Source organism: Corvus cornix, chromosome 3 (genome assembly GCF_000738735.6).
Source record: "Corvus cornix cornix isolate S_Up_H32 chromosome 3, ASM73873v5, whole genome shotgun sequence".
Lineage (NCBI taxonomy): Eukaryota > Metazoa > Chordata > Aves > Passeriformes > Corvidae > Corvus > Corvus cornix.
In genome coordinates, this window is record NC_047056.1 from 106,197,059 (window position 1) to 106,269,147 (window position 72,089).

The 72,089-nt window shown below is 37.2% G+C and overlaps 1 protein-coding gene and 1 long non-coding RNA gene across 2 annotated transcripts in view; both read right to left on the reverse strand.

Annotated features, from left to right (window-relative positions):
• Nucleotides 1–14,367: 14,367 nt before the first annotated feature.
• On the reverse strand, nucleotides 14,368–50,218 carry APOB (apolipoprotein B). The gene is given in 31 exon segments (XM_010393265.4): nucleotides 14,368–14,625; nucleotides 14,628–14,751; nucleotides 14,753–16,363; nucleotides 17,441–17,624; nucleotides 18,463–18,577; nucleotides 19,017–26,588; nucleotides 27,447–27,823; nucleotides 29,490–29,635; nucleotides 29,904–30,091; nucleotides 30,216–30,391; nucleotides 31,655–31,865; nucleotides 32,422–32,543; nucleotides 32,761–32,943; nucleotides 33,461–33,672; nucleotides 34,852–35,019; nucleotides 35,807–35,998; nucleotides 36,289–36,465; nucleotides 37,012–37,249; nucleotides 37,587–37,798; nucleotides 39,273–39,419; nucleotides 39,557–39,674; nucleotides 39,861–40,088; nucleotides 40,871–41,090; nucleotides 41,835–41,920; nucleotides 42,110–42,234; nucleotides 43,218–43,373; nucleotides 43,558–43,711; nucleotides 44,682–44,827; nucleotides 45,683–45,798; nucleotides 48,371–48,409; nucleotides 50,082–50,218. Coding segments are annotated over 31 exon segments (13,878 nt in total). The 5' UTR covers nucleotides 50,140–50,218; the 3' UTR covers nucleotides 14,368–14,548.
• A 20,981-nt stretch (nucleotides 50,219–71,199) lies between these two features.
• The window catches only part of LOC120411755, a 14,762-nt gene continuing 13,872 nt past the window's right edge, over nucleotides 71,200–72,089 (reverse strand). Inside the window, exon 4 of the long non-coding RNA XR_005604268.1 lies at nucleotides 71,200–72,089. This exon is cut by the window's right edge and continues 2,771 nt beyond it. This is a non-coding gene — a long non-coding RNA (uncharacterized LOC120411755).

The window sequence follows — 72,089 nt, forward strand, 5'->3', positions numbered from 1 at the left end:
AGTGCCATCGTCTGACTGACCAGTGTATTTCAGACGAAGTGTTCTGCATGCTGCCTGGATCTTTCGGGTTAATAAAGCCCCAGAGGTAAGGCTGGATGTCGTTACAGCAGGACCATATGGTACATTTTACTCCACACTTTTAATATTTTGATGCTGTTTGTTCTTTGAATGATGGCAGCAGTAGTTTCCAATGCATTCCCCTGACCTTGTTTTGGAAACCATTTTAGGGCCAACTTGAAAGTCCATGCAAAAATATTTGGCGGGACCACACACTGGAAGGTGCACTATATAACCCTTTGGCTGTTTCGTGCAACAGCTTTCACACCTGCCTTGAACTCATTGACCTTCTGAAGAGGAAAAAGTAAATCTGTCTGGAAGCAATGAATCATAGAATCATTGAGGTTGGAAAAGACCTTTAAGATCATTGAGTCCAACCATCAATCTGACACTGCCAAGTCCGCCACTAAACATGTCTCTAAGTGCCACATCTAAATGTTTTTTAAATACCTCCAGGGAGGGTGACTCAACCACTTCCACAGGCAGCCTGTTCCAGAGCTTGACAACCCTTTCCATGAAGAAATTTTTTCCCCATATCCAAACTAAACATCCCCTGATGCAACCTGAGGCCATTTCCTCTTGCCCATTCATTGTTATTTGGGAGAACAGACTGACCCCTACCTGGCTACAACCTCCTTTCATGCAGTTGTAGAGAGCAATGAGGTCTCCCCTGAGCCTCCTTTTCTCCAGGCTAAACACCCTCAGCTCCCTCAGCAGCTCCTTATAAGACTTGTACTTCAGACCCTTCACCAGCTCCTGCACCTTTAGGATCTCCCTGTTTTAGAATATCCAGTCTTCCTGCACTTCTTTGCCCTTCAGGACTGCCTGCTGTTGTAGGGAAGGTAGTACAGCTCACTTCTGAGCTTTGCACACAGTGGAGTGGGAAGCAAGAGTTAGGCTGGATGAACTGTCCTGTCTGGGACAGCCCACTTTAAGTGCCATCCTTGGGGCAGCCCTTTCCCTGCCATATATTTGACACCAGAATGCTGGTGATGTGATTAGAGGTGTGAGAAAACCAGGAAGATACCAGCTGGGGTAAACAGATCCTGTTGGAGTCTTCGACCTGATTTGCAGCCAGCTCCTCCCAGCATTATCTGGGTAGCCCACAGATGGGACCAGCCAGCCAGAACTGATGTGGGAAAAAAGTCTTGTTTTCAATGTTGTGAATCTGGGAGGTGACGGGAGGCTTGGTTGTGCTCAGCGTTTGCAGAGAGGAAATTGGTCATGTAGCCACCTGCTCATCTTCAGGAATAGAGAAATGTTTTCCTGGAACAAGAAACTTCCCTCTGCTGTTAATTAAAATCAAAGGCAAGACACAGAATCAGTAAAATCCAAAATCAAAGGAACTGAGATGGGCAAACTAGATTTCCTAGTTTAGTGGCGACTTCCTTTCTCCTTCTGCCAGCTTTGATTGATTCTCAAAGTTTGCGTTTTTGTCAGTCAGACAAAACAGAGAGAGCTTGTCTAGCTGCTGCAGACCAGACAGGTATGCACTGATTCCTCTAGGAGACACAGGTTAGGTACAGAAAAATGGCTGATAAAATCAGAAGGACGGAATATGTGCCTTGGCCAACATACTCCCATATTCTAAGTGGTTGTGGGACATTTGGTTCACTTTTAGTTGCTCATGCTTGTTTCCCACCACTGAAATTTAGGTCTATTTGCCTCCTACAGAAAGTGTTTTCAGGTAGACTGAAGAAAAATTTATGAGAGAATGAAGTATGTCAATTCTTATACAGTGTCACATCATCATAAATCATGTTCTGAAACAAAGCCATGCTAATGTTATTATGTTTAATCTTCTGTCTAGTGCTGAACAGACAAAGAATTTATGGAGATTTAATTCCAATCACTGCTTCTGTTGACAAGCTGATGTCCTCCCTCTCTCAAGTCAGTAGGGAAACATGCAGTTGCTTCTTCAGCTCAGGTTCATTGCAGTAATTTCAGTATATTTTGCTGGGAAGTGCTTTCTCACAGCCAGGTCTCCCGTGATACCAATATGAAGTGTACACTATATTCTTTCCCTGTTTCCTCTAGAGCCTAATATATTCTTTGCAGCACTTTTAGCTTGAAATGAAGTGTATGACCTAAAGTCTATAGAATAACATGAATCACTGTATAATAATTTATAGGGTCACCTCATAATTACTATTGAGTATAACATGACTCCGTTTATTGGAATATATACAGGAGAAAGGTTATTTTTGAAATTTTTCTTGTTTATTCAAGCCAACATTGCTCCAGATTTGAATGGATTTATTGACACGACATTAAAAGTAATCACTGTCAAAACAACTGGGAGAAAAAAAAATTAAAAAGGTAGAAATTTCCTGCTCCCAAATGTTTGTTGCAGAGAGGTGGGGAGCAACCTGTGGTCCATGTCTTTTCTGTGAAAGGTGATTTTTTTCATATCAAAAGAACGTAGATCTACTCAAGGATTGGTAACAAGAATGGACTAACTGAATGATAACAAAGCATGTTGCATGGTAACGTTCCAAAAAATCATGTTTTATTTGGACGGAAAGCAGATTAAAGCAAAGAAGAAGCCAACAATTTAAAGGGGGAAAATTATGTTTTGGGCTTGTTTTGCATATTTTCAGGTTTCTGCACTTACTATCCCTAAGTTATAGTTCCCCATGCCTTTGTCCATGGGAGAGGTAGAAGCAGGGAAGGGTAGAAAAGGAAGTGTGCTCAAACTAGTGGTAGTAAATGGAAAAATCTTCAGGCAATTCCAGAAGTAGTGTTGTACAAAAAGTCTACCTTTGGCACATGTTTGTGGAACCAGAACCAGAGAACTTGCTGAATTTTACTAAAATTTGGTGGGTTAAAAAGCACCAAGACTCTTCAGACCTCTGCGTCCACAGAGGCTTGACAAACAAAGAATATCAAAGCCTGTGAAATAAATGTAAGTGCTGTGTTCAGAAGCCAAATTTGTTGCTCTTCTGGTATTTAGAATCTCTTAATGCCATCACACATTCCAGATGTGCATTCCAGGCTTCTCCAGTTCCGAATGTATGCTTGGCTTGACCAAACATGGAGGGTTTTATTCCAAGTAGAGATGTATTCATTTGCAGTCATCAAAAAAAGTGTATTTATGGAGGAAATTTTGGGTGCTGTATGCCAACACACCAATTATGAATGTGTAGAGTAAAGAAGTACTGTCAGGCTGCATATGTTTCAAATACATAAATTCAGAGACCAAAATACTTAGAGACAGTAGATGGATTAGTGACACATTCAGAAAACTATGGGTACATGTATTCTGGTAAATTAAAGAGTGTCAAGGCATGGGCACAGGCATTGGAATGTACTCATCCACACTGTTCAATTATTAGAACAGTCCTCAGTGTGGTTTTGGCCTAGATCAACTAACAACCTCCCAAACAATTCCTAGGTATGGCTTGTGAGTTAGTTCAGGCCAGGGACCATTGCCAGCAGGCAACATGCAGGCAGCTGTCCTGTGCTAGAGGTTAAGAGAGTTTAATATTATGGATGCGTCAGATTGTTCCAGATGGCTTGATGGCCCTGACACTATTTAGTTTACTAATATAGATTTAACCTTTAGGTTTTTATACTCATCCGCTTGGACCTGTGACTCACGCACACCAAACAAGCAGCTGTGGTGATTTAAGATGTTATTGCACCTGAGCTCTTTGTTACTGGCTCTTGCTGGAGGTTGCTGACCCTGCTGTAGGGCTGCCAAAAGTAATGTACTTCAAGTGTTTTAGGACCAGTGAAGGTCAAGCCACAATGTGAGGTCTGTACATGTACTGAACAGGGGTAAAGGATCGGTTTAAGATTCTTCCCCATGCCTTGAATCCATGTATTTAGAGAGCCTAATGTAAGGCCAGAGCTCTCATTGCTGCTGTTGCTGTCTCACTCTTCAGCACAGGATGCCCTTAATCATGAGTGACCGTTTGGATAATGACCCTTTCCTAGAGCCGCTTTGGATTCCAGGGCTGCACTACTTCTTGTGAATCTGTGTTTTTCTCTGTTTTTCCTGAATCTGTCCTTTCCTGATGTTTTTGCACAAGTTTTGCACCCTAAAATCTGTATACCAATGACATTTTCCCCATTTTCAATCACTATTACCTTTAGAGACAAATTAGCTTTATAGCTAATCAGTTTGATGACATTAGTTTGATGTCTGTTCAGTTGTTCCAGGCAGGTTTATTATGAATAGAGCTTCCAGCTGCCAGGAGGACTGTGGTAGGGTACAGAGATGCAAGGTGGTGGGTGCCCCCTTGTCCATGGCTGTGAGGAACCGTCAGCTGCTGGTAGAACTACAACGTGGCACTGGCTGGGACTCTGCCACTCCCTGAAGGGCAAAGAAGTGCAGGAAGACTGGATATTCTAAAACAGGGAGATCCTAAAGGTGCAGGAGCTGGTGAAGGGTCTGAAGTACAAGTCTTATAAGGAGCTGCTGAGGGAGCTGAGGGTGTTTAGCCTGGAGAAAAGGAGGCTCAGGGGAGACCTCATTGCTCTCTACAACTGCATGAAAGGAGGTTGTAGCCAGGTAGGGGTCAGTCTGTTCTCCCAAAATAACAATGAATGGGCAAGAGGAAATGGCCTCAGGTTGCATCAGGGATGTTTAGTTTGGATATGGGGAAAAAATTTCTTCATGGAAAGGGTTGTCAAGCTCTGGAACAGGCTGCCTGTGGAAGTGGTTGAGTCACCCTCCCTGGAGGTATTTAAAAAACATTTAGATGTGGCACTTAGAGACATGTTTAGTGGCGGACTTGGCAGTGTCAGATTGATGGTTGGACTCGATCTTAGAGGTCTCAATGATTAAAACATTTCATTATCATTAAATATCATTAAATATCATTAAAACAATGATTAAAAATCTTAAAGGTCAAACCCACTTGCCAACAAAGGTCAAAATAGGGAGAAATACACCATGGCTTCCTACCAGACACTTCTGGGGCAGTATCTGAAGGGACATGAAAAGGGCATAAACAACTTTAAATAGAAGAGATTGAAGAAATTACAGTCCTCTGAAAAAGGTTCATGACCTCTGGTGTACACACAGCAGTGTTACCTTAGGAAGATGTTCATGTTTGCATGAACAGTCTTTTTTTGTGTATTTTTTCTCTGCGAGGACAGCATCCCAAGAAAATTATACTTGACAACCTGATAGCAGAAGGCAAGCTCAGAGGTAAAAATAATTGGACGTAGGCTTTTTGTATTGCTCAGGGTCTCCTTGTTCTCCTACAGTGCTTCTTTGGCTGCAGAAACACAGCAGTAAATGTAATTTAAAAGGCATCCTTGACATTTGTGAGATCCTTAGCATCATAGCACATGCCATTCTTGCCCTCCAAAATATGTGGGGAAAGTGTGGTCATCTCACACAGTGCATAAGAACAGCTGCTGGTTAATGGTTCTTCTAATCACAAGTGCAGTCTAATAACAAACAAATTCTACTACTTCTTACTTTAAGCCAAGTTTATGTGTTTATTTTAAGAACAAAGGCTCAAATGCATAAAAGTATCAGAATTGCTTTAGCCAAGAAAATTGTAGACATCCCATCCCTCCCTTTCCCAAAAGAAAAAAGAAGTGTTATCTGGTTGACTGCAAGATCAACATTCTTAGATTAATCTCAAAAAGGCATCTAATGAGTAAGAGGAATGCATTACATCAAAAGATCATATTTACTGGCCCATCTAACCACCAAAACAATTTCTACATGCGTTGACGATCACAACAAAGCAGGGGACTCTATGACTACTAAATGTCGTGTAGGGCAATTTTCTGTGACTTGCAATGTGAGTGGGAGTATTCACATTACACTGAATAGCTTTGGGAGCACAAGTGCTGAAGCCAGGTTTAATACACATTTGTGTTGCATAGTCGAATGTGAGTTCCACTGGAAGATTTTCCTGTATAGGACATTCGTAACTAAGATTTCCTTTGAGAAATCTCTACCATAGGTGTGAACTCACAGCTTTTCTCTGTTTTTGGGGTGCCTACAGGGTTTTGGTCTTACCATGAAATAGAGTAATTCAGAGTGTAACGTACCCCTTGCGATCATCTGATCCAATACCCTACACAAAGTAGGACTAACTTGGAAGTTACATTGAATTTTGAAGTCAGATGAAGTTGTTTGTGACTGTTCCCATCTGAGTTCTGAACATGTCCAAAAAAGAACATTCCACAACCTCTCCTGGATCTATGTTAGCGTTTGATTCTTCACAGGGTAATTTTTTTATTCTTCTTACAGCTTTTATTTATTGCCTTTTGTCTTTCTGCTCTAAGAAGAGCTTGACTCTGTCTTCTCCATAATCATGTGACAGGTCATGAAAACAGAAATAATGCCTCTCCTCAGCCTTTTCCTCTTAAGACTCAGCAACCCATCCATCTACCTCTTGTTTGCTCCAGCCCCCTGAGTAGGTTGCTGGCCACTGCTGAACTGACTCTGGTATGTCCATGGCTCTCTTTCACTGGGGATCCCCAAACCAGACACAGTAATCCAGATGTGGTCTCACAAATGCCAAATAGAGGAGAAGGATCTCGTCACAGACCTGCTAGCTACAACTTCCCAGTATGTGGTTGGCCTTCTTGGGTAGAAGATAATACTGCTGACTCCAGTTCAACTTCTTGTCACAAGGAGAATACAGACAGATGTAACACGTAAATATAGTTATTAGATATAACATGTAAATGTATATATTAGGCACTGCACATTACATGTTATATCTATATATATCCTAAATTTTATCCTCCCCAGGGGAGCATAGTGTGCTTAAAATGTTCTGTTGCAACCTTATCCAGAGCGGAACAAATGGGCTATCTGCTAACTACATTATGGTGGATATCAGTAATCACTATGGGAGTACTCAACTTCAGAAACAGAGACTGGCTGCACACCAGACCCAGAACAGAAGTGGAGACGGGGTGAAGAAGCAGCTGAGCTTAGCATCAGACTTTCCAATATGTGCTGACTTTTCAGTATCAATCTTTGCAGGCTATGCTTTTCTACTTTAAACACTTTTTTTTTGGTTGCAATTATTTGTTTTTTTAATGAAAAAAAAAAGTAATGTAATCTTATTAAATAAATCATCTTCTCCCTGTAATATCAACTAGTTTGCATGCCTTGCTAAACATTAAACCAGATGAAATGGGACTTGGTTTCATACAGTTAAGTAGCACGCTTTTTGTGAACGGTAAATGAGATTACTATTTGTTATTTTTAAACAAATGTTCACCCATAAAAAGAAACATCTCTATTAGACAGAAAAGTGACTTCACAAAGGTGCATTATGTGGCAGCCAAAAACTGAAACGGGTGGCAGGTTATTTCCAAAGTTAAAAGTTTATGGTGAAACCACGATATAAATTAACTGCTAGCAGCCGCTGAGTCCAGTCCTCGGATCATTTATCTGTATGAGAGTGTTATATGTTTGATGCCTGGTATGTATGATGGTTTTGGGGTGGACTAGAGTGTTTCTGAGTGATTTAGCACATGAAATCAACTCCAAATTACTAAAACAATAAACATGATGATGGGAGAGAGAAGTCAATACATGTATCTTGATTTCTTGTTGCCATTACAGTGTGTCTATCTACTTCATGGTCTTCAGCACAACGAGACTTATCAGATTGTCTCCAGGTCATGAGTTAGCTTCATTCTGACAATTCCACTGAAAAGCAGAGAAGTATAATTTCCATTTTACTCATGGGAAACTAATATATGAGAAAATGAGGTGGATGAATGATGCAGCGGATAAAAAGCTGGTCTAGGAACTGAACCCCAATCCAGAATGTGAGCTATTAAAACTTGACCCTGTCTCTACAATGGGTTTTTAAGGGAAGTCAGACATGGGGTATACATCAAGACGATTTGTAAAAACCGAAAAGATAGTGATGTTCAGTGGAAACCTGAAGAGGGATGACATAGAGTGCAGATGACACAAATACACATGGCCACAAAGAAGTCACCAGGTCATTACTGGGCTAGTGAAATATCAACAAAATTTTTCTTTGAAAAAGTGTGTTTCCAAAAGGATTGGAAAATTTCAGCTCAAATCCTTTGGAGGAGGAACTGGCCATTGTTGAATAAGAACAACAGTATCACTTTACATAATTGTGCAATGAATTCATCAGCACATTCCAGCTGAAATGGAGTGCAAAAAAAACAAAGGAAAGCTGCAGGACCCAAAATCTATAACTTTCTGATTCTGTGTTTAAACAAAAATTGAAGCTTTGGAAGATGAACCTGGTGGAACACCACTGGTGAAACTGCTGAATTAATGGGTCCTGAGTGGGAAGAGTTACGTCAACTTACTGCTGACAGGCATGTTGGGAAGGCTTGGCTGGCTCGATGTGCTGAAATGAAGGGGATGACCTAAGGATTAAGGATTAACTTTAGGCTTTTAACTTGACAGTAATGTACATAGTACGTGTGCGTGTGTTTGCATGGATGTTTGCACATATAGACAGATGTGCCTGAGAGAGAGAGGTTGTGGGGTTTGTACTGCTGGAATATGGGCTATGTGTGAGAGATGTGTGTTCCTTCAGATTTGGCTGGTTTTCAGTTCTGCAGCTTTAAAATGAAATGCCTTTGCATAACTGTCCATATTGTTTGCAAGTAGTTATAAGCCAATTATTTCCATAGAGAAAAACAAAGGCTTATTAAATAAACAAATATAGTAACTGAGAAAGACCATTATGGAGAGACAAACAGCCTGCTAACAATGGAAAATGTCTGTTCAAAGTGTCATGCAGCACAGAGGTAGTAGGTGTTGGTGAGAGCTTTTTTTTTTATCCAGCTTCTCTTTGAGAACATTCAAAGGTAGCAATCTTGAAATAAATTAAATTAACACCTATACTGAACTTCGGAGACAGTGATACCACCTTTCCATTTTTCTTCCTTTTTAGCAGCATAATATGATGCAGTCTGAATGGGATTGTGAAGTGTAAAGGAGTGAGCATATACCTGGGAAAAGGGGAGTTTCTGCCTAAATGCAGAGGTTTGATCTGGTGGCCTTAGCACAGGGGCCTAATAGCATCTTGTAACTGGCTTTGGATCTTCACTTCCAGCCAGGTGAGCCACTGATTTAAAACTTAAGAATATTACAGGTATTAGAAGGAAAGAAATAAGTGACCTTTCAGAGTGACTGGTGGACACTGTGTGGGGCTGTTTATGAGACTAGTGACAAAACAACATGTTAACAGATGAAACTATTTCTGAGGTTTCCAGTGCAAAAACCTTCCATAGATGAAACCTACCAATAGAACCACAATTACCAATGCTCTCAGAGCAGAGGTAGAGCTGAATAGGAAGATATCCATAAAACACTTTCTAGAGAAAACTGAATAAAAGCACTATGAAGCTTTTTAGAAATAAACTCCGGTAGTCATTGCAAATGCCAGAAAATATATTACAGCAAAATAACAAGTTAACAAGTATGTTAACTTTTTTCCTCTACTTGGCAACAACATTGGAATACATCTTAACTATGATAAAGGTAGAGGTAGTAGGGAAAATGTGGGGAAAGAAAAGTATGGTTTGGAGGCTGTTGCCTTTCCATCCTTAGTCAAAACTGAACAGAAATGAGGGCAGAATATTACCCCTGTAAGAATAACCAGGTCGCCCAGAAACCCAGGAGTTACCAGCCTCTTTCAGTAGTGTAATAGAAGTGGCAGGCAGCACTTAGAGTTGTAGGTTTGATATTTTTCCCCATGCACGGCCTTAATTAAGACCATCTTTACTCACCCCAGTGGCCTCCTCTAAGTATCTAACCATGCCATTTGTAGGGTAGATCTAGTGAATATTTTCATTCTTCATGCTCTCTCTGCTGTGTTTTTGGTTCACTCCTTGCTTCAGACCAAGTCTCAGGTCCCCCAGGCACCTATGCTGCATATGGCTTTTGGCTCCCTCTTTAAGGAAACTTGGACACTTGAATAGAGAGTTGTTCCAAGTCCTATTTCCTGTAGGCTATATAATGTTTGAGCTAGTTCATATCACTTGTTCAGAGACAAGAACTTGTTCCTTGAGTCCCAAAGGCAGTGTAGATTAATAGATTTACCCATAAATTCAAGACTGTTTCTAATATGTCCCCTTGAATTCATTTGCTGGGAAATCAATATGAGGTTATAACTTGTGGTGGGTCTCTGCTTACAGCAAACAGCTGGCAAATTCTTCACAACAGATGCACGGTGTAAGCATTTTGCATGACCTTTGCTACTTCCCCAAGTTGGTGGTGGAACTGTTGCTCATGTACTTGATCCTCTCACTCTGCCAATGCCCAGCCTAGCAGAGGACCCTTCTCCAGCCATTCGGAGATGTGCAGTTTGTTCTTCTAACAGCTACCACAATCCTTTTGTCAGGATATGAATAGTAATAATCATAATATCAGTTCCTGCACGTTGGGAAAGTGTCTGTGGTTTGGTAAGGCAAAGGAGCACTTCTGTATAAATTCACGTGAAGAGCATAGAACAGGAAAGAGACAGAGCCAGCTGAGAAGGCTTCAGTTGCTGGAATGCTTCAGGGTATTTTAGGATGGCTCATGGTTGCAATCAGAATGAGGATGTGTTTACATGCAGGCATACCATAAAACTTCTCTGTCTTTGAATAATGATACATTACAATAATGATGCAGCCAATTGCTCATAAGCCATTTACCAAAGGGTAGGTACAGTGTTAGAGATGGCAACCTAAAGCCATATAAATTTAGTCACAAGAGAATCGCAAAGTAACTCAGGTTGCAGGGGACCTTGGGAGGTCTGTAGTACAATCTACTTCTCCGAACAGAGGCGAGCTTTAACTCAGATTGTGTTGCTCAAGAATTTGCCCAGTTGGGTCTTGCAAACATCCAACACAGGCTTTTATTCTATAAGGTCCCAGTGTCCCTTAACACCTCGGATGGATAATGAAAGAAGGGAAAGGGTGATGAGATGTATGTGTATATTTCCGTGTCTAAGGCCTGGGACCAGAACCTAGAATTCTTGGCCCCAGCAGACTTTCTCTGTGATACTAAGTAAAACTGGGTAAAATCTTATAAAGAAGCTCTGGTTAACGTTGTACAGGCAAGCTTCATTCTGATCTGTCTCAAATTTGTTAGTGATTAATTTTCTTGTCTGCGTGTTCTTTCAATGATATTTTTGTGTAGATTTTAATAGATAATAATATAGCTTTGTCCTACAGGATCCCAGAGTGCTTCTCAAGTTATACACCTAACTGGCCAAAGCCTACTCCTGCTGAGGCCAATAGACATTTTGCTATCGATTTCATTTGGGCCAGGATTTGGCTGTGCAGAAATGGAATACAAGCAATTCTGTATGTCCGCATGGCCTTTAATAAATTCTGGTTTCCCACCTGGGCAATAAATCTGCCAGCAGAAGAGTAGTACAAATTTTTGTGTCACTTACTGAACAACTAAATATTTTAATATAAAGTTTGAAAGGTATCAGTAGGCCATAATGGCAGTTGCTCTAAAAGTATCAATAGCATAATTTAGAGCCAGAGGTGGGTGATGGTGTGTGTGGAGGTGGATAAGTGTGTAGAATCTCTGTATATGAAACAAACTATGCATGTACTTTTAAATCACTTAATAAAAAATTAGCTCTTGTTGGTTGCATAATCTAAAATTATGGAACGTTTTTTCTGCCCTACATCTGCAAAAGTTTTTCATTTAGGAACACACACGTTTCTTGTCAATGTTATTTCTACAATCACTTAGTTAGAGCAGGGCATATTGTTCTCTCAATTTCTTGTTAAAATGTTTCACGTAATTAAACTTTTACAACCAGTTCTGCTCTATGTCTGATACCTGCTGTAAATTATAAAGAAAAGCCCCTCTGGCATTTATGAGAATTCAGATGATGAAGACTATAGAAAAAAAAAGAAAATAAAAGAAGCAGTGTCACTGAGCCCCAGATAGTTGCTGATTCCCTGTTATCTCCCACACAATTGGATTTAATGAAATAGAATCTTTCCTATTATATAAACTAAAAAGAAGCCAAAATAGAACTAATAATATTACAAATTATTATACTGAAAACATTTCATAAGTTGCAACACAATTTGAATAATTGTGGTTTTGTCTGTATTTCTGTAACATACTACATGGGAAATAAGGCTAAAATTTTCTAGATCTTGAAACAAAACAGCAGCAACAACCAAACAACAGGAAAAAGAATGGAAATTAAAGTGACACCTAGTTGTACGTGCTTGTGGGACATCCACATACAAGCACAAACAGCCTCTTCCTGTGTAAAAATACTGCCTGAGTTTCAAAGGGGTACTTGAGATGATCTCTCTGGTGTGGGGATTTACAAAACAGCTAAGTTCCAGTAAGACCAATTTTGAGAGCAGTGTTCTACTTCCAGGCCCTCCCCCCACCCCCAGACCAACTGTGGGATGACTGCAAGATGGCACATCGATTACAGGATTGAGAGCTTTAATCCAACTGGCAGCAATGCTGCTATGAGACTTGGAAATCTCTAACCTCTAACCACAGCTTAGTGTGCAAACTACTGTGTTTGCTCTTGGGAAGCTTCATCCTTGCCAATAAGAGCCAGTATTTATACTATTTGGCGTATTTATACTATTTGGCGTATTTATTAATCAGTTAACCCATTCCTTATAAGTAAATCCTTTTTTAGCATTTATAATCCTTCCAAGAATGACGGATGATGGACAGAAATAAATAGACATGAGGGGGGAAACAAAAGAAAACAAAACTTCAAATCTCTCTCCTCCCATATCTATTATAATTTATGCTACTGTCCTTTGTTTCACAGGGCTGTTTGTCATGACAAAGGGAAGCAACAATCATTCAGTGTCTGAGAAATCTGGTTGTGCTTAAACATTTCTGAAATTCAGGGAAATGAGTGGTGCAATCTGACATCCAATAAAGATCAGATGACCCATAGGCTTCAGTTTCCTTGTGAATGAAGGTGAAAGGGCTCTGCAGCTGACATCTTTTTTTACTGGGATACTCAGTAGAACATGTAAACAGGGATTTTTATACCTTTCGTTCCCCTGGGCAGGGTGACATATGCAGATTGGTTCTATTCAGAATCAAAACTTATTTTATAGTTCACAGGGGACTATTCTATCTCTTATTCTGAAAATTTTTGCTGTAATTGTGATGGGTGAAAGCTCTGAAGAGAAAATGGATTTACCTCAGTTTCTAAGAGATACCCACTTGCTGACAGCTAGATAGGTGTGTATATACTACCACGCTTGCGAGATTCTGATTTCAGGGTTAAAGTAGCTTATCTGATAAGAATCATTACTGGCAAAGCTACTCACGTAATAATATTATCTATCAATAGGGATATCAATGTCTTGGTGCTCTATCACTTCATGTATGTACTCCATCATACCATGGAACGAAAGCAGATTCTCTGTTTTCCCATTAATGAACAAGCAACAGCCATATTACAGAGTGGACTGATTTTATCAAAACAGACATGTGCACAAACTTTCTAGTGTTCTTTGTCAAAAAAGTTTATTCTCAAAGAGGCAACATTATTTCAGCCTGAGCATGCATTTCTCTAGGACTGTCTATATAGTATTCCAACAGCTGAAAGTACACCATTTGCAGGTCAACATATATTCCACTTAAAAATAGGCTTATTTTGTGAGGGACTTCTTCACCGTACTTTAAATTCATCTTTAAATGAAAATTCATTTAAATGAATGATAGGTTTCAGCCTAGGAGGGGAAAACTTTTTGACTCCCATCATACACAGTGATGTCTGTGAAACTTTGACACTTGACTAAACTCACAATAAGTAAAAGATAGACAATTTAAAGTGAAACCAGAAATATCATGGGGAAACAGGTGAGAAAACCCTGTATTTCTGAAATATAAATTAGCCAGTAGAAAGAAAACCCATCTAAAATTCTTGGCATAGTTTTCTGAAAACTGATGCAGGCATAAATTAATTTTTATTAAGAAAACCTTTGTATTATTATCTGCAATTTTCCAGGAGTCATATTTCTACCTATGTTTATATGTTAATTTTCAATTTTTTATGCCATTTTCAGAATTTACCATTTTTTTAAATTCATGTTTTTATACATGCCCTTTTCCTTACTTATCTATGAAGGTATTTTTATGCTGGGAACTAGATGTGTTTCCAAGTCTTCCTTCAACTGGCTTATGAATGTGACCTTTATCTTAAAACCTGTTTATTCTATGTATTCCATAGCTTTTGTGACTATTTACAATATGCATTGCACATTATTGACTTGATCCAACATACTGAAATCAAAGAAAAGACTTCCCATTGACCTTGAAAATTGTTGGATTAAGCCTTATGCTCCAAGTAAAAGTAGTTGTAATGAATGACACAAAAATGTAATAAAGAACTCATTTATTGGCTTATTAAGCTTATTAAAATAACCTAGTGTAGTTTATTAAGTTTTAATTTACAAATTCAGATTCAAACATCTACCTGAAGCTCCAGTATATTGACTGCTGTTATATTTAAATACATTTTGGTAGAAACTTGTTACTTCTCCTCTTCTACATGTCCATTCAGGTGTTCATGCGCTGCTGAATATTTTCCATAATCTTCTGAGGACTCACTTGCTCAGTGTCAAGTTGTTCATCAGTTGCATTTCTTTCCATTTCCTGGAGCCTTTCTCAATGCCTTGCTGAATCACTATGTGTGTCATTTCCACTTTCTTCCTGAGTGCCTGTCTGCTTTTTTGGGGCATGTGGTAAATGGACTGCCAGTCACATGGGCACCTGTATTCTAAGCTCTCCTTGACGAACAGCTACATACGGTTTTATGCTCTCAGCTGTTATTTGCTCAAGCCAGCGAAGAAGCTCTGAGATATATTGCAGGAAAGCAGAGTAATTTTCTATAGTTAGATCAATTAACCTTTTGGCTTCACTGATTAGCTTTGCTTGGGACTGACTAAGCTGCCCATAGATCTCCCGGAGTTTTTCTTTGAGTTGCTTGTTATGTTCATCAATTTTCCTCTTAGCAGCTGCAGACCAATATCGGATTTTTTCCTGAGCAGCAGATGAGAGTTCCATGATCTTCTGTTTTCCTTTTCCTTCAAAATCAGTTATAAGATCATAATATTCCTGACTGTAGATTTCCACCAATTCTCTTACTTGGTCTGTCAGGCGTGTAACAATGCCAGCAAGATCTCCAACATACGTATTGTGCCAATCCACGAGAAGATCTATGATATCCTTCAGCCATTCCAGTACCTTGTCTTCCACCTCATAGTATTTAACTGACAATCCAAGTGTAGTTGGATCAAAATATTCCTCCCGCAATGACTTTACGTAGAGGAGCAGCTGGTGCAGCTTTTCTGAGAGGTCCTGGAACGTCTTCTGGCTGAAGTCTTTGAACTGAGAAACATATTTTTTAACATCTTTTGTCAAGGATCTCAGCTTCTGGGCAAAGTCTGAAGCCATTGCATCTTTGTACAGCTGTTGTGTTTGGACTTTAATGTCTTCAAAATTTTTGGATTGCAAGCTTCTAACCATTTCTTCTACCTTCTGAAAAACTTGTTGCACTACTTGTTTCAGTTGCTTCAGCCTTCCTGCAAAGTCAGCTTCCTGAAGAGTAGCAAATGTCTGCCTGATTTTTTCCTGCAAATCTTTCAGCATTGCTTTAATTTGATCAAGTACATTACGGCCTCTAAGAATTGTTTCAGAAGCAGGAAGTCTGACTTCCAGCTCATTGATAGCTGCAATCAAGGCATCAAAGTACTCCTGAAGTTTTGAAAGGCATACATCAGCACTTTTTGCCACCTTCTCTGTAGTCATGATGTATATTTCTGCACCACTGTACTTTTCAGACAGCCCAGGGACCTGGAATTTTGTGGTTTTCAGGAATTCAGTGGCTGAGTCAATTATGTGTTTTATTTTCTGGTGGTACTCTTCTATTATGTCAATTAAAACATCCAAAAGTTTTGCTTTTATTCTTTGATAGTCAAACTGTTCAGCCTGATCTGCTGCTCTTCTATAAAGCCGTTTAGCTTTGAACTTCAGCTCCTGATATTTGTCAGAGGCATCATTAGCAGCCGTGCGAAGCTGAGCATCTATTTCATCTATTTGATTTGCAGCAAAAGTGTATGCTTTTTCAGCATTATTCTGCATTATATTCTTCATCTTTAAGGTGGCAGCACTAATTTCCAGTCCCATATGCTCCTTATGGTACCGATTAACATACCTATAGACTGCATCTGTCATTTTAGGCACTCTTTCTTTCAGACCCAACAGCAAGTCTTTGGCAGCATCCTCATTCCAGTTGAATTTCATTTGAATCCGCTCAGGTTCCTTGAAGGATATCTCACCTTTTAGTATGTCAATGTCCTCCTGGGGAGCAGACTGAAAATAGAAAACAGGGTAAGAAAACTCCAATATTATTTATGAGCGTATTTCAACATTCTCATTGTTGCATCTTTAATTTTGTCATTGATTAAGACAAGCACTCTCCAATTTTTTGTCCACTGTCTGTTTGCTGTCTGTCTGCTCTCATCTTGAAAGGTTATTTTGGAAGAAATTATCTCGTACCAAGCTACTTCAAGCTTCTTCAAAGAGCAAGGCTAGAACATAACTTAGTCTGGTCTTCTTTAATATCTGACTGCAAATAAGATTTTTCCTTCCTTTGTATTAAATGCCTATCATGTCTCATAAGGGAGGTGAATTACTTGGGAAAATGAGCCTTCTACTCATTCCTGAAATCAATTAAAGTGAATTCAAAAAGCATTTTCTTCATATGAAAATATTACAGGATTTAATTTTGTAATCATTAAAATAAATGAGACAGTTTAGACAGAGTAGTTACTAAATCCTCAAATGAGAATATATTTACATGTATAGTTTTTCCATTTTTATAGTAAATATTGAATTATGAGTTTCTTGTTATCCCTAAATTAGTATATAATTTTGGAAGGTAAGATTTTAATTCTGAAATTATTGCAGTATGCCAATAATAAAAGCATGTATTGTAACATATTAAAGGATTAAAAAAGACACTTCACAGATGCTCTAACCTCTTCTGGTGGCCTTATTCCTATAATGGTCACTTATGTAGTAATTCTAAGTAGCCATGAGGCTACTTAGAATTACTACAACCCTGGGCTATGGCTATCTATTAAACCTGATGGGTAGCTTATCTAAAACTGACTTTGTACATTCTACCCTTTCAGTGGGTGTGCCTTCTTGACCATAGGAGATGGAAAAAATAACTGTGTGAAGGAGTTGAAAATACCTCTTTACACACATAGTACTTTTAGTACTGGAAAGGCCAGTGTAGGAAATAAAACCTTTTATTACTGATAATACAGTTTTTATTTGGTAGTTAATTTATATCTCAACATAAGCACACACAAAATTTAAAAGAGAACTTTTCCTCTGACCACATCAAGCATTTTTGCTTTTTATTGCTCATATCAGACTTACCTGAGTTTGGTAGTAAACTCTGGCAATGAAAATTTCATCATCCCCTTCAAGGACATAAGCAAGGGTCCCGGCTGAGGGTGAGGATATTGAGCCGGATGATTTCCTTTCATTCTCTTGGTAACACACATGAACATCTGTGAAAGTTGGGCTGATGATATCTAGTGACAAAGTGTCCTCCAGGGCTCTGAAACCACAGTAAATACACAGCTATGAATCAATGCACAAAGCACAAGCCCAATGCAGTATGTCTGAATACAGTAACACCTATAATTTCATATATATACATATATGTATGTATGTAAACAATGCCTTTATCGTGAAAATAAAATGTAGGGTTTACTATCCACATTTCTTAGAATTTAGCCTGACACATTCAAAACTTTATGCCACTGCAATTTTCCTGTTTTAGATAAAACTACATTGAGCTCTGTTGAGAATTTTCATTAAATTAGGGTAGCAAAATAAAACCTGTAGCTGTACAGTTGTCAGCTTTCTACAGATTTTCACAAACTGAGTGCAATTTTTCCACCAACACAAGTGTAGGCACTACTGTTTATCTGCATTTGTACTTGCCTTCACCGATTCTGTCCCTTGGATGTATCAACACAACACTTGCAGATCAAAACAGGCAGTAAGACAGCCAAGTCTGACGTGGGCACTTGTGAATAAAAATTACTCTATAATGGTTTGTGGTGGCAGAGGGATCCACTGAGAAGAAACCTAGCTATGTTGATGGTTAGATCTAGAACTGCTCTGATTAGAAAATACCGTGTTTATGTCTCAGCGGTTTTCTGACATGGGGCTGGTGAGAAAAGCTGTTCTAGAAACCCTGAGAGGGAACAGCTTTAAAGTTACCTTGAGAAGGAAAAGGACACAGCCAATTGTGTGTCAAAATAGGTGGGGTAGATACACAGGTTCTTATCGATTACTGCAAAGCACCCTAGGGCATTAGAGATCAAAGCAACAACTCATCACTTGCAATTATGTCTATTATAAATTGTATGATTAGAGCAAATCTTTACCCAAATCCTGAAATAGTCAGATTTTCCTTGTAGTTGGCACTCATGTCACGATGTGAAAAGCTGCCGGTTGTCTTCATAACAAACATGCCTTCTTTATATTCATAGTTTGAAACAACTGTAAAAAAGATTTCAAATGTGTGTATTACCAACAAACAATATAAAAGACATATCCAGTTGTATGTTTGATGGCCAGTTGTGGGGTATTTCACTGGTATGTCAAATTATGATTCAAGAAACTGAATGTCCATAATTCCCAAATAAAAAGATATGAAAAAATTTGTTTGACAGCAGCATTTTAAAATTCACATTGTATCTCAACATGGATATGACACACATATATATAGTCATTAGTCTTCAGGGTGACTGACTGAGACTCTGATAGTAATTTATGAAAAAGTGCCACTGCTGATAAAAGAAGTGTTCTCTAACATCAATGCTAAATAGACAAAAACACCTTCATATGCAAAGGCCTGGGGAAAAAAGATCTGAAAAAGCCTAGTCTACAATAATTTTTATCCCCTAAAATTATGGAATATAGAATTTTAAGGTCTTACCATTCAGGTCATATTCCAGGAATTGCAATGTTGAGCTGCAGGTGGAGTCAATGGAATGTTCAAAAGAGTCCTTCCTATTTGTCAAGTCTGTTCTCCAGGTGACATTGTACAAAGGGGAAGACACTTTGAAAGATCCAGTCAAGGCACCAAATGATGGGATGTAAATTCCAGCAGGCAAGGATATTTTCAGAGGGGGGATCTCAATTTTCTGTTCAGGAATGGTAATTGTAGGCAGTTCAAAATCTGCAATTTTATTAGCTACTTCATCAAGGTCTACAGAGAAACTGCCAAATGAAACACTCTTTGGTAAAGTGAATTGAGACATAGTTACTTGGTATTCAGGTATTGTCACCTCAAAAAATGGCATTTTATATTCTTCTAAAGTAATATAATTTGCTCCTACATCCACTTTGGGGAATCTTAGTTTTGGCAGTGCGGGCAAATGGACATCAAATGGCATTGTGCTTAGTGTCTGTGGAATTTTTATGTTGCGCATGTCAATGGTGTATGCTGGGACCTGGAGAGTGGTGAAAGGAAGGCTGAACTCTGGAGTGCTGAGAACAGGGCTTGGGGCCTTTAGGTGTAACTCAGGAATAGTGACAGTGAAGCCATCAGTCAGCTTATTCACAGGTATGGGGAAAAAGTAACCATCCTCACTCTTTGTGTACACGAGGGATGCCGAACCATTCAAGTACTGTTTCCTGTCAGCACTGGTAGTGACGTCCAGCTTCCAAATATCCCATAAGCTCTTCTCAGAAATGGGACACTTGATGTCTTTGAGGAAATCCATGTATCCTTCCAAAGATCCAGAAATAACAAATTTTGCCTTTGATTTTTCATTTGATAACTGCGTATCATGACTGAGAGATAATGAGTGAATTTGGCCTTCACCCTTCCAGCTAGCTTTCTGGTTTACAGGACTGATTTTCACTACAACAACCTCATTAACTGATGCCATGCCCAGGTAGGGATTTGGCTGAATGGCTTGAATCTGAAGATCTGCTGATACATCCCAAGGAGCCAGCTCTAAGGTTGCTTTGCATCTCTGAGTCCCTGTTGTTGTGAAACGAGATGTACATCGTGCATAGTTCTTCCCGTTGTGCTCCCAGACAGCATAAATACGACGGGTAGATGCTTCAACTGCAAGTAATTCTTTGATTTCAATGATCCAGAGTCCATCTGCTTTAGAGTGGGCCTCAAACTTGAGGGATGACCGAGCTCCATTAGCATTCAGATAGGCATTTGCCTCATGGTCTAAACTTCCAGAAAATGCATTTCCAGTGTAAAATACTCCATCAATATCCCCAGTTGTAGAAGATTCTACTGATATGTAATATGTAAGGCTCTCTAAAGCAAATTTGTGAGCAATTTCTCCCTTAGCGTTTGTACCATATTTGGGAGTATTAAAATCATACATTAATTTTATTCCTGAGGAAAGAGTGGGTTTAGATTTCGTATTTCCAGAAAGTTCTTGGCTGAAATTAATTTTTAAAACTGGTGTATCGACCTCTATATTTGTTGCCACTGAAGCTTCCATGATCCTCTTTAAGAGAGTGATAGTGCTATCATGGTTTCCTCCTAGATATTTGTTATTACTCAGGGACAATGCTGTGGCCAGCTTCAACCCCCTTTTTCTTGTCAAACTTGTTGAACCATCCAGCTTAAATCGCAGAGTTTCAATGACAGAAGAGGATGAGACACTGAGATGTCCAACAATATCCGACTGATTGAACAGCCCAGCATTTGCAGCTAAAGTGATCACACTGGATTTAAATGAGAAGTCATAAGTAATGTTACCCATGGCAGGAACTAAGACATGGTTTGCTGAGCTGTTGATTCTGAATCTGGGAAGCTTTAGTGTGCGTAGGTCCTGAGGGATATGAAGGACTGGAAGCTCAACAGAAGGTACGACTAGTGTGTAAGATGGAACTGAAAAGCCAATAATTGGGACTGTGAATCCTCTTGTGCTTATTTCTTTTGGAAGAGTGAAACCAAAGGCTGGCATCTCAGCAGTGAAAGGAGAGACTTCAATATTCACAATTGGAATGGTGTATCCTGGAATCCTGAGGGTCCGTGGTAGTTTGTTCAGTGATGTTTGTATTTTGTATTTGTCAAATTTTGTTTTGGCTTCATTATATGACTTTGTGAGAAAATCTAAAGCTGCATTTCTTCCTTTCTCAAAGTGTTTGTTGAACAAAAGGATGTTTTTATTAAGTACTTCATGCACTTTTGCTAAAGGAAGTGGGATTATATGCATGTCTTTGTTTTTCTCATACTGAGCATTCAAATTTAAATCAAAGGATTGTCTTGTTGTCTTCAATAATTCCTTCAGGCCTACCTGTTCCCACAGCGAATAATCTTTCAGCTGAGGAGTTTTGATTCCAATGTAGGGAATCTGAATCTGAGGAATGGTTAGAGGAATATTTAGGAAGTCCAGGTTGGCATCTCCATTCATTTCGATATGAGCTTCAATTCTGTCATCATTGTTGCCAGCAGACATATTATGGGAATATCTGTACTGATTGAATCTGCCAGTAGCTTGCCAGTTGATCTGCTGAACAGAAGAACTGAGGGCAAACCCATAGTTATTCAGAAAGTCAATTTTGCCAGTCAGTTTCATTGGGAAGCTGATTTTCACATTTCCATCATTGTTTGTTGAAAGACGAATTTCAGAGGGGTTTGCCAAGAAGGAAAGCTCATTATTTACAGTTCCAGTAATCCGTCCATGGAGCCGAGCATTATGAGAGCCTGTTAATTCTACTTCCATTCCTAGAAGCTCTCCTGTGCCTTTCACGTTCAGAAGGCTACGTCCCACACGCTGTGACTCAATTTCAGACTGAATCTGAAGTGCTGCAGACATTAAGGAATGACATTCATATCTCATAGCTTGGTTGACTTTCAGGTATTTATCATTTATTCTGTTGTTAGCAGAAAATGTAATACTGGGGCCCTCAACCTTGAAAGTGGCATGTGAATCATGAGTGCCTTCATCGGAGAAATTAGGTGAAGCCCATTTCCAGTTTCCTTTACCAGCAGAGGTAAATGATATGTATCCTGCTTCTATCTCTGTTGTCATGTTATTGACCAGATCAGCTTGACTGGAGAAATCAGCTTGTGGAATATTCAGTCTGTGGGAATATGCCGTTCCACTCTGCATCCAAATTTTTCTTTGCAGCTTGACCATTAAATTATTCTGTAGTTCTATTGAATTTTTCTTTGTATGTAAGTTTGCTCTAGTTTCAGCTTCACCTTCTACTGAGGTCCCTAAAAATACCACTTCATTGGTGTGATCAACTTTAAGGAACCTATGGTTGACTTTCATGGCATTTTTAAAGTTCAGCTGCTTCATGTCAGGGGCCAGGAGACGTGAATCTGCAATCACACTAAAAACTAGGAAGTCTAATTTGGATGTCGTTTGAGCTGAAATGGAGGTCACAAATTCTGGACTGTTTGCAGATGTTGTAGTATTATGAAGCTCAGCTTGTGTAGACAGTGTGAAGAATGGAGAGGTGACTCTGAAAGCACCAGATAATTTGCCAAATGTAGGGACAGTCACAGCATGTGGGATACGTGGGAGCTGGAACTCTGGTATCTTTATGTTAGGAATCTGGAGTTCATTTAGATTTAGCTTTGGAATCAATAATTCTGGTATTTGAAACTGAGGCATTTGTATTTCTGGGAAAGAAATGTCAGAAAAAGGCATATCTCTCATCTTCAGATCTTTCAAATAGACATCGATAGATGGTAACTGAAACTCAGCAGACATGAATTTGTCTATTGTTCTCACAATCATAAGCTTAATCTCAATCAAGTCAATTGCAAAGGAAGGTACTTGAAAGGTATTTAGAATTTTAAATTCTGGGGTAGTAAATTTCATTGGGATTTTCATGTCCTTTAGTCTCCTAATATTGATCTCATAGGAGGGGACAAGGAGATCAGTCAGTGGGACAATGAATTCTGGTGTTCGAAATGTTGCTTCCCGAAGACTTCGGAGGCTAACCTCAAAGGCAGGTATGGTGACTATAACCATCTTGATTTCAGGGACTTTAAATCCAGTTTCAACAAACTGTTTTATATTTTCAGCCCAATTTTTTAGATCATACTCTTCAGCCAACGCAGTGATTTTTTTTAAAGCTGTGATCCATTGGTCAGAAATGTATACGACAACTGAATTGTAGAATTGGCTTATCTTCTGAAGACACCACTGGAATTCTTGGGAAATATCCATTTCAGAAATCCTCTCTTTCAGGTCTTCCAGATGTTCATTCACCTTGGCTTTGAGATTAGCAAATGTTGTTGAGTCAATGAGCTCCCTGAGCCAGTTAATGATTGCAGCAAGCTTTGTGTCCTTTAGTTGTTCCATGTATTTGGAAATCACAGATCTAAAATCTCTTATATATTGTTTCAGTGCTTCTGCTTTCTGTGGAAGTTCTAGATTTCTGAGTTCCTCATTTATTTTCTGTGTCACTTCTCGAATTTTGTTATTTGTGTCATCGACAAATTGGTTATAATCAAAAGCCTTGAGCTTTTTAATAACCATATCAAGGAACCTGTTGACTTCCTTTATCATCTTTTCATAATCAAAAGTTTGCACTTTCTTGACAGCATCATCAACAAAAGCAACAACTTTATCAAAGCAGGACTTCCCATCGATATTTTGCAAGTAGATGGTCAGTTTCTGGACAGTTTCTTTTATTCTGTACTTGTTAAGCAGTTCTATCATTCTGTCAATTAAAAAATATATCTGCTTATCAATTTCATATTTTACAATCAGTTTGCGCATATGACCACGGAAAGCGCTGATCTTCTCAGATACTTCATATTCCTCTATCCAATTTAGAATAAAGTCTTTGATTTGTTCAAGAATTTCATTAATTTTTTCGATTGGCAAAGATCGCTTAAATTTTTCTAAACATTCTTTAGCATCAAACGCTTTAATCTGTCGTTTCAAATTTTCTGCAATGCTTCTGACATCAATATTCTGAATCTGAATCTTGAGTTGTTCTAGGTTTTCCTGTATCCTAGCTGTAATCCCGTACTCATCATCTACATTTTTAATCCAAGCCAAAGTGCTGCTTCTGATTTTGTTAAGATCATATTGTCGGAAAAAAACCCACAATTTTTCAATGATGTTGATTACAGTTGTTCTTACCTGATATTTGTTTTCTAGAGCTGTCATTGTTTCAACTATTTGATCAAGAAGTTGTGCAGTAAGTGCTTTAATGTCATACTGCTCATAACAGTCTTTGATGTATTGCTCAATTTCTATCAGATAGATCTGCAGCTGAGACAGTATTTCTTGAAGATTGTCCATGGCTTTTTCCAGCATAATTTGGAGATCATCAGATGTTATTCTGTAGTCCTTTGTGAAAGCAATAAAATTATTTTTCATGCTGCTAACTTTGCCTTTGATATCTAATTTGTCCATGTAATCGCCAATGTCCTGTGGCAGTTTGTCCAAAGTTGCCTTGTATTTTTTCATGTGTTGTTCTATGTCTATGTTCTTCAGGTAACTTTGTATGGCCTGCAGTGTGGATAGAATGGCGCCCCTGAGTTTTTCAAAGTAAACTGGCAAATTTTCCAAGAAGGGCAGGCTAATAACATGCATATCTTTATTTTTGTCATACTTCACAAAGCCAGAGATGCTGAATTCTTGAGGCTCCGATATGCTGTCCCTGAGACCCAATACATCAATCAAATTAACTTCTTGAGATGTTAATGGTAGTATGACTGATGTGTCCATTACAGAGAGATCTGCTAAAGCTCTTCCATTAAGTTCCACACCGATCTTTTCTGCATTATTGAAAGCACTGAAATCTTGTGAATATACATTATTGTTTAGCTGACTTTTCAATTTCCAAGCACTTGACTGCTCTGATGGAGTAAAAAGCATATGAACTTTGTTGTCAAGCAGTGTAGTGTACCTTCCTCTAGACTTCAAGCTATGGCTGGTAGAGCCTCGGTAATCATGGGAGATAGTGAAAGCAAGAGGCTCTGCTTTAAACAAGAATTTGCTGTACAGGTCTCCTGTGTGTTCACCCACAGCAACCAGCTTTCCATTGGCATTGGTGTGTACGTCAGCGGTGATGACAAATGGGGACATAGTAGAATGCACAGCATTGCTGAAACGGAGAGATTTGGAATCACAGTTTGTGTTCATGGTAACTGAGGAAGAAAGTCCCGCCACATCCAGATGAGTTCTGTGACTCACTGCTGCACCTTGAACATTTGCCACGGTGTCTGTTTTGAAGTCTGCAGTTAGACCAGCACATGTGAGGGTGTAGGCGTGTCTTATTTCATCTTCTCCGTGGGCTCCTCTGACATTGCCACCCAAGTTCATATTCAGAGGCTCGAGAAGGAGTTCTGCTTTGTTGGAAACTTCTGTTTTAGTGTATTTAAAATTATTGCTCAGTTTAGCTGTTAGTGAGCTAGGCTCCAGCTGAAGGTCAAAAACATGTTTGTGGAACTTGTCAAAGCTGAAGCTGTTGTCTAATTTTGAAGCAAACGTTAAGGATAAGCCTGGAATATTCAAATCATTTGTGTACTCCAACTTAATATCTTTGAATGATCCTTGCAAATTATTTGAGAATTTGAGTCCTTCTCTATTAACTCTGAAGTTTAAAACATGTTTGTTGTCCATACCCAGAACCGTACTCTGATATTCACTTCCCAGTGTTATTTCTGTTAGGCTCACTCTTCCACCTACGTTGAACTTTGCATTGTTTTTCCCATAGCGCCCAGAAGAGGACAGTGACATGGAGCCTCCAGCAGTGTCAAGCTTGGCATTCATTTCACTCTGCATTGCCAAGGGACTCAACTGCACGTTGGTGGTTGCACTGCTGGCTAGACCATACCGATTGACATTGAGTGATGACTTATGTGCAGCTCGATTCTTCTGATCAGTCAGGGAGATATCGGAGTTGAAAACAAGATCCTGGGAATTGAGAGAACCTGCAAACAAGGCAAAATACTGGATTTGCTTGTAAGTGGCTTGGTACTCTGATCGAAGTGCTGCCATCTTCTTTGACAAAATTATTTCAAGCTTATTGACGCCTGCAGTATGTCGATAGCTCCCGTTGGTTACAGATGACATTTTCAGCTGGCTGTTTTCACACTTCAGTGAAGCTGTGTTCTTTAATAGTCCATTTTGTACATCAGAAACTGAAGTAATGGAAAATGAACCATCACTGTATCTGCCAGATATCTGATTGGTAGCCTGAAGGTAAGAAGAATCCAGTTTCAGATTTGATTTTCCTTCTAAAACCCGTCTCCTTTCATTGTATGTGGTAGACAGAGTGTAAATGCTTCTTGCAAACACAGAAGCGACTTCCAGCTGCCCTTCCATTTTGATGTTATTGGTATTCACATTGTTTATCTTTTCAGAAAAAATATCACCGGAAAATGAAAGCTGAGGACTTGATGCTGTAAGTGATAAGGTGTAGTTTGTAACTGGAATAGGTTTGGAACTCTTTCTGCCAGACAGCTTAAAAACTGATGTCAAGACTCTGTGCTCCAGGTGATGTTCATATTCACAGATGAATCCATTTCTGTTATATGATGCTTCTCCAGAACCTGAAATAGGAAAAAGAAGACAAAAGGTAAGTGCCTCTGTACCTTTTTAAGAACTTGTCTGATACCGCTGAACTTCTATGCTACTTTGAATTGCAATTACTGTTTTAAAGTTTTTTGTTTTAAAGGCCTAAGTGTTTTGGTAAATACTAAATATTTCTGTAAAAATGGCTACTATTTTGATATTTGAAGCTAAAGTTCTGAACTACAAATAAATTTTTTCTCTACACAACTAAATATAATAATGTGAAATGATACAAAGTTATGTCATTATTTAAACTTAAATTAAGAAGATGGACTCAAGAATAGCCCATATCTAACATTCCTGGATTTTAGTGTTTTCTTTATCATGCGTCAGCCACAGTGAGGAGTTTAGAAGAAAATGAAGTCAGTTTGTCTTTTTGTAGTTTGAGAACTCAAACTGCAGTTTTAGGGGAACTAACTTAAAAATACCACTTATGGCAACATATGGACTCAGATAAATGATAAGGCAATTATATATATACACTTATAAATAGACTGAGAAATAAATTGTGGGCATACCTACACATACACCTACACTCGACTTATCAACTACACAAGTGTTTGTAGAATCGTGCCTTCAGTTTTGAAGGACATTTTCTTCAGTAAGGAATATCCAGGAAAATATGGACTCTAAAATTCTTTACTGAATGACTTCACCTTCAGTGACTGAATAAACAGACACATATCTTTAAAAACAAACAGAAAGTGATTTGAGATTGTGCAACACCTGTCTTTAAATGAGTGCAGGCAAATAAATGTACTGTACTTGCTACAAGGGAAATAAAATATTAAAGTAGGTTTGCAAACAAACATTGTAGTATTAGCAAACATTCTTACCCTTCACACTGTAGGAAAGCAGCTCAAAAACTGAATCTGCGTTTGTGTTGTAGGTAGCTTTTACACTGGTTGCTCTCTCTGTGGTGCTGTTAGTCACAGTGTACGCGGCTGTCCAGTTGTAATAGTTGCTGTACACATTAGCAGAGACCTCTAACTTGCCCAGCAAAGGCACCCGGAAAGGATAGGATTTTGGAACAGTAAATCTTGGGATTCTGTATTCCTGAGATGGCACACTTATTCCCATGGACTCCATTACCAGAGGAGGTGTTTTAACAGTCTGCGGCACCCATATCTCATCGGATGATCTTCCCGCAAATGGCAATGGAATGTCAATTACAAAACTGTTTTTATTTAAGTTGAATCTGACCTGGCCTTCACTGGAAAATAAAGATAACTCTGTTAGAAACTGTAAGTTCATAAAGTATATACAGGAATTTCAATGATTTCCTACTCTGCCCATGATACTGAGCTTACTTACATGCCTATTATCAATGTCCTGACTTCAGTTTTAGAGAGAAATGCAATGATCAAATATTAATGTCAATTTTTTTAAGCATTCATTTATCAGAATTTACTGAAAGTACTTTTGGTATCAGGGAATTCTCTCAATGTTTTTTCCTCTCATTTCATAAACAGAGAGACTTATAGGTCAAGTAAAAAATAAATCCTCCAAAAACACTGACATACTTGCAGGATGCCAAATACCAGAAAAAGGCAATTATGTTTTTTTAAAAAGTGATGTATTCTTATAGAAATGCATGAAATCATATTACAATTAGACATGGTAAGATTCTAAATTATTAAGAATTTATCTATCTCTCTTATTACAAGCATTTCAAAAGTTTAATCCAAATATTCAGCTTTTTTTTTATTCTGAATAAAAGGAAATAAAAATCTAAGCATGTGACCAGGAGCTAGGACTGAAAAATGGATTGTTGGCTGAAAAAGTATAATTATGAAAAGGCAAAAAAGAAGGAAACTTGGCCCTACTTTCTGAATGAACAATAAGCTGGCAAAGATACTTTTCTTGTTTGCCTCACTGGTCTTTCATATTGCAAAATCTTCAATTTTTACACTTAAGAGCTATATCCTAAGATGAAAAATAAGCAAAAACTTCTGAAATTTGTTCCTTTTCATCAAAAGGTTTAAAAAGCAATGTAAAAGAACAGCAAAAAAATCCTATTATTAGCACAGATGAAAACAAGCTAGGAGAAAAAAGAGTTTCTTCCCTGCTTATACTTAGCTCAGGAACAAAATAGCAGCAAGAGATACGTGTCATTAACATACAATATCATATTAGTACAGTGAAAGATATTACATGGAAAAACAGATCTAAGAGATATAAAATTCAAGACTGTTCTCCATTTGTTTTTGGAATTCAATCTTATACTAGCCTCTGTTGTTCTTTACATTCATTTCAGCATTTCATTTCTATGAAATTTGACAGAAGGGTAATTACATCCATGCAAGTCCTGTGAAACTCTCTTTTAGGTAGAAGAGATGGGACCAAACTAGTACAAGCGTCCAGTCCATATGTGTACAACTTCCCTCTGAGCAAGTCAGGCATGGGAAGAGGTCAGGTTGCTCTACTGGTGGAGCTTAACCAGCATGTGTAGGGGAATGGGAAGAACTGTCCCACAGGACTGCACAGGAGAATGTAGAGCTGTGAGGGTTATGGCCGAAGTGCCTGCAGGGATGTAGGATAAAAATCTATGGGAAACATGGCTTCAGTAGTTCTGTGGCTTAAAGACTGTTGAATGCTGTATTTTTATTCAGTACACCTTATAATATAATACAATACTTTGGGATCTATTCACATACTGCATGAAGACAAATCTGTATTAAATACATGCATGAATTCCTCTGTATATATAATTTCATTTCTCTGACCTTTAAGTTCTTTGTTATGATTCCAATTTTATGCTAATGTCTACATCAAATCCATGCTGTTTTATAAAACCAAAGTAAAATAAAATAACACAAAAATATGAACAAATATCTATTTTCAGTTTCCTGTATAGCTGTCCCAATTTCACTCCTTACCTTTTCAGGAAAAGTTCTTCAGGAAGGCTGATAACAGGCAGGTTAAGTTTCTGAATGTTAAGTTCCTGCAGTGCACTTAGTTTGTCTTGCAGAGTCTGGGCATAGGGGACATCTTTTGATGTTTTTTGCAGCCAGGTGTTGGTTGCCTGCAACGAGGAGAAAAGTTTTAGAAAGTAAATAACAAGTTTTAGGACTTCCCAGTGAAGTTATCTGAAAGTTATTCGGACTAGCCAAATACTGAACTCTAAGTATCTGCTAAAGTGACTGGTTCTATCAAAGTTGAAAACACACAGCTTATTCAATCTGATGAGATATTTTTCAAGTAGTTCTTATTTTGGCTTCCATGGGGGAGGCAAGAATTCCTCAGGGCTATGTGGTGGAGCTGTAATATCTACTGAAGGTGGAAAACCATACCACAATAAATTGTGACACGATATGTCGCAGTGTCATATCTGTATGAGCCACTTTCCGATCCAGCAGTTCGTTGGCATGCTTCTCTAGGGTTTTTGGGTAGTCTGAAAAGTCAGCTGGGAAAGCAGAAGACAGTTTTTTCACAGAAGCACTGGCACCTGAATTCCACTCTAGCTCAACTTTCTCAGCATCTAAAAACCATGAATTTAAAAGAAAAGGATAAAATTAGTAATATTTTTATTTTGAGATATACTATAATGTAAAAAGATGCTTAAATTTATAGGTTGTGTATGTGGATCATGTTTTTGCCCCTACCATATCTGAGAAGAACTCTTTTTGAAACTGAGTTTCCATGAATTGTTGCAGCTGAGCTGATCTGAAGGTATGCTTTGTTTGGTGAGTAATTAACCAATGCTTCACTTCTAAGGTCAGTTTGCAGGCGAGGAAAAGAAATGGAGCCTCTTAACAATGCCTCTTCCACTCCAGCATATCTGTGGAAGAAAAAATAAATGTGAATAAAAATATTTAACTGTACTTTTTCAGGAGCAATTTCAGCATTTAAATCTATAGCGAAGGCATAATAGGTGTTATAAAAAATTAGATTGAATCAAACTTGTAAACACTGCTCTAATTCAATATTTTCAGCTTCTGGTAGTTACTTTGGAAAGTCTGTAGTAGACTATTATAATGCTACTGTGCAGATACACAATGAGTAGTTGTAGGTACAGTTATGAGTCTGTGTTAATTTCATAAGAGTGAAAAGGATGGAAATATGTACCTGTCCTGGTAAAGCTATAACTGAACCAAATTCTGAATGCCTTACTCAAGCTGAATTCTCTACTCAGGATATAGACTGTGGCCATGAATCACATAGAAACAAAACACTTGACAAAATATATGATGCCACTGGGCTTAATTTTCTTTTATTCACATTTATTTTATATCTCTGTAACTTTGTTGACTCAAGCAAATGTCTAATATTATGTTAGTGAAAATGAAAGGGAATTGAGGTCCCTGACATCTGTCCAAAGCTCCCACTGATATCAGAGGCAATTCTACAGGAACAGCAAAGACAAACACTCCCCGGGGAACCATCAAGATCACAGAATTCCGTGGAAGATTGAGGTTTATTAAAGAATGTGATCAGCCCATTTCACTATGGGCTTGTGAGGCAGACAATTTTAGAAACCCTGGCAGGCTGAACATTTTTGTTAGCTCCCCTGTAGATGTTCCCGGAAATATTCTCATCGTGAAGCGTGGGAATTTTTACAGGAAGCTCTCAGTTATTTTTGGTTTTGTTTCTTACTGAGTGCCATTAGATTTCTTCATGGAGAGATGTAATAACTTTTTTTAGAGACAAGCATATCCAGTAAAAGATAATACCTCTCTGAACAAACCTTGCTTTGTTTATATCCTTGGATTATCACACCTGCAATAACAGTAGTACAATGCATTCTTGTAGTCATGTGTGTGCAAACATGGAAGAACTACCTCAAGGAACTTGTAATACAAATTATATATATACATATGGTAGGAAAGATCAAACAATGTATTATATGTATATATTTGATGTATTTCAAATAAAATACTTTAAAGTTTTTTAAATGGGGTTTCAATGGCAAGTTTATCTGTCTCTGTATTTAAGAAATTTCTCCAAAATGAGATAAAATTTCCCCACATTTTTACATCCAATAAAATCTTTAGCTATCTTACTCAATGGTAGCTGTTAAATTCTAAATGTGTTCCTGAGCTACCTTATCTGGCCAGTAAGAGTAACTTCAGGAGTCTTCTTGTTGTTGAAGTCTAAGACAAAGGTGTATGCTTTCTTCCCAGAAATGGATTCATCAGTAATTCTCAAGTTTGTACCGAAGTCAACATCAACATCTGGAATGTGCACATCACTGGTCAAAATCTTTTTGCCTCTGTTGTACTTGAAGGTCAATGTGGCCTCATGCTGGTTTACACCTAGAAAATATAACGAACGTACTTTGGTTATTCACAACTATGGAATCTGTTTGGACTTTCCTTAAAGGAGAATAAAAAAGGATCAGCTGGTAATTCTATCACACTAAAGATCTAACATAACTTTTGATGAGTCTGATTAGCAACTGAGTCATCTCTTTTCTTCTCATCTTCTAAACACACCATGGACTGATCCACCAACCCATCAATACTTTTGGTTTTTAAATTATCCCACAGATGGTTTGAATGCTTTCATTCCATATTTCATCAGAAATGTATTTTTCTCTTGCTTATATAGAACCCCTGAACATCTCCTCATCCTTGCTTCCATGCACTAACATCACACTGTTACTAAAATCATGCAAAATACAAAATCAGCCTCTCATCATGAAAATCTTGCACTGGGATTGCATACATGAAAGGAAATGTAGTTTCTAATTCTAATACTAATTCTAATACTGCAAAGAATGCTATTAAGATTTATTACTAAAAATCTCTTTTCTGGTAAATGCCACAGTTCAAAACCAAGCAAAACCACACATGTTTTTTGGACTCTTACCTTCTGCCTGGACAGCAAACTTTAAGGTGTCTATCTGGTCATTTCCCTCTCTCTGCAGTTCGTAGTTTGCACTTGCAAAGTACTCCTTTACTTTGCCAGTGGACACTAATTCAACGTCAAATCTACAGAAGGAGTAAACAAATGTCTTGTGAATAACTTTTTTGTCCATGACCACAAAGAGAAGAAATCATACCGTTCTCACCAGCTCTCTTTCTGACCTGCTGTTGCCAGCCTATTTTGAAAGATTTTTAAAGGTAATCTTTATGTGAGAGACTACTGGAGACTAAGAGGGAAGGTAGTTAGCACAAAATAAACATAGTTTAAGTTGACATGACTTACCTGGATTCTCCAGTCAAGGGAAAATATGGAGCTGCCTCTGTGTCAGTGGAATTAGCGTGTAGTAACTTGGTGCAGAAATTTAGACCAGGAATAAAAGGCTTGCAAGAAGTTGAGGTTACTTGGCTGTCTATCAGAGTTGGAATCTCTTCAGTTTTGGCTGGAGACACCAAATGCAGCGTATTGCTGGAACAGAAAAGTCAGTCATTTATTCCCAGGACAGGTGTTCAGACATTGTCCTGTTAACAAGGTTATTTCTGAATACAACTTGCTTATCAGTGTAGGGGCTAACTGAAATAACATCTGGTGTTAAATGATGTAGGTATTATTATTGATAATTATAATTTAATGTATTGAGGCATTTGCTCTCTCTAAAATTAATGTAAGTAGTTCATTTAAATTAAATTTAAAATATTGCTATTATAATAATTTTATGTGAAAGAAAAATTAATGGAAATGGTAATAGTCTTGTATAAAATTTCAAAAATAGCAACAAATAATCTGTAAGCCGTGAATCTGAGTCCTCACTATTCTGGCATATTTGCTTGTCTCACAAAAGAAGTTATCCCAGTTTTAGAATGTCTGGGTTTTTCTGAACTGAAAATTTCTCTGTGCCTGCCCTAGCCTTTCAATTCCACCACAACAAAAACCAAGAAGAGAAGGAAGAGCATAGCCTTGAAAGTTCTCATTCAGTTCTCATTACCTGATACTGAGGAGCTTTACTGGAATCTTCGGAGCAGGAATGCTGAATTTCAGTTGTCCAGCTTTTACACTAACATGTGCTTCAATTCCAGATTCATGGAATATATTAGAATTCATCTCCACACCACTTCCAGCAAAATCAGGCATGTTTATACCCAGGTGTGTCACAAACTCAACTGCTACTGAAGGTTTAGCAATGAGATCTGCTTGCACCTATTTAATAAAAACAAAATAGGGTATTCGTTTGCCCAATATATCTTGCTGGTTATACAAAAAACCCATAACACTCCTAATAATACAGAGGTAAGTTTTATAGAGTTGATTTTGCCATTCAAAAAATCTTGTTCCCAAATCACATAATCAAAGGGCCCATATAAGTGGTAACTGTGATATAACAAATTCAGCAAGATGATAACGCCAAGGATCCCTGCCTATTTTAATGTAAAAATACTCATGCTTTAGAAAAATTTTATACGTGGAGCTACTTGCATGTATTTTTAATTCTGAAGACAAGAGTCAGTTTTCCATTGTAAGAAAAATACTAGCTATTTTCAAAAACAGTGAGCAAACTGACAAAAAAGAAATAGATCCAAGATTTGAATTTCTCTAAACACAAATCAGCTTATTTTCAAGGTTTTGCTTTAGCCATCAAGAAAGAAGGGACAAAATGCAAATTTGGAAAAGATTCCAAAGGTTACTGAAGGGCAACAAGTCCTAAATTTGAGGACTTATTTCTTATTTTTATTTAAATCTTATATATGGTAAAAAATTAAAAGTTTAGATGAACTGAAACTACTAAGAAATTTTTGTGAAATATTGACTAGATTAGTGCAAGGTAGTTATTAGAACTGTAAAGGACGAGAAATATTTAGTTTTTTAAATTTTAAGTAGATAAGTAATTTTGTGTCACATGCTTTTTCAATGTTACAATTTTAAAATGTTTCCTTTCAGGTGAAAAAATATTTTACTTGACTCAATTTTCAATATTTCTTTTAACTGCTAGTCAAATTTTTTCACTTCGAATTGGCCACAACAAAATGTTCTGTTAACTTTTTGGCTTGAACACCAAATCCACATACTGCAGCTTTTCTACTGCTGTAGTTTGAGTGCAGGGAGAGAGAAAGAAACAGATTAAAAGGGTTATTTTTTAAAGAGTGACTGAAACACTTTTAATTCATAAATTCTATGGCATTCATAATTTATGTGCATTGCATCTTAACCTAATCTAAATGTCATCCACAAATTAACCAAAGACCTTGAATGAGTTGGGGTTTTTTTAATATCAAGAACATTTTGCAATCTTTAAAATATTTCTGGTGTTACAGTTTTACCCATAAATGAAAATGTAGATTATTGGGAGGAGAAAAAATATAGACAACTATTGGGACTTACGCTTTTTTGATGAAGCTTTGCAACTACTCTGGCCCCAGGTGTTGCTATTCCAGAAAAGGCAAACTTCAGTTGCAAACCTGCTCCAGTTGGAAGCTCAAACTCATTGTCCATGAATATGTAGTGGACAAATAGATCCCTGTCAATGCCTTTTGCAATGGCTTGTGCAATCTGTGAATCAAACAAGGAAATGAACACAAAAAAATCCACACTTTGGAATATGCACATTTTGTACTTTAAAAACAGAATGACTGCAACTTGAGAATTCAAAATTTAATTTCATATGGAGTAGAGACTATTATTTCTATAGATTCCTTGCTTCAAAAAATGTACTTAAGACTGCTTAGCAAAATCTGGACTTTAAATGAATACCAGATATTTTTACCAGCTTTGATACACACAGGTTGTGTGTCAACCTAAACCTTTATCATGCTAAACCTTAACATACACATGCAAAGGTGAATAGTTTAGATACCACATAACATTCTGGCTTCCCCAAAGTCAATGGCAAAGCATTTTTTACTTTAATGAAAGGAGAGTATTACCAAAAATTTCTAAAATATACTACATCTTTTTTTCTTTTTAACATGACAAGGATGAAATTTTTAATATTAACATATATTTTCATAATTAGAAATTTAGTAATATAACTTAAGAACCAGTACTAAGATTTTGGACATTGTTCCAGTAGATATCTCAATAATACAATATGATCTGAACTTTCCTTTTTTCTTTACCCTCACCAATCCTCCAGGAGGACTCCACTTGGTTATTGTGGAGTCTTCACGGATTTCTCCGAGTCCTTCAAACTAAGCCTGGATATTTTATTTTAAATAATTTTATTTTCATGCTAGTATCAAATATTTTTACATAAGAGTTAAATACTACCTAAATCTTAAGAAAAAATCTGGTAGACAAAAAAATATTGATAATGCATATTGGTGCATCAGAAACATACCATTTCAGGAACAGTCTGAAGAGTTTTAACACTCTTTAAAATCAAGCTTCCCAGCAGTTTAAAATCATTGAGTTTCATGTACCCAAGTTCTTCTCCCAGGATTCTCAGATATGCTCTTCCTTCAGGAACTTCTTTGCTGCCTAATTCTTTTATCAGTTTTTCAAGGTTAAGTATTATTCCTTTCACGATATCCTGAAAATTCAGTCAGACAGCAATAAAAGAGATTTATAAGAAATATGCAAGATCATATATCTAGAACAGGAACTTAGTGAATATCATCTATTCTGCACATGCACTTACAGACTTCTCTCTGGACAAAGGGCCCTCCAAACACAATTAAGAAAACATGTTCTCAAATAGCATTACGGATTTCTGTTTATCTCACCAGAGAGAAGGAACGTATTGAGTAAAGCAGTAAGTGCTGTAACTACTGTATAAAAATGGGAATGCCGTGCTGCACAGAGAATGTTCTCAAGCTGTACCTGATCCTGCTTGCCATCTTGTGAGTAACCAAAATAGTCAAAAAGTGCCTTGGAAACATGCTCTGGCACTTTGCCATCAACCCAGTACAAGGCCTTGCTTGCAGTGTCTGGGAAAAATCCCTTCTCTCCAAACAATGCTTCCAGTGTTGGTTCAAACCCCTTTCCATCCAAGCCAAGCTGAAATGAACAGAAAGGACAATGCATAACTGAGACACTTCCCCCTTTTCTTTGGAACTTTACAACAAACAGACTTTCTGGGGAGCAAACAATGCATTTAAAGTGTATCCTAGAAGCCCATGACTCTTAAGAGAACATACAGAACACTACTTTTTTTAATTAATTTTATCTTTGTGGTGAGGTTCAACAAAAAACCTATGCATAGGTTGTATCTCACTTAAAATCTACTATGAGTACTTCAGTGGGCCAGTAACGATTCATTAGCACAAAGTCAATTTGTTACAGATGGGTTCATTTTACCCTGAGCCCTTTAATAACTTCAACAGGGTCGTCCATCCAGTCAGTAGTAAGTGACATCACATAACGGATGGGTTGCTCTAAAGCCCCCTGAGACCAAATCAAAGTCCCCTTGTAGTCACAATGATCTTTATATTTCTCCCAAGGCTTGTAAAAACAGTACATTATTCACAGAAAGTTGCTATAAGAAAACAGAAATGAGAAAGAAAGCAGCTGAACACTAGCAAGTGTTTTTGATAATTGTTGTACCTCAAAGACATCGCTTGGGTCAAATCCATAGGCATGCAGGGTGGTTTTCAGCATGGTTTCTTTAGGAATATAGCTGTTTGGGTCAAATACCACATTTCCTTCTACTTTGGCAGAGATGGGGTCAATTCCAGGTACAGAAACTCTTTTTGAAATCTGATAATTTTGTGAGAATTTTCTGAAATCTTTGGCTGTTGGAAGCTGATTTCCTTTCAGAGCGTCTTCAACTCGGCTTTTTAGACTAGGGAAGAGGATAGCAATTAAAGTATGATTAGTATATATTCCAAACACTCATTTAGTCTTAGTTAAGGGATTTTTTATGCCTCTTGCAGACATTCATACAGCTGTGCTGATTGCAAATGGATATCTCTCTGCACATAATTAACAGTAAACATAAGACTTAAGGGAAAGACTATAACCTGGCACTGCTCTGACAAAGCCAGTTTACTCAGCTGATGTGCTTGTTCAAATAAGCAAGAAAAGCAATCAAAAACTCCATTGCTAGATAACTACTACTGCAACTGTGGTCAAAACTTTGTTCTTCCAATGAGATCAATAAACACCTAAATTTCACTTACTCTTCAATGCCCAGCTCTTCGGAGTCCAGGATGTTGGCAATGTGTGAGGCAACAAAGTTTTTCACTTGCTCGTTCTTCTCCTTTGTGACGACTCTCAAAATCTTTGCGAGATCACCTGGGGAGGGATTTTTCATCACTAGGAGATAGGATGCTAGACGTTTGTCTGTGGGTGCATCCAATTCTTGGAATGCTTTGAGAAGAGCTGAACGGTCCTATATAAATAAAGAAAGGTTTGCATTGATGAACTGGCTCATGGATGATATTGCTAAGCCCTTTTGAGATTATACAGGGTGAAATAATCACAGAATCACAGAATATTCTGAATTGGAAGGGAACCATAAGAATCATTGAGCCCAAGTCTTTAGCGACTGCATACCTATTTTTGTACCTTATTGCTACAACCTATCACAACAGCTTCTTTGAAGTTATTTTGCTAAATTTTCTTTTGCTAGAAAACATTATAGAAGTAATGGCTTTATTAAAACTGATTTTCATAGAATCGGAGGATCATAAAATCATTTGGGTTGGAAGGGACCCTTAAGACCACCTAGTTCCAATTCCTCTGCCATGGGCAGGGACACCTTTCACTAGACCAGGCTGCTCAAAGCCCCCTCTAAACTGGCCTTGAACACTTCCAGAGATGGGGCCTCCACAGCTTCTCTGGGCAACCTGTGCCAGAGCCTCACCACCCTCACGTAAAAAATTTCTTCCTCATGTCTAATCTAAACCTGCTCTCCCAGTTTGAAGCCATTCGCTCTTACCCTGTCACTAAATAATCTTGTAAATAGTCTCTCTTATACTTTATTTTCTAATACTTCTTTTTATTTATTTTATCCCTAGTTTTTTTCCCCCTTTTCTTTTTTTTACCCTTTATTTTCTTATTTTATACATACAGATCACATTTTTACTTTAGAGTTCTGATTTTCCATTGTTGGGAAACATAAATGCAGATAAATTTTCAAAATGTGAAAAGAAAAAAAATCATTCAATCTAGGAAAAGAAGGTGTTCAAAATCTACTGCTGCAGGAAAATTAAAAACATAGTTTAAAACTAATTAATAATTTAAAAATTCAAATTTATTAAACTGAAACTGAGGTTATGAATTTCAGGTGTTTCCAGTCTCCCAGACTTTTTAAGCCTTGTCTGGAAACAAAAGCATATATTTTAGAGAAGAAATCTGTTGATATTGAAACTATCTCACCATACTGAGCAGAAATGCTCTGTATAATGACACCCATTCTGTAAGGGATGCTGTAATGTCACTGCATTGTAAACATACATCTACCCAGTACTGTTAACAATGACAATAAAATGCCAGCATAAAATAGGGACATGGTTTTTTCCTTAGTTAAACACATTTGAGTCTGGGCTAATTAATTGGTTAACATCACTTTTAAATAAGCAGAACTCCATTTCAGACACTAAAAGGAACAGATCCAAACTTCCCATTTAAACTGAGACTATCTATGCAAAGAAACTAACTCAAAAGAGCAACACCCACTAAGTCAGGAGGCTTCTGAGATACATGTATGGAAATTTACTAAAGGGGCTCTGAAAAAGTTGGAGACAGCTAAAAGGGAGATAGCAGAGTCGGAATAATGGGAATAGCTTTGTATATTCAATAACTCCTGTGAAGAGTCAAGGTGACCTGAGAACAGTTTATCCTGGTTCTTGTGATCAATTTACCTCCTCAGCAATTGTCATTTTCCTGAATGCCTGGATGGCTGCTTTCTGAACTGAAAGTGATGCAGCTTCATTTCTGATACATGTCTTCAGAGAAGATTTCACACTGGGTTTAGCTTTCTCCATTACTGCACCCATGTTTCCAATAGCCTGTCAGTGATGAAAACACAGAAAGATGATAAACACTTCTCCACCAAGAGAAGCAGAGTAATATATGTGATAATTAATATAATATAATACAGTAATATAATAATAGCCTGCATAAGGAAAGGAGGAAATAAAAATACCCGAAGTGTGAGGTATGTAAGTTCATCTTCCCCAGAACAATCAGTGCCAAGCAGGGATACCATGAAGTCTGCAACATCTGCTATTTCCTCTGTCACAATCTTCTTCTCATTGTAGAACCTAAAGAAATAGATAAACACATCAGAAACAGAAGAGGAACATGGGAAATGTCTATATTTTATTCCTAAAGACAAAATTAATGAGAATAAAAATATCCCCTAAAAATGAACACTCTTGGGGGATACTCTAAGCACTGTAATGCTTCTTTGAGGTTATTTTGTACAATTGCATGCTATCATTACTTACTTAGTAACAGAATGACTTAAGCCATAAAATGAAGCTCTACTTGGCTGATACTGGGCCATGTTAAGAATTTCCCTTATTCTTTGTGGAGTTGGAGAAGGCAACAGTCCCAGGGTGTATGTGACCAGATCTGCCACGAGTGGATTCACGTTTCCAGTTCTCAGGATTTGAAGGATTGCACTGTAACACTCTGGAGTCCCACACTGGGCCAGGGCCTGGACGGTGACAGAGCTGAAAGGTGAAGAGATGACTTCTATTAATTAATTCCCTGTAGTTATCGCTGTATGTTGACCATTTGAAATAAACATTTGACGGGTTTATTAAGGTGTTTTAATATAAATGATGTAAGCTTATGTGTGACTGGAAGCAAATTATGAAACCGCTTACCAAAAGAAGCTTCTTAGTTTTACAAGTTATAGTAATAACACAATTAAATAAGAACAACAAGTAAGTATTAACAATATCATCATTAAATGGACATATATTTTTTTCCTTCAAAACAGAATTTTCCACAACTTTAAGTATTATAATCTACTTCATTGACCCAGACTAAGTCTCTAGTCCCTTTACAGATGGAGGACATAAAGAATATGTAAACTGGCTCAAGTCCAGCTTGGACAAAAGAGTAAGGGTGTGGAATGGAGGGCAGAGTCAGACTAAACAATAGTACTCTTCCATGTCTCCCAAAGTCTCACACTCAAAACTGTGTTCATTGCTGTAAGTCACACTTGGAAGTTTGGAATTACAGCCATTGTCCTTGAGCAAAACTGCATGAAAGATATTTGGCTATAATAACGCGTCCAAAGGATCGTGTCAGGCACACACAGTTGATTTTACACTCCCTCCCTTATTTTCCTCTCTGTATAGTTCTCATAATACTTATCTTTCTGAAAGCCACTCTTTACATCTAATACACCTCTAATTTATAATAATTGCAGCAAATCGTCAGCTATAGCATGGTTTTGCCATGGCATTGATGTGGTGTTCTTGCACTGTGAACTGCTGTAACATACCTTGAGGTTTCCATCATCTTTGGTACAAGTGGGCCAAGAGTGCTGTTATGCAAACTTCTCAGCCCAGAAACAAATCTGTAAAAGAGTCTTGCTCTCTGCTGGTTCTCCTGGGTGGCTGTAAGTTTCTGCAGTTCCTGCAGGGTTTTCAGAACAGCATCACCCTGCCTGGGGAGTTTGGCATCTGTACTTTCCAGTGCAAGTCCCTTCTCTTCCAGTGCATCTAGAAATTGGAAAAATTGCATTCTTTATGTCTTTATCAGGGAGTTATGTTAACTTTTATCTTTTGTCATACATTCTGAATAAATAAAAAGCCTGCACATTATTTTATATGATAACTGTAGAAGTTTAATAGCTGAACAGTTTACAAAAATAATGGCATGGAATTTAATATAATTGTCCAAAAAGTTGAATATTTGCATACATTCTTTTACATTTTCATGACAATTATTCCTTAACACCTCTTATATTAGCATAGTTTGCTTTTTCAACTTTTAATAAATATATGCTATAAGAAATATGTTATGACTGGGATTAACAACTGCAGGTCAGAAAAGTACATTTCAGAACAAAATATATAGTAATAATGGATTATTTACTTTGGGCACTGAAGCTAAAAGATGCATAAGAAATTATGGGTAGCTGAAAAGGGTTCATTAAACTAATTTCCAGTAAGACTAAAAGACTCTTCATGCAAATTATACCTTTTTAACTATAAAGAAGAATTCTAAAATTAAAATGGAAACACCAAGATTATTTTAAATTAGTGGTGTTTTTAAACTTCTCAGGTTTTCCCATTTTATACTCAAACTTTTTCCTTACTAAATTGATAAAATTTCCTTAAAAATTATGGATTTATTTTGTCCCTCATCTTTAATTAATTCATTATAAAAAAAAATCACTAAAAAAATGTCCCTGTATTTATATTTCGTCTCTGTATTTATAATATTGAGAACTGCAGCTATACCTCCATCAAAATTTTTGTTAGTGATCTTTGGGGTATCTTCAAGCCTCAGGGTCTGGTTGACCTCTGTCATCACACCATAGCGATTCCTAGGAAAGAAAGAAAAAAAATCAGTGCTTTAGTTGAGTCCAAATGTTTTTGGGAGGTCTTGACATGCCTCCTGCCTTCTTAAAACCAAAATGTATATCTAGGGATGAAGTCAGGACAAAATGTGACACATCACCATTTAAAATGGATATTTGTAAATAAAGGGTAATGATAAATAGCGAACAACCTACTTGTATGAGGAAGGCAGAAACAGGTGTTTTTCACTGCAGACAGCATCTCTTATGTGCCTTTTCTTTGCATCAATATTGTAATGACAGAACTGAGTGCTCTTCAGAAGGGTAGACAGTGGGTTGTTCTATAAAATAAACAATTTGGCAGTCTGAGCAGAATAGGAAACAATGATAGTTTGAAAGGCAGACACAGTTTTACTGTAAGATTAACAGTTATATATTGGAAACGAAGGTGCATAACTGGAATCATTCTTACACAAAGACAAAATTGTGCCAGTAACAATCTTTAGACTTTAGTCTCTTCTCAGGCAAAAATCCCACTGAAATGTTCCCTCAGGCCATATTGAGGTGTTTGGGTTAGTAGTTACTTCATGATTGATCCCCTGCTGCCTACAACAAAGGCTCCTTCATAAAACCAATTTGTAATTTTTGGAGTAGTTCAGTCCCCTGTTAACAACTGATGCTCTCTTTAATTTCAGTCTCATGACACAAATTTTAAAGACTTCTACAACAAGCTGTAGAAGTGGCAGAAATTATAAAATGTGTTTTCAGCATTATATGAAATAATATTTTTGGTTTTTAGTTAAAACACCCAAAAGCACAGATTCCATCATATCAGAAAGAAATCTGACAATATTCGTGCAAGCAATTGCATCTGATCATTGTGGATTAACAGGTAGACTGAACAGTTTGTCAAACCACTTACTTCAGGGCATTAGAGCCCTCTCCTCCTGGACATCACACACACTTTAGAGTTTTGGTGGACTCCATGTTTTAGATAAAATTGGACTTTTGAAAATTTTGACCCACAAAACTAAAAATTTGGCTATGCTCTGATAGGTTATCAAATAATTAACAGTACTAACTCCATATATGAAAAGCTCTCCTTCGAAAAAGAGAAGAACGTGAAAGAAGGTAATTACATGCTTGCTCTGCATCTGTTTTTCTCTACTGATGGCCAACAATACCACAGTCTGATCTAATGGAAGGGTGCAGAAAAACTAAGTTTTCAGAAAATAAATATAAAACTTAGTCATGGTAGTAGTTGTTTATCGTTTTAAGTGCTGGTGTGCATGTTACATTATATAATTTTTAATGGCATACTTACTAGTCCTTTTACAATGGCAATAGGGCTGACATGATCTCTGATGGGACTGAAGTTGTCGCAGCCTTTCAGGTATCTGGTAATTGAAATATCTTCTGCAACATTTCCTTTTCTGGATTTGAATTCAACTTCACTGTCACACTTTCCGTATACTGTATCCTGGAAAGAGAAAAGAAGTCAGCATCTCTGCTCATGTTGTCAGACATTTTCTGATCTAGTTGAAAGGCACCCTTTCTGATCTGAATGTCCAGGCCTTTTGAAAATGATATTCAGGAATAACCCTATCTAGGTGAGCTTTTTCCATTGGTTAACACAATAAAGTGAATGCTTTCAAAAGACCTACCATTGGAATTGTTTTTATGTTTTCCACTGTTTCTGTTGGCACAAGGAGAGCTGAGATGATACCTCTCTTGAGATTCAGTACATTCAGAGGCTCATCCTTCTCTGGATACAGCTTGACTTTTGTTCCATCCTGAATGCTGAATTTTAGCTCATTCCTGTCCCCCAGGAAAACAACATTAGTATGAAATCGTATAAAAGCCACACACTGAAGAACATGTTATCAATAACCTGCTGGGCTATAGATAAAACATCATGTTTATCTTGGTCTGTCATTATTTACTATTCACTGCTGTTACTCACAGAAAGTATTACGAGTAATGCAGCAAAATTCTAACCAAGGACATTTTGATTTCACCAGATTACATCATCTAAGGGCAAGCAAATACCAAGAGCAATGGCTGAAATTCGGAATTGCATAAATTCGGAGAGGAGATAAGTAAATTTTTAGAATGAGGCAATTATTAACTACTGCAACAGGCTACAAAATGATAGGAAGGATTCTCTACTAGTTGGAGTCTTTAAATAAAACCTTAATTGTTTCCTGTATGACTACTGAGGCACTGAAAGAAGCATGAAGGTGCATGACTGAAATATGCACTGAGAAGCACTAGAGACTAGCTGGGTCGAGGGAGTAGAAGAAATTAGTTACAAAAGCAGATAAGTAAGGAAAAGATTAGCTACACAGGCCATTAGAGATTGGGAGTGGAAATCTGGACTTCAGTCTCAAATGCCTTTCTGTTGCACAGTCTGTTAGCAAAGGAAAATGATCTTAAACCAGCCGCATGCAGCCATTTGAGTATGTGCTTACAAGAAGGAACAATAATTACACTTGCAATAATCTTTTGGGGCACTACCCAACAACTTCCTGATGTAGATGACAGAAATGAAGATGCCATTCCAGGTGAAAATGCTGTATGTAAAAAAGCCTTCCCTACTGGCAATTGGGAACTATGTTAGCCCTAAAGGGTATCAGGGAGAATTTTGTTGTGGAACCAGCTTATAAATCTACCATGTTATCATGAAATGTGTTCCATGCCTAGGAAAACATAATCAAGGTGGACTGTTGACACTGCAGCCTGTTCCAGGTTAAGGTCACAAGTACTGATGACAATTGATATTGCTTACTCAGACATGGCATTTGCAAACTCCTCAGAGTTCTTGGACTTCTTCAGAATAGCCCTTCCCTCAGTGTCAACTCCAAATGTCTCCCTCAGGGAGCAATGCATTGTCCTCAGGATGAAGCGGCATAGCTGGGGTACCTCCAGTTCAACCTGAAAACACAAATAATATATGTTTTTCTTTTTTGCATTATCACATTTCCAGGATCACCCAGTTACTGCTTAGAAAATTCCTTGGGTTTTGTAAAGTGTCAGGATCACCTTGCTACCAGCTGTTAGGAAATACTCCAAAGTGCTCTAAATAGCTTAAGGTAACTCCACAAAGAAGATATGAGGGCAAGTACTTGCTTGGCTAATGGCATGGAGCAACATGGTAAATGAGCAACTTAGTTTCTGAGAATTTCAGGTATTAGAACTGTATGAAAACTTGAGTCATTACACTGATCAATGTTTAGACTCTATCAGAATAATATGTGCTAAATAAAAAATATATTTTTCCCAGTTACTCCATTTCAGGAAAAAAAACCCTCAAAACCAACACCATGATAAGAAACTTTTGGGCAAGATAAGGTGACGTTGGGTAGTTAAACGGCCTATGGGACTTTTTACTTCTACAGCCCTGGTTCTGTCTTGAGATACCATCATCAGGCTCTCATGTTGTCTTCATGGCACCAATGACTCATTTTAATTGAGCTTCTAGAATTGTTTAACGGACATTGGTAGACTGAGCCTGGGAGTGAAGGAAAACTGAAGTACCAGGTCTTGCCCCTTTCTCATGTAAAGTTACACCAGACTGGGATTGAAATGCACTGGCACAGAGGTATGAAGGACTTCTGCCATCCTCAGTGCCCCCTGTGTAGAACAGGGAGGTCTTCATGATTCTCAGTATCTTCCCTTCAAAAGGATGATCTTGTTTGGAAAAACACTGAAGGATGCTCCCCAGCTGCCAGCTCCCATGTTGTAAAGTACACAGTCCCCAGCTGGGTGTATTTACTCCTCTTTGCCTACCTTGCACGTGATCTTTGAACCGCTCCGAGAATCTGATGTTCCTGTGATCCCACTTGATGTCTCTGCTTCATATGAATAAACATATTTTCTGAGCGGTTTAAATCTGGTTGCATCCTCTGCAATTGGGAAAATGAGAGTGGTTTTATGACCTGGGTAGGATATACATGTGTAATCCTTACAGTACATGCTTAGTGTTGTGTAACTAAAATGAATGCCACAAAGAAGCATGAAGATCCATGATCCCACTATTTCCTTTTACGGAATATCTTTCAGACAGAGAAGTGATGCCTTCATGTCAGCTGGATACTTTCTGAAACATAAAACAAAACTTGTGGGGCCAGCATAATTTTTGGGGTGCACTGCTCAGATGGGATCTGACAGTGTGACCCCACCTGTCCTTCAAATCATGCCCAACAAGCAAATGAGAAAAACGAGAAAACTTAAAAGTGTGAAACTGTTTTAAAAATTACCCTATGGCTTCTAAATTGACCCTATCAAATTTTAATTTTCAAATTGGTAATAAAAAGATTCCTTTCAGCTCAGATTTTTCCGTCATAATGCAAATACAAGGAGCTGCTTTACCAATCACATGATGGAGACCAAAAGCAAAACATCACAGAAAGAGACAGAACACCAAAACTACCATTCTTCAATATCATTTCACCTGAATTTATGGAGGATCTTTCTGCCCCAGATTCTCTGAAATATTATTTACTCTAATTCACTTCTTAGATCAGAAAATTTTTCTAGGGCAGACTATTTTTAAGGGACATAAGCTTCATTTACATGAAAAGCATCCAGAACAAGGGAAAAGCACTAAATTATGCCTAAGACTACTACAGGAGGGAGTATTTCCAGAGGTGTTTCTCTTTCTATCAAAGGAAGCCCCAAAACCTAATAGGCTTCCTCAAAAGAATGACTTTCACTTGTCTTTAACCTCTCCCTGTTGCCCTCAGAGCCAATCATCTATAATTTTAAACCCTGCAAGCAGGAATGAATGTGGTAATAGAAATATAAAGAAAAAAATAGTGTCAAATACAGAGATATAAGATATTCCTTTGGTGTCTGGAATGAGTAACATAAGCCAAACAATATCTTCAATCACAATCCACTCCCACTAAAACTGCAGGCATTGTTTTAAGCTAAAGATGCCGACCAAGCACTTGAAGTGCCTGTGTTGGAGCAGTCTAGAGCAATCTGAACCAGAAATTACTATTCCTTTGGTTTAGACTGAGCAACTCACCGGAACTGTGATTCTGTTGTGATCCTGAATGAAAAGCAATTTCCTAAATTGCTCCTCTGTAGTTATTTGTAACTACCTGACCATATTGGAGTCCTGATCTACTTTTATAGAAAAAACAAAGATCGGTAATCCCACTGTAAACCCAAATGCCCACCATCAAATCTGTATGACTTTGACTGCTTATGCCTGCATGAATGTAGGTTACTCTTCTTTTATAAAATCTTTGTCAGAGGCCAATGGCAATGTTAACCTTGTCCTTTATGTCACACCATTTAATACACAGGAAAGACAACAGCATAGTACTATAAATCTCTTATTTCCTCTCAGCACTATCACTTTTACAAGCTTTACATACTTTAATAGTGGTTTAGCTGAGATTATTTTCATGTAATTGCTAAACAAAATTATTTTAATAAATACTAGCTGTCATACAGTAATCAGCATCTTACAAACATTTGAAAACTTAATTAAATTATCTATTTAACCCTAAAATTAGCTACTAACCCTGTCACTTTTGGCTACCCTGATCTATAGCTGTACTCAGAAAAATTTGCAACACCAGTATCTACATTGCTAAAGTGAAAATTTTTGCTTCATATCCTGTTTTCAAACAGAAATCAATGAAAAAGGAATAGAGAAATGATAAGCTTAGAAATACAAATAAGAAATAATTTATTGTATCAAAAAATAAACAAGAAATTGGCAATGAAGCCCAGCAGTCTTTGAGGTGTTTCAGTCATCTGAAGTAAACCAAACTGCCTGGAGATGGTGCTAAAGCACCCAACAAAGGAAAAAATACCCTGAAGACAAAGAACAAACTCATTTAGTACTTTGACCCTGTGGTGGAACATTATGTATCTAACCGAGCAGTCAGGGCCAGTCAGAGTTCATTATAAAGATAGTGCATAAAGTCAGCACTTCCTTACTCTTGGCTTGTTTAAAGAAATTGCTGTCCTTGCTGACAGAGTTGATGATTTATTCTACAGGTATTTAGTTAGATATCTAAGTGCAATTCTGTGGGCTTAGCGGCAGCTGTGAAGGGTAAATAAAATGTTGAGATTTAGTCCACATTGAAGTGCAGTGTACATAACCTCACAGTTAAAGCTTCACATCTGATAACCAGAGATTACTAGATTAAGGAATTTGAATTTGACAACTAAGAAATAAATAAATGAAAAAACACAAACCCACAAACCCTATGGAAAGCAGTTTCTTAATGGGAACTTTAAGAAACTCAACCTCAGCTTGTCCATCCTTAGGAAAGTCTTAAAGTTATTTGAACCAAGCCTAATGGATAATTGAATACTTAAAATAAATGGCAAGGACTTTAGAATATTACCATCACTTTCATTTAAGTTATTTCAGAAGAAAAGTCAGGCTTTGAAAGATTTATTCATTAAAATAGTGGCATAAGATAATGAAAGGAAATGCAAGAAAATACTTACTTGAACATCCTGGATTTCCACTTTCCGGTGATTCTTCTTCTGTAAAAAACCCAAACAAACAAGCATTAAAAGCTGGAAAAGCAGTTTACAAAAAAAGTTTGTAAAACAAGGGCTATGAATATATAAATGTAAATACTTCATTTACTAATACTACATTACAATGCTACATAAGACCTTTTTAATTCATACAAACTTCTGATATAGTTTGGCCATAGATATAAGTAACAAAGCTACCATTAACATTGACAGGACAGAGCCAAATCTAAAGGGAGGTAAAAGTAGTTGCCTTGATATAGAACTAAAACCTCAGAATAGGATCTTTAATCACTGAATTAAATTAGTTTGACTTAAGCTGAGAAGGATCAGTATTTTTTAAAGCTGATTTATTTTATATTATGCAAAATAGTTTGTAAATGATGGGTACAAAATGTAGAGGTAGACAGATGATATGTACCATATAACACATTTTACTTTTTAATTTTAGTCTATTTGACCACACAAAAATACTGCAAAATGGATAAATGGCTATACTTTGGTTTTTGTATATTTAAAAAAGGATAACTTTGAAGGTTAATACTAAAATTCTCTGCCAATAAATTTTTTCTGAATATTGAGAGCTCATTCTTTGGAGGAAAAGAATGCTGGTTGGAAGCCTATTCAAGTTAAAAAGAATCATTTGCTCCAATCAGTCTTAGATATGTTCCATATGACTGTATTAAAATAAAATAAAATATAATAAAATTAAATTAAACATAATCTAGTAATTTTTTTGCATTTATTGGATGCTATGTCATTCTTTGGGACATCACACATGAAGACCAGCACTTTCACAATGTTCTCTGCACACTTTCCAAGTTTTCATTCTGGAAATTCTAAGTAGACCACTCTGTAGAAATAGACTGTAACATTAGTCACAGTAACAACAATAGCATCAGAAATACTACTATTGCTCTTAAAATAAAATTAATAATATTATAAATAACCATATTTGTCTAGCAATAAATTTGTGTAATGTCAGTCAGCAACAGAATATTAGTTTAACAAAGATGTATTTTTGATGAATTAGATCTGAATATAAAACCAGATCTGCATAATTAGCTCTGGAATCACTTTTCTCTTTAAGCCCCCTGAAGCCTTAGTTAACACTACAGCGCTGTATTCAAAAAAGCCACTTCTTGGGAAGCAAGGATAGCTCACAATCCATAGCACCATATTGCTCTCAGTTGTCTTTTCTGATCTTAGGAAAAAACCCCTCTACTGGCCTACCCCTTTTACCGATGAGTGTGTCCCTTCAATACAAAATATTGTATTTCAAATAGCCTGCCAAATATAATTTGCTTTACTGCTCTCTCTCTTCACGTTTGCTGGAAAATAGGTTAGCAACAGCTGGTCTAAGTCTGCATGGTATCTCCAAGCTACAGTAGCTCCATGACGGTTTAAAAGGACAATGCTACAGAAAAACAGTGGATGCCTTACAAATTGCAAAATAAATTAAATCTGTTCAAAAGCCACCAGGCAACATCCATGACTTTTCTACACTGGGATCCTCCTTTGACTGCCCATTCCTATGAAGGGAAGAGATGATATCTTTGCCACACTGAACCTTTCTAATTCTATAAGCCATTGTCTTTTCAATTTTTTAAAATATTTTTGTTTTAATGGGCTCATAAATAAAGCAGCACAGAGCACTGACATAAAAGAGAGTACTTACGTGTGAGAACACCACTGCTGAGCAGCAGGGAGAGCAGCAAGAGCTGCACAGGGCCCATGGTGAGGCCCGATCTCTCTTGCTGCTCTTTCTTTTCTCTTTTTTCTTTCCTCTTCAAGTCTTCCCTGCTGCCTCAGAGGGAGAGTGAGCCTTCTGACTTGGACCTCCATTTATATAGTCTGTAGCAAGCAGCTGAGTCAAACAGTTTAGAAAGCTCAGAGCAAATTGCCAAAGGTCCAAAGGTGAGAGTCCCAGATCCTCACTGTGCTCCACACCATGCCCTGCTTTGGTTACTGATAGTCACAGAAACATTTAGGTTGGAAAAAACCTCTAAGATCATCAAGCTAACCTCCAGTAAACTGGGGATTCTCCAGTTAGCCAGGACTGCTCATAAATGATTGACAGTGGCTCAGTGAGCATTCCTGCTGGCTCCCCATCCTTCCTCCTCTGCGAATCGAAAACTATCATTTTGTGAACTCCATGATTTCATGATGAATCCAAACACTCCTAAAACACAGGGCTATCTAAATACCTTTCCTTCCTTACTTCCCCTTCTGAAGAGTTTAGAACCCTCCATTATGGCAGTCCAGCAATTGAAGTCATCCCACCATGTTCCCATGATGGCCACTATATCATGGATTCCCTGCTGCACAACAGCTTCCAGCTTCTCCTGGTTGTTATCCATGCTGTGCGCATTGGTGTAGATGCACCTGAATTGTGCTTCTGGTCCTGAGGGGAGAAGCTCTAATTCCTATGTGCTCATTCTCAGGTGCATCCACTGTTTCTAATGCATCAACGACTGTTGTGTCTTTGCTGCCACAAAAGCGGATCTCTACGCCCTAACTCCACTGAGACGGCAGATCAAAGGACTGTGGCAGGATACGGTCCCTCAAACACTGGCATGCTGCCCCCAGGCTTATCCGAAGGCAGAAGACTGAGCTGGAGATAAGTCACTCTTCCAGTTCACTGGTCTTTTCCTTAAGCAGAGTTTTAAGGGCAAAATTCCCCAGCTACAGACTCTAATAATGTATTCAAATAAATGTACCACATCTACATAAGAATGATTACAATGCATAAGTTAGACATGAAAGAAATTATCACTGCATCATACTTTAGTATAGAAGTTGAGAGGCTTAAAAATATAAGTACTTGAAAAAATGAGAATATTGTGCAACTACTGGCAGGAGATTGAAAGTTTTTTTTCCTTTGGAACAAAATTTGTCATATGCCTTTTAAAAAATATTTTACTTTGACTTGCAATATTCAGGTAAACCAGGTCGTGCCTATGTTGGAAGCAAGCTCTGTACAATTCTTTTGTTTCCTTATTTTTAGATTCAATTTTTTGTTTGCTAATAACAGCAAAAATATGAAAACAAGATGATAAATTTCGTCTGAATGAAGAAGATAAACCAATGAAGAAGATAAACTTGACGAAAATGCAAACAAAACCCCCTTTTAAGGGTTATGTATATTGGCAAAAAAGACAGGGCCTATGTCATGAGAAATTCTAGTAGTTTGAATTCTTTCTCTATTCATATTTATCAAAGCTAACTGCAGTCAAAAAATTGACTGTGGAAATATTTAAGAACATTTTGTTCAGTAAATTTAATTTTCATATATCTGATCAAATGGAAATGTTTTGACATTCACATATTTAGATATTTTTCCTTAGCTTGTTGAATCAAAAATCAAATTTTGGCTTAGCTAAGCAGTAATTTCTATAACCCTGCAATGTTAGTATTTTACCATACATCAGGGTAGTTATCTTTAAAGTCTCATATTTCTTCCTACCCTTTCTCTCTTGGACTTAATAGCTGGATTACATTTCCCAGGGTGCACTGAGATCATGTAACTCCTAACATCAGATGGAGCTCAGCCAAATGGTAACCACTGATGTATGATGGCGTTTATTTTCCAATAAGGGAGGCATCTGTCTTGTAATCAGGATTTTGTCTGATGACATTAACAAAAGTATGCCATTTCATAGACATTTCTTGCAGAAATTCCTTTTGTGGATTCATCAGTGTTGGAGGCATCAGAAAAAAAGAATTTCTTTGATTTCACCATTTTGGTTTCTGTCCTTGGCTTATACCAAACACAGATACAATAAATCAATAACAGATTTTTATTTTTCACTTCCAAAAAGCAACCGTTTTTTGTTTACTTTTGTGTCCACAGCTGCCCCAATATATGTGCTTTGATACGTAAAAATAATTTTACCTTATAGTATGATTGTACCAAAGAGACTGCACAAAGATAGCATTTTGTTCATAGCATTTGATTCAAACATAAAGGTTTTGACTATTTCTTAAAATCTATTTACTTGTTCACTGTAGCACTGCAGATAAATAGAGCTCTGGAGTGCCCAACACTCAGTTAGCTATTTCCCTATTTTGCCTGCGTCTCCTCACTGCCTTCATGTGGTTATTTGGGCTGAAGTTGAACCTGACTGTACTAATATCATGCTGCATGGCTATAAAAAGACTACAAAAGTTATGACTCAGCCCATAAGCATGCAGGTAACATGAGTGCACTGTGACAGGTTTATACTGCCGCATTACCTAGTGTCCTGGTTTTGGCTGGGAGAGAGTTAATTTCCTTCTTAGTAGCTGGTGCAGCGCCACAAAGCCCATTGCTCTGAGCATCCATCAGACATCCTGTGTATGGACTAAATCAATGGTCTTATGAAATGTAGGAACTAGGACAATATTTCTGATATGCTGAATTAATTTTATACAGAGAGACAATTTGTGTGTGTATATTATGGATGTGCAAAATCTCTGATGTGCTGTGGAAGCCTTAGCAATTGTGGAATTATTAAATGTATACAGTTAAACAAAAAGCCCATCTAACACTCAAACTTTAACTGAGCCTATTAAACTTATTTGGGTTTAAATGTTGTTTCTAAACCACGTTGTACATTAACACTTTATTTTTGAAAACTCTTAGTTGTAGTTCTCCTGACATTCTGAATCTAGATTTGTTTCTGAAAAGAAAAACTTATTTTATGAAACTCTGTCTTCAGACTTCAACTTTTTCTGCAACTACACAAAGAAATCTGCATCAAATCACTCATCTGAAACTGAATTCACTCCTTCCTACACTTGTGTCTTTCAGTAAAGAAGCTACTTTTGTCATGTCTGTTTTGGCAATGCCAACAATGGTTTTCTTAACATTAATATAATTAGAGAAAATCCATTAACCTTTAATTATATCTTCTATAGTTTATATTTCATATATATATATATAAAATATATATTACATATATGTATTTATTATATACATGACATGATATATCATAGAACATAGTCTTTTCATCTGCTTGGTGATACTGAGAACTTTTTTGTCTCTTACTGGAGATTGGTCAGATGTTTTGACAGTACTGTTAGGAGAGGTTATTGCATACTCTTAGGATAAGACTTCTTCAACTCATTGAAACACTTTATTAAGTTTTGCATCTCATTTTCATTCAATGACTTTTGCAAGAAAACAAAATAGACAGTTTTTAGAAGCCTTATGGTTGGTACTAAATTACTTATATTCCTTCCTACTTATATTCTAAAGAATCCTTTTGTCTTTGCTTCTGTCCCTCTCTCTTCTCTTTTTCTCTCCTTCCTTCTTTTCTCTCCTTTTTCTTCCTTCTTTCTTCTTTTCTCTTCTAAGAAATATACCCACTATACGGTGTTCAAATTTATTTTTATCTCATTCAGGTCAAGGCCCAGCACTTCTGTTATTTGGGAAACATTGGTCTCAGTCTTCTGCTGTGTTTCCCAGCTCACAGTGTCATCTGTTTAGGTCTTAGCATGTCACTCATCAGAGAAAAATGGTTGTATTTTCTGGTGAAACACCTATGGTGTTAACTATAACCCAGTGGCAACTGGGGGAAACTGTGTCTCCCCAAGGAGGTGTTGGAGGTGCATAAACATACTCTCTGTTTGTCTAAGAACTGCTGCCAGAAGCCTGCTGAGGCATCAAGAGTAGAAAAATATTTGCCATAAGCCATATCCTCCAGAATTTCTCTCCTTGTAGGTAGTGGAAAATGTCTCCTCTTTACAAATTTATTTAGTTCTTTTGAGTATATTCTTGGGCAAAGGGTCTGACTTCTCTTAGCACTAACAAGAAAATGTACTGAATCCTTTGAACATTTTATTCATACTCTCCTTTCAAAGTATTAAACCTCCTCAGTTCCTTCATTTTGTTTTGTCATTAGGCAAATAAATTTGCTTTCCAAAACTGTGGTAGGTGGGATCTCTAAATTCAGTTTCGAATTTTGCCAAGAGATTCCTACAAAGACGTTGCACACCTGTAATTTATTCTCTCTCATCAACAAGGTGACATCATGAAGTGCTTGATGTATTTCTAAACCAGCATTTTTTCCCCATTTCTTTCTTATTTGTCCATACTTTCCATTCAAATGCTTGCTTTTAAGCTCACCACTGGAAGACTAATCATGTATTGTCTCTATTAGTATTAATAATACTGCGTCTGGTACAGATGTTCAGTGCATCTGCAAAAAAGGTAAGACTAAGAAATAACCCATTTACTCTCACAAGGACAATCTGTGGATTTCCTGTAGTAAAATTACATGCTGCTCTTCTAGTAAGTTCCATTGAACCAGTGGCATTTTGTCATCCTTTCTGTCCGGGTTGTAATGTTTTAGTATTGCCTGCCTTGCCAAAATATTGTACTCATGACATAAGTGGTTCAGTGAGCCATGGTTTTGGAGAACTCCAACTTGAAACTCTGTGCACCTTTTCATTCATCTCTCCCATGGTTTCAATCCTCCATCATTTTCATACTGCTGGAGCTCATGCTGTCTCCACAGGCTTTCATGTACACAGGATGCCATACCTGCCTGCAAAATTCTAACTGCTTTCCCAAAATTACTTCACACCACCACTGTGCTTTCTATGATCCTTTTCCTCATCTCCTCATCTGGCCAATTCTCAGAGACTCAATTTGTTTTCCAGACTCAAAGGTTGAATCCACCAAAACAGAAACAGTTTCTTTCTTTAGGTTCTGGGGCTTTTAAAAAATGATTATTGTTATTTCTTTTCAAATATTTATCTGCCACATGTCAATTTTCTACAGAACACCATGTTCCTCAAAGAAGCACACTATAGTAAAATACTGAGCCTTCTGCAATTAAATGGAAGCTCTGAATGTAAGAATTATCATTTATAGTAATACTGCCTTGCTGTTTTTCTTTTTGCTGGCTTCTACTGCTCACAAATACACTGAGGAGTAATGTTTAAATATTTTCCAGTTGTTTTGGGAGGCTCATTTTTTCCACCACTCTGAGCAGTTAATTTTTCTTTCTGCTTTTGAGAACTGTTCAATAATTATTCAAAGTCAAAGAGTCTGACAGGTTTGTTTCACTCTCTCTGAGCTGATCCATCAATTTGATCCATCAGTTTTAACTGATGGATATTGTGCAACACAGATTTCTACAGAATATTATATGGACTTTTACTAGATCAGTCCTGAGTCTTTTTAGGGCACTGTTCTCCTTGGAGAAGGAAAAAAATCCATCTTCATATTAGTAATAGGGAATAAAACCACAATCGGACTAACTTGCCTTACAGAGCACAGGAAGCCCTCACCACCAGCTTTCTCCTATTGTTAGATAATTAATACTGCAGAAGATGCCCCCTGTGACACACCAGGTGCTTGAAGGCCACAATGAAGTCTCATGGACTGAACTCACACATGACAGTTAAGGAAATAGGTTAACCCAGTGTCTCATCTGAGGAGGAGAAAGAGATACCTACACATAATTTTTCCCTTTACTAAGGTGCAGATACTATACGAGGCAGAAAAGCCATGAGTCAGTGCTTTTGCATGATGTTACCAGAAACGAAAACGAAACGCATGAAGCCACAAGAGTGATGACAGTAGATATGACTGTCAGGTGGGGACTGAACTTTAAACTCTATATTGACCAGGTCATAATTCGCATTACTGGATGATGAACTGCACCTGTTGGGCTTGAGGCTCTGAAAAGTTAGAAAGAAGGGGGACATATTCTTCATCTTATTGGTACCGACATCAAAGGTTTTTCACTTTCTGGTCACGTTTGGAAATGTAACCTTAATGAGCAGTGGGTTCAATTCCCTTCCCTGGGTAAAAATGTTTTCAAAATTAGAAACATTACGGTAGTGGTTGCGATTTTAAATTCTAGGACAGACCAAGAGTCACAGAGATTTGAAGAAAACCTCTGCTTTTTATCTCTAAACATGGATTGTATCATCCAAATGTCTTCAGCTTACCCATACACCTGAGTATTTTGCTGATTAAACAGCACAATTCTACTGATGATACGCAAAATTCTTCATTTTTAAAAGGCATCTGAGAAGAAAGGACTTTTTATCTTCTGAGTTCCTTTCTAAACTCAATATTCGAGCCTAGATTAACATACAACTAAGAGGAATGAAATTAATATTTTAAATATCTTTTAACATATTTTAATATCACGTTATTATAATTATTGCATGAAATACTTGTACCCTTACCTATATCGGACAATATATGGGACAACATTGTGGTGCATAAAAATACTACAAACTTCCCTATCACAGGAACAAGTCATCTAAAATATGCGGTCAAATCTAAAGCTTTTTCAATGTATTTTAATGTATTTTTGTAAGTAAAGCATTTGCTGTACTTCATGAATTTTTTACTTATTTCATTAAGTTTTACTTCTTTGTTTCTCTGTTTCTATGAGTCTGACACTATCAGTTTGGATTTAAAAAAAAAAAATCACTCTTCTAACTAGGATGAGACCTTTTTTTTGTATTGCCAAAGAAGGAAATGTGTCTCCTAAAATCCATATTAGTAAGAGTTATAGGTTTGCAAATGAAGTTCAGTTTTGATGAATTATAACCTTGATGGAATATAAATCAGCATGTGAGAATTTATTCAGAATACTAAGTTTTCTCTATTATTTCACACAGCAAATGCAAGTTCTACTGTAAATATCTTACATGTGGAATGGTTATTTCCTCACTTGTCTATAGATACACACTTCCATGCATTGATTAATACAGACTTCTGACAAAATCAAGGGGGTTCCAAATCTGAAGTTTTGGTCAAAACTTATTTCCAATATTACTACATTTTCTTAGTAAAATCTGTTACTTTTTAATCTCCAGCACACAGCCAGAAAGAATGGTGCTGGAAATAAGCATGCTACCCTTTGCTGGCCCTGCCTACACATTTGATGATGTCCCAGGGGCTAGACTGACATTGTAACAGGATTCCAATTTTAAGTATCAAATTATGTGGTTATAGTCTCACATTGGGCACAGAATTCCTTCTTTATAGAGCTTCTGTTTTGTGGTCTGAGGGTTTGAAAATCAGTCCATGACATCTATGGAAAACATGCCTCTCTGGACAATAATGAGTCGCAGACAGTTGCCACTTAAGCCAAAACTCCTTTATTTAAAGAGTTCAGTGAAGATGGAGCATTTTGTTTTATGTTTGTGCATGACTGTCCAACTGTCTCTGCTATCAACAATGTAGTGATTCATTACGCTGATCACTCAAATGAAACCAAACCTCATTTAACACTAAGATAAGGTATAAACTGTGAAAATAGGTTACGGTTAATCTTTCAATAGCAGCTGGGGCTCAGGAAAAAAAAAAGGGAACATCCTGTTGTTCAAATAGTATTTAGTTCAGATGTTATTTAGTAACAGAAAGAAAACTTTCAGAAGTTAATTTTTTTTAAAGTTCTTTGCAAACATGCTTAATCAAAGTAAATAAAACATCTAACTATTTATTTAGTTGGCAAGAATGAAGATTTCTGAATTGACATACACTTCCAACATATCAGGATGCCTATTATGGCATATTTTAATGAAAAAGGAAGGGTTTCTTAGAGACATATAACACTAGGATGAATTGGTTGACCGTGATGAAGTTATGTTAATCTATCCTGTCCTGATATGAGGACTTGGCTCTATTCTGAAGCTGCCTTTTTGTTTTCATTTGATGTTCTCAGCAGCTATTTCTCTGTTGAGTGCGCCACATTTTGCTTTCTATTCCTTGACCTTATGCCATCTTTTCCCTTGTATGCAGTATCTCTGTTTAATTTTTCTTTGCTACAATTGCACCTAAAGAATTTTATTTTCTAATGTTGTTCTTTCATTTCTTCTTCCTCAGCACATCACCCATATCCCACACTATCTCACTGTTATCTTTACTTCTTCCTCATGGTTAGCATTTTGCTAAGTCTTGCTTTAGTGCTATACTGCTGAAATCTCATTTTCCTGTTCACTAAGCCCTTGTAATCCATTATCCTCTCTGGAATTCCTCTGCTAGGGCAACCTAGCAGATTCTTATCATACACTACTTCAGCTCCTTAAATTGCCCACTTTTGTGGCATTAAACCATGCACATAACCTCAGAGTGCTTTGCTGTGGGGCTTCCTGAAATATCCCTCTGCCCATTTCCTAAGCTCATGATGCAACATTTTTGCCTTGTTTCCTAGTCTAGTGTAGACTTCAGGCCTACAGGGTTTGGATATTAAATTCAGGTAAGATGAATTCCACTGTAACAGTAAGGATTTGGTGGGCAGAGAACCTGCACATAGTTGTGAGCAAATCAGGATTGTGGTCAATGTGGAGAGGTGGGCAAAAAAGCAAAGAAGTAACATAATGAAGGAAGAGAATGGAGAACAGTGTTAAAATATTTTATCAGTACTGTAGTAATGCTATCAATGATATGCTCTCAAAAGCAACAATAAAAATAATAGAAGCAAACAGGGCTATTATTCAGTTCCTGTGGTTCCAGTTCAATGAACCTGTAGTGGAAGCTAAGAAGGATCAGAGAAACGCAGGTCAGAGCTACACCATCTCTTATCTGAGAGAGACTGAAGAGGTTCTAATTGTGTGCTTTGAAGAGGAGATAAGAAGAGCTAAGATAAAGGCACACAAACCAACTAGAAATGGCTGAAAAGCACTGAGAGTCTACTCTTCTTGCACTACTAGAAGACATTCGGAAGGTGCCTGTGTGTGAAATCCATTCCTGATACAGTGCCAGCCAAATGTATTTTTAATTTCTTGGATATCTAGGACACTTGTATTGTGGCTGGAAATAATATATGGATTTTACAGGAGATTTGCAGCCATCTCAGCTAACAATTGATGCTCAAATAAGACAATCCACCATGGATGAAATTATACTAGATGCATAGGCCTAGTTAATCTTGCATTCAGTGAACTTGAGAGTTGGCAATATATCTGAATGTAAAACCTAATCTAACTGAACAAAACCAAAGAATAAATATGACCCACAGGTAGATTTTTAGATCTCTGGTTTAAATCTATTTATTTATGTACCTTCTGGTTTTGTTTATCTCCTGGAAGTCCTATTCTGGTTGGACTGTGAAGTAGTGTTTTATAAAGACATAAAAAAAGACTTCTTTCCTTGACTGAGCTGGTGATCTGAACACAACCTAAAGATACTGAAGCAGTCAGATACAACAATACAAGAATACAGAAAGGATACAATTTATGTATTTGCAAACTTGAACATCTTAAGTAATTTCATATCCTAGAGGATCTTGTCTTGTTTCCAGCTGCCACATCAAAAGGTTAACAACCACTTGTTGATAAGATAGCTGCCATTACCTGAGGAACACAAGGAAATTCAGATAGCACTAGGCACTCATCTGATTAAATATTTCGATCTCCACAGAGTATAATGCAAATATAGACATTTAGTTTACCTGCAGACACCTACATTACCGATAATAGTTTTGAAATGGTCCAAATTGTCATGCTTAAGCATGTGAACTAAGAATTTCCCTTCAGAGCAAGATAATTCTATAGCTCCTCTTGATAGTTACCAGCATATCTCTCTGAATCACCTGACATTGGTAGGGAAAGAGTGTAGCTGTTTCTGTAACTCAATTTATATTCTATAAAAATTCATCTTTCAGTCTAAATACTAATTCATAAGGCCTGATTCTAGTGGGGCTGGAAAATAAATTTAAAAGACTCAAGTATGTTCTCACAGAGAATTTTCTCTCAACAGGCTTACATAGATAGACATCTCTTTTTTCTACCTTATGTGGAATAATTCTTGATGCACCCAAAAGTGTAGAATGTAGATTAAGAGAGGATGTGGAGGGTAGAATGAAGTTACTTGTTGACAGATAGTAGAGTTTTAAAGAGGTATATATGAGAATGTAAAACATCTCCAAGTCTTTGAAATGGAAGTTCTGCTTAGAATTTCCAGTTAGCATTTTTATTATTCAGTTTCATGGGATTCATATAAAGCCTAATGTTGAATTTCAGCTACCTGAGATTTATGTTGGGAAAGTGTTTGAAATTTTCCCATGACTTTACACTTTGGTAAAAAATTATTCTGAAGCGAAGTTACACATGGCCTTACCAGTTCTTAGCCCAACTGGTGCTGGAAATTTTCAGCCTTTAATCACTGCTGATAGACATCCAACTCAGTCAAAGCACAGAAGTAGGATTAGATTGAAAGACCAAATGGTCAGCAGTCAAATAGTCTACAAACAGGTCACTTTGGATTGGATTTCCCCCCTCTTTCGTTAAAGTTAGGGTCCACAGAGAGAAGGTGATGATGGTTAGGAGAGAGAAGGTCCAGAAAGCTAGAATCTTTGGATGACTACCTGGATGAAACTATGTATTTGAAAAAGTAGAATATAAGGGGAAAAAATGTCTGGGGAGTGGAAAGATGGTGTTCAGATAGGGATGGAACAGAGAATTTAGGAGAGTGAATGTGATGCTCAAATATTCACACTCCTAAAGATGCCCAGAAATGCAGATAGTTAGGAACTTTCATGAAGAGAAATTCAGACACCCCTTGCTACAGAAAGACTGCTCTGACAAACAGATTTGCTGCAGTGGAGAATATGAAAGACACAAACAGAAAATGTCTGGCAAAGAACAGAAATTAAACTTTTTCCAGGGGAAAAGGGTGATGAGAACAATTGGGTTTGTTTGTACTTAAAAATGGGCTCGCACATAAAACAGGCCAAGGATAATTTTCCGGGTCAGAGTCGAAGTGTCATAGCATAGTCCATGTCCATCAAGTTAAACCCTCTTATTGACATGAGGTGCTCACATGCAAAATGTGTACTGGGAATGATTCCTGACTGGAGAGAAGTCTGAAATGGTGGCTGGGCACTAAACCCTGCTATTGACTCTGCTATTTAACTGTGAGAAAAAGTAAGGCTCAATTGCCATAGTTCTGTTTAGTTTCCTAGAGCAGGTGTAGCCTGGGAGAGTAGAGTCCAAGGAGACATGAAGATAATACACAGAGACCTGCAGTGGAATGCCATGACCTCAGGACCAAAGAAAAGCAGGGAGGAAAAATGCTGGGATTCCTCTCAAATCCAAGAGAGGTCAGACCTAAAAACCTGGGAAGCACCTTACCTAGAATTATTCAATTAGCCATCAAAGTCACCATATTTTGTCCCCAAAGTGTGGGCAGTGAACAGAAGTATGCAATGCGAGACAAAAGCAAGGATATGAGATACAAATCTGAGAAAACCTGGAAAACTTTCTATTAATTTTTAGGTGAGGAAGTGGAAAGAAATGATTCTGCTGGTTTCATACTAAAGCAGGTCTATTTAGTTTAGTTTAGGGAAAACAGTCAAGAGAGTGTTATTTCCATTGATTCTCCTAGTGCAATTAAAGAGACTTTTAATTTCAAAGGAGAAGAATGGAGACTTCACAAGAGAAAGAAAACAGGTAGATTACTGATTAATAAATCAGAGAAATGTTCAGCCAAAAATAAGCATTTATGAAAAGAGAACATTTTCAGGGGAAAAAAGTCAGATTAAGAGACTGATCTGCAGCACATGGAAGAAGAATGTAACTTCTTTAGAGCAATACTACTTCAAAATTTCCATATTAAACAAGTGGACAAAACTTGAAATGAAGAACTCCCAGCCTAACTGAATAAATCAGCATGTCAGAAAATACTACTAAAATAAACAGAATATTAACAATGACTAAGAAAAGAAGCAGGAAAAATTTACATCTTGGAAGGTTGAGGGAGACCTGTCAAAACTCCAGAGGGAACGTATGAATGCTGCAAGAAAAAAAACAAAGCAAAGGAAGTGTAAGAAGAAAGTAGTTGACAGAAAGATACTGTTAAGCTTGGTTTGAAAATTAAATTGGCATCAAACTCAATTCTCTATCAAAGCTTGGGGCACACAGTAGCAGAATTGCTGTGATGCTTTCTAGTGATAAAGAGAAGTACTTCACAATGACACTGCCATCAGAGATGGGGAGCAACCCAGCACAAACAGCAAACCTAAAAATTAGACTGGATCCTATCATACCTCTATGTGGATCTAGTCTATAGTCAACATGGAAAAGATCAGAAAGTGACCCAGAAAGGGACTAAATTATCTTAAGAATTCAAATATTAGGAACAACATAAATTTCTGTAGTACAAAGGGAAAGTTCATTCATTTAGGAACAGATAGGAGGAACTGAAAGTATTGTACTGGTGGTACTACTATGCACTAGAATATAACAGTAATTACTGTTTATTTTCACTGGTACTGCTGGGATTTCATGTAGAACAATCTAAGCACTTCTTGTTCTTTATATTCAGCAAACATGAATTCAGACTAGACGGGAATGGAACGACTATCCAAATCAATATGGAAGCAAAAAGTCTTTTCAAGAAGAGAGAAAGCAGCCTGACACTTCTATCTAGAAAAGTCTGAGAGGGTGATTACTGATCCCTGTAAATCCACGGAAAGACAGAAGAGCCATATAAGCTTAAGGATGGTGTTGTTACAGGCACAAAATAAAGCAGACAATGGTACATTAAGGCTGAAGACTGGAAATTATGCATTAGTCTATGAGCCTTTGCAGAAAAACAGTGGCATTTAAGGAACCAAACCTAAATATTTTTAGAGCCTAGTTTAATACATTTATGACCAGCATCAGAAAACAGTTGCTCATGATAGGAGGTAGTCCTATGATCCTAAGGATTTTGATAGTCCTTTCCATTTTTTTTGCTTCAGAAATGCTGCAGAACTTAGCTAAGCAGAAATAATTAAGAGAATGATGAAAATATGCATTCTCTGCTTCTTAGACCAAAGATACAGAGCTCTTACAGAAAAACTTTTTGTTTGCATACATTTACACCTAAGGTTAAACATTACCCTGAAAGGTGAAGCCACTCATTGCAACATCAGATGGTATTTTTCCTCAAACGCTAATGGGTTTTTAGAAAAACAAAAAGAAAAAAATCCTACTAACCACCTATATCAAAGATTTAATGAATGTTTCTAAAATAAAAACTATGTCTATAGCTGACAACTATGCAGAAAAACACACAGTATTAAAGTCCTATGACATTAAAATACTCTGGTCCATTGCACTTTTTATGTTTCATTATTAGATGCATAATTATGTCAGGGAATGCAGAGGCATTCCTAAAGACAGAGGAAGACAAGAAGAAAGATTTTCAAATGCACCAAGAACCAGTAATCAGTGGAAGGGGTGACTAAATGCTATTCCCCTTTTGCATATAGATTTCATAATTTCTGCAATTAATGACGTACATAGGGCTACCATTTATATAGAAAAAATCCATGCAATCATAGCAATAAATCTGGGACTTCTGTCAGAGCAACTGCTCTACAACTGGATATCTTTTTTTTCGCTGAGAAATTCTTTCCCTTAAAATCTTTAGTCAAATTTTGCCTTGACTACAGAAACCGGCTGCATTGCACCTCCAGCAAAAAGAAATGCTTTCATAATGCAAAACAATATTATAACAGACCTGTTATGCTACAATGACTGGAATTGGTAGAAAACAGCAGTTTTCAATGAGGTATCTAGTTTAATGTGATGATCTTCTTCTTCTAAACTATCTGATAAATCCAAGTCAGTCAGCCTGCTCCCAAAAACTCTGCCTGCATAAGACACTGCATTTATTAAACATTTCATATTATTAATTAATGTAGCAGAATAATGTTAAAAATATCTTCTGAACTATTTAATAAGATCTGGAGCAAGTGGTGGACAAGATTCAAGGAGATTCATTCCCATGGATTATCCCAGCTCCCTTCAGCAGGAGGGTTAACCACCTCTACTGTCAGTCACCTTGCTACATTCCATTTTGCCCTTTCCTGGCTTTTCTCCCAGAATGCTCATAATTTTTTTTCCCCTTCAGTGGTTATTTTTATTAAGAAATTTTATTGAGAAAACCAACTTTCTAGATTGCTGCTTATTAGAATATACGTGACAATTTATACCATTTTGCGGCAAGAAAAGAATTGTAAAGAATAGAAGGCACTTCAATGAACTATTCAATGACGGCAGAATTCAAAAAAATCTCTGAACTTTAATTTGTCTTTCTGGTATAATTTGGGAAATGTGATGGCCCTGCAAACAACTTAATAAAGCACTAAATGTTGTAAATGAATGTTGGCACTTTACTGGTAGAAAGTAGTGACTATTCTCACATTTTTAGGGTTGTGTGTGTGTGTGTTTATTACTCTATTATGCTGTCATTACTCATGATAATTCCTATTAATATTGTAAAGATTTATTTTCCATTGGCATATAGCTGGCTGCTTATATCAAACCAGGAATGATATTCAGGTGATGTGGGGAGAAAACTTGTATATTGTGCTTCACTAGCAGAGGAATAAATTCAACTGTGAAAAACTCATTATGTTGTGAAAATAGCGGAAAGACAGACATTCTTAAGTTATATATTTGCTATAGATATAGATAAACTCATAAAAGTTAATGATGGAAAGGATTTTGAAAAATGACAATAACTAAAATGAGGCTGCTAAGTGCACTAAATATGAGTGCACTGTTAACCAATTAAAATAAGCACCACAGAGACTTTTTTCAAAATCAAGTAGACTCCATTACATTTTAAAAATTGGTTAAAAAGTTGACTGAAAATCAGTTTCCACTACTAAATACAGACTTGGGAGCCTAACTTTTTGAAAATATTTTAAAAATTAAAAAAAACCACAAACAAAAAGATTTTTAAAAATGACTTACTGATGTCCAGTGGTACCTTTCATTCATTTTTGGGGTGCATTTTAAAAGGCACTAGTGAGATGTTTTTTGTTCACTAATGTATTTGAAAAACTGTGGAATAAGATAGTTTTCAGAGTTCTTAGCCATAACAGTGAAAATTTCTCAAGTATCTAAAATTGCTTAAATGTTATTTGCTTACTCCTGACATACTCATTGCATCTGAAATGTGTGTTGAGTGTTGACTGGGAATTCATGTGAAACCCTGGAGAGAGGCACAGGCTTAGAACAATTGCTTCTTGGCCAGAGCAGCAGCTGCTTCCATGGAATATCTCTGAGAAAGCAAGCAGTGTCATCAAAAATACTTTGGTTTTGAATCTGCATTCAATTTAGCTCAATGTATTTCTGCAATTACAGACATTAAAGAAATACACAGCATCAATTATTTCTGCATCAGTAAATCTGATAAGATATTAATTTCCTCATGTCTTGCTACAATCCAAGTATCAATTCTGGCTTTTAACAGTAAAAGAGAGGGAGGGGCAATTTTAGATTGTTATCAGTCACGACAACAAAGCAGCAAAGCCCACCTTAGAAGTTGGGTGACTGACTGGCACCAAAGGTGCTCTGAGCTCTGACCTGTGCTGGCTCTGCCTGAGAACAGAACCACAATTACTGAGTTCAAGATCACCTCCATGCTCTGCAGCCATTGCTACACAGATACATGCCAAGCTGAGCTCAGTCTGAGGAAGGGGTCAAGGAGCAAAGTACACGGGATAAAATGAAAAAAGATCAAAGTAAAGACACTCAGCATAAACTTGTTAACCTAACAGATAACAAAGGCATTTAAAAAGAAGAAACTAAATATAAAATTCACTGTAAACAACTATAGAGTTCATGTGTGATGCTCCCCACTCCACATTAATTACAAATGAGAGGAAGTCAGCATTTTCTCATGTTTGATATGTGCAGTATAAAAATGAGCACTGCTTGAAGCTCTGTCTCACAAGAACACGTGGGAAATTTCAAGTGCAGTCTAAGTATGATACATTTCATATGTTTGTACAAGCTGGTAAAAATAGTTTTCCTAAACTAAAAATCATGTGGCAATGAGTGCAAAGAAAATTGTTTTATTGAGTAGCTGACTTGCAAATGCTTTCATTATAGGATGGCAGTGGAAATGATTAGACAAAAGTTGATTACTTCACACTCTTATCAGACCACTGTTAAAGATTCTTGCTGCAGCCCCTGGTTAGGGTCACCAGTCCTCCAAAGACATGCTTAAAAAAATCCAGAAAAACCACCTTATGTAGAAGTCTTCTCCCTCTCCCTCTCTCTCTCTAAGGCACGAAATATGTTTTCTGTGGCCCTTACAGGCAGGAAGACTGATTTCAAGACTCCTCTTTGATAAGAGACATTGAGAATTAACATAAAAATTCAACACTTGTATAAGACAATTTTCTCATTTGCATCAAGGTAATTTGCAGATGTGTTCCTTTGAAGCAGAGAGAAAATGAACAGACCACTGCACTAAGTCTCAGTTAACTCCATACAGGAAAGTTGTTTCCAGAACATGTATGATTTGGGGTTTTTTTTGCAGAAAGAAGTCAATAGTGGGATACTCATCTCTAACCCAAACATAGACATAAATGCCAACTAATTTGTAGAGATAGCTATACAATGGAAAACGTATTAATTAAAATGCTCATATTGCCTCATATTTTTAAACTGCAATTTTAAAACTTCCTGACATTTTCATTTGCACTCTGTTAACCCCAGTTGTTATTTTTCACTTTCTCTTGGGAAAAGGTAGAACAAGGACTGTAGAAAAAGAATCCAGCTCTCACTTAAACATTAGAAAATAGCTCATAATCACTATAAAGTCCTGTGCCATTAGATATATAGCACCACTCTGCCACTTTTTCTTTATTAATTATTTCCTTTTGAATAGCAATCAGTGAATCCAGATGTTTGAACGTGAGAGATCTTAGCTGTGGCATCTGGATCCTTCACTGATTCCAAAAGTAAGTCTGTTATTGGCATTTAAACTGAGTCACACTCTGTGTAAGTATTTATACTGCCTTTGGCTTGCTGTGTTATTGTGCATTTATTAATAAGCCGGTGTGCTTACATTTTGACTTGGGAATACTCTGTGCACTTTGGAAGAAATCCTATCCCCATTGAAGTCAATGGGAGTTTTGCCATCAGCTACAAGAGAGCCAGGATTTCATCCTTTCGTTTTTGTTCACAGAGAGCAATAGAGCTCACCTTAGGAAGGGCCTTCAAGAACCTTTCAGGCCTGTAAGATTTCATTACTTATCCATTAAAAAAATCTGCTAAGGGAAGAGATTAAGCCAAAAAATCCCAGTTGCTCTGTCTTTGTGTTATCAGCACACTCATAGATCTCTGACTTGGACAAGGGTTGGCACAGAACATGCTCAGATTGAGGCTCTCAAACCAAACAGGTGACAGCAGGTAAAAGCTACTGAAATACAAAGTCTTTGGCCCAAAGTTACAGTCAGGGTCTTTTGAGATTACAGCTCTCCTAGAATCCTCTGGATAAAAGCAGTTATGTGCCATGTTGCCATGGACCCTCCCAGCGGTAGGTTTGCATTTCTCCTCCCTTACAACACTATGCAGAAGCCACAAATATTTATAGTTAAAGATGCATTATAAAAGCAAAAATGCAAAATCAAATTGAAACAAAAAACCCCCACCCAAAAACCCAAAGCAAATCAATGTTTAAATTGAGATTCACCATGTTTTTTTATGAGGTTTTAAATACTTTCTAAAGACAGAAGACTCTTCCTAGAAAACCCTCTACAGATTTAAGAAGAATTTCTCATGAAAAAATACTACTAGAAAGCAAAGTGTATTGAGACCAGAGCCTTTTTTTTTTTTAATTTTAAACCATTGTTTTCCATGAAAAGGGAATGAAAAGTGCTGGGAAAACTTCTGTGTGTTTTTCAGTGTCCACGTTATTTTGCCAAAGAAATCTAGGGCAAATTTATTTTAGTTAAACATTTATTTGGTGACCACTGTTTCTACAAAGCTTATTTTGCTATCCTCATCATTAACCATTTGTTTCTCTGAGTGCCAGTGAGTGCCACACCATTCCATCTACAAAGAGGTGTAAGGAAGTATTGTCTGTTAAACATAAATTGCAGAACTAGTTTTCATGGTTCTAAATCTTGGAGTTTGCAGCTTAATATAGTTTAGGTCATGAACCATTCCCACTGCTCTATAGAGAATCATAAAGCATATAAATCCCTATTACCTCAAAGAAAAGAAATAATATGTAAGGTACATGGCTGTAGGGTTTTTTCATATGACTGAATGCTTATCCACTAGGAATAGAATGAAGGTTTAGTTGAAAAGCCAACTTACCAGAGTAATTCTCCATGTGCTCACTCCCAGCTTGCAGTAAATGCAACTCAGTGTCAGGCTAAGTTCACATCTCCATAGGGTTAAGCATATGTATGCCAACAGCTAGATCAGCTTAGCAGACATGAAATAACTTCTGAAGCCAGAATATATTGAGCCTTTATCTGAGCTAGAAGATGAACACTAATATTTAGTGGGTTTATTTTAATAAATACAGTATTTTGGTCATGGATTTCTGAAGTGGACCACAATTTGATTACAATCCTTGTGATCTATCTGAACTTTACATCTACTCCTCCTAAAAGCTGCATAAGCAGTAACAAATAGTCAACACTATTTTCCTACCAGGAAAAACAATGATGTGAGGGAACAACAAATGGTGAAGAAAGAAAGAATTTCATATTAATCTTACAAATGGTACTCTTTTGGAACTAAAGCTTTGCTCTGCCACACATTGACAATAAGGAGGTGCAGGCTTATACAGTGCCTAACACAAATGAGGAAAAACCCTGCGAGATTCACTGTTCTTATTCAGCCTCCTGTTCTTGGGCACTGATCTGGCTAATCTTTTGAGATTCACCTATAGACATTAGAAAGATGTACTTTCTTCCTGGGTATTTATCATTCTACTCCTCCACCTGCAAGTGCTGCATATCCAAAGGAGTGAACATGTGGAGCAGAACTCCCCATGCTGAGGACCCAGTAGCCATAGCAGGCATGTTTTGCAGACTCCAGACTGGTTTTGATCTGGTCCCACAGACAGTGCAAGGACTGGAGATCTTAAGGTGCACTCCTGCTTTAATCTCATTTCAAAGGAATACAGTTTGTGCACTGCAATACAGCTCTGTGATGTGAACCAAAGCAGAATAAAGGGGAGGTTTTCTTTAGGAGCACGTACTGCTCCAGATTAAAAAGTGAATGTAGTTGCATCTTCAGATCATCTGAAGTAATTTACTTCTTTTTAAAGTACCTACCTGCATCACAATCCACTTCTCACTCCCCTGTCTCTTCCTCGTAATAGAGATAGGCAGAATAATTACCAAAAGGAGTGTCTTGTGTCTCCCTTTACCCCTGAAACACTGCCAGCTGTCACGGGGGATCTTTAGCTATTTGTGGTATGGCAATTTTGTTTTTCCTTTTTTTTTCTGTTTCTTTTGGTTGCTTCTTTTTAATTTCTTTGCTTTTATTTTGTGTACTTAGGAAAGTAAAAGGGCTACAGTGTCTCTTCCACTAAAGAACAAGTTAGATTAAGAATCACTTATCAGAAAGTGATGTTTTAAGCTAGGGTTAATTCAAGGCATAAGTATATTATCACTATTATTGCCATCTCCCCAGGAATTGAAAAGATGGTGTTAGCCTTCTTTTGCCAATTCTACCTTTGTAAGAAACAAAGCTCAGCCTTGTATTCTTTGCTTGCCCAGGACTCCTCATCTAGGTAGGAATCTTGACACAGCATGCAATGCTGGGCTATGCAACACAGACCTAATATATAAATAAAAGTAAAAATAAAATGTTCTTCAAATTCATTTTCTAAATTATTGAGTAAGAGGAGTGGTGACTGGTTTGCATTACATCTTTGCCTATCAGATAAGGGGCTGAGCAGTCACCTGGAAGCTGACGAAAGTCAAATAGAACATGTATGGACTGAGGAGAGTCTGGAAATCCTAACTTCCATTTCCTGGACAGTCGGTTTAACTCTCTAGACTGTTATACACAAGTCTGATGCTTCCTCCAGCTGTACTCTTGGATGAAACTGTCTGTGACTGCTGTACTTTGCGCTGAAATAAATGCTGTCCATGTGTGTTAGAGGTGCCGAGAGACCACTGGTTGAACTGACCTCCCTGAAGAGCTGAGGCTGAAATGCCTTGTTTGTAAATCATAAACAGCCTGAAGGGAGACAGCAGCACTGAGAAGCCAAGACAGTGATGCTTCAGGGAACATAAAACATTTTGGCACTAAATTAAGTTTTTCACTAAAATAACAAGCACCCACAAAACCGTAAGTGTCCAGATAAGATTTATAGCTCTAATAGAGCTCTTTTTAAGCTCTAATGAGCTCAGTCGCTTAAAATCCTAACTGCATTCAATATCATGCACCCAAAGGTGTTTTTTTTCCTTGCCCTTTGAAAGTAAATTGATGAAATTCTGGCTTTGGGCTAATCCAGAGCACTTCCATCAACAGTATTCTACATGATCTCCCTGTAAAACATGAATGTTAAAAATAACCAGGTAAGTTTGAACACTGGGAATTAATAATGAAATTTACACCTGGATTTTATTTCTGAAATTTACAACTGGATTTTTTTTTTTTTAAGAATAGTGATTTGCTAATAGCTTGCATTGTTTTTCTGATCTAAAACAATTAAACCCAAAGAAACGAGAATAATGGCTACAGCCAGTTTACGAAAGCATTTAAGAATCTTGTGATACATAAAGGCACCTGATGGAAATATCAGTTTATGTTTTTCACTTATGCTGCCACTTCAAGCAATCCCATTTATGTCACTTGTACTACGCTGCCTGGATGCCTTAAGGAATTCTCTTCCAGGAGCAAGTCTCTTTAAAATTCCAACTATTAAAACTGTAACAATAGGTCTGTTTACTTGATTGAAAAATGCAAAGGTGACATTTATTGAAATATCACATGAATTTTCTTTGCTCTTCCCAGAAAAAAAAAAATTAAAAAAAGTTCAGGTGAAAAACAAATACAATACAATTTGAATTACTTATCTGGCTTTAATTTTACAAAAAGTGTATCAGTGTGCATCTGGCATTACATTGGCATGTATTAAATTTTTTTTCTATCCAAAAGCTACTTTTTTTTGTTTATTTATATCTTATTTTCATGTCTGAGTAAAATTCAAACATTGCTATATAAAGCTGCTATTAATTAACAGTACTGAAAGACAAAGACTGTTTTCCTTTTTTAAAGTAATTTCTTTATTCAACAAATTAGAGCATACATTTGCTGGAGAGCAGTGTTTCCTTCTGCTAATTTTACATGATTAACTTCAAGTAATTTATTTGTTTTTCTGTAACTAACTCCATGAGCTCAGTGCCATGCAGCAGACATATTTATTGAGCCGTGCAAAGGTTGCAGCCAAAAGAGATTTGCTATGTGCAAAGTCCAGGTATCTGGCGTCTTAGCAATTAAAGGTAAGTGGTATTTCTTGCTGCTTCTTTATAATCTGAATGAGTTCAGGTAGAACAGCTTCTTTATAACTTCTCTGATAAGGACTGGGGTAAACAGGAGGTACAGGCAGTCACTGGTTTCAGGCTTGAGTTCGTTCACTCATGGACACCAGTTTTAACCTACATGCGCAATACTGATAAACGGCAGTAGAGTCAGCACTATTGATAAGGCTCGCACTCCCTGCACAAATATTTCACGGGCCTTGCAGCTGAGAAAAACCACAAAGCTATTTGTCAAAGTTATTTTCAGCTAAAAACCTACTATGCAGCACTTGCAGCATACCTGAGCCTACCCTGCCTGAGCACCTCCACATCCATATAAGAGAGAGGAAGTACCAGGAGATAGTCCTGGGAGTGTTTTCAATAAAATTGGATCTGAACCATTATATCCAGGACAGTTCCATTGTCTACTATGAAACAGACATCACAACTAC